The 58,775-nt window shown below is 46.5% G+C and overlaps 1 protein-coding gene across 2 annotated transcripts; it reads left to right on the top strand.

Moving 5' to 3' along the window:
- The first annotated feature begins 31,872 nt into the window (after positions 1-31,872).
- On the top strand, positions 31,873-47,106 carry Stc2 (stanniocalcin 2). 2 transcript variants are annotated; one of them, XR_003845146.1, is made up of 5 exons: positions 31,873-32,334; positions 34,193-34,335; positions 36,680-36,891; positions 41,513-42,039; positions 47,000-47,106. XR_003845146.1 is itself a non-coding variant. In XM_021213654.2 (4 exons), exons 1-4 carry the CDS (start codon positions 32,184-32,186, stop codon positions 41,895-41,897), a joined length of 891 nt encoding a protein of 296 aa, XP_021069313.1. In that variant the 5' UTR covers positions 31,873-32,183; the 3' UTR covers positions 41,898-42,606. The 2 variants fall into 2 exon arrangements, 1 of the variants encoding a protein (XP_021069313.1); XM_021213654.2 differs by lacking the exon at positions 47,000-47,106 and having other exon boundaries at positions 41,513-42,606.
- The last annotated feature ends 11,669 nt before the right edge of the window (positions 47,107-58,775 follow it).

The following is a 58,775-nucleotide window of genomic DNA, read 5'->3' as shown; positions in this document are numbered from 1 at the left end:
AGAGAGAGAGAGAGAGAGAGAGAGAGAGAGAGAGAGAGAGAGAGAGAGAGAGAGAGGACTACATCCTGTATATCCTGAAGACTCAGTACCAGCTTGATGCCAATGAGAAGTGGTAAAATCTTTAAGACATGGGGCTTAGTGGAAGGTCCTTAGGTCATTGAGCAAGTGAAGGTGGTCACTAGTCCCTTCATCTTTTCTTTTTTGTTCCTTGGCCATAAAGTGAACATCTTTACTCTACCACACACTTCAGCCATGATATACTATCTCACCACAGACCCCAAAAGAATAAACCAACTGACCAGGAAATGGTATCTCAAAACAATAAGACAAAATAACCTTTTTTTTTTTCTTTGCAAGTTGATCATATCCAGCATTTTGCTATAGTGGTGGAAAACTGACTAACATATCTGCCATTATAACTCAAAAGGAATCATAAACACCACTTCAATAAATGAGTGTGGGCAGGTTTTAATAAAACTACATGAAATAGAAGGCTGGCAAGATTTTACCCAAGGGCTTTGTTTGTGAATCTTTAGCCTCGTCAAATGGTAGACAGATAAACCAAGTTTGTATACTGACTGCAGTGTGCTCTGACTCACGGTCTGAGTGTGATAAGCTTGTTCAATTGGCCCCAGTATTCATTGTTCCCTATTATCTTATGCCATGCCACCTTTCATTCTTACTGTGATGATTCCAGGATAACAGCAAAGGCTGAATTGTCCTGAATTCCTTGAAGCATTTGCTTGCTTCTTTATGGCAGCTCTGTGATGGTTTGAGCATAGATTTCATTAACAAATACAACACAATGAAACTGCCTTGATGTAGGCCCTGGTCTACTTTGAGACTACAGACATACACTCATTCATCAGCTAAATGTAACGTCATTCTTAGAGCACTCATTCCCTGACACACAGGTCCAAGGAGCCCTGTGCAACTCCTTTCTCAGGAGTGATCTGCAGTGGTCCTCACTGACTAACTATGCGGTAACCTGACCCCCGCATTCTGCTGATGAGCCACACTCCTGTGGTCTATGAGCTCAGTGGAATCCCTCAATAGAATCATACCCTGTTATTGAGCCCTGAACCATATATTATCATGACTACTAAGCCAATTCAAATGGCCCATCCCCTCTGCCTTAACATCAGGCAAAGCCTTGAGCAATCACCCTTCTTTTCAAAGAATGTTTTTTTTCTCTGGCTTTGAACTCACTGAACCCCAGCCTGGGCCTCCTGCACTATACCTCCATGGCCCTGGTGAGGCAGCTGGTCAGCATCTGGGGCTGTTTCTATATGGACCTGTTGTATGGCACTTCTCTTATGGTAACATGATCAATCATTTAGTCACCTCAGATAGAGAACCAACAACAAACTAAAGCACAGATATCATGAAAGTCTAATTTGTGGACCAGTGAGTTTTATTGGGGATAGCTATAGGAACAGAGATGACTCAAAGACAGCTGCATCACTAAAAGCATGCCCTAGCATGGGTGACAGGCTTACAAAAACTGGGACCCTGCAGCCCCTCATGGCATAACTCAAAGGCCACTAAAAAGGATGAAGAGTATCTTTTCCAGGCTGCTTAGTTGGTTTAAGGCTCTTCCAGGCATCTAGCATGATCAGAAAGTATCTGTCAGAAGTCCTTACTAATTATGTAAGTTTGGGAAGCAGAGGAGATTAGTGAATCTGCTTAGTTTCAGGGACTTCCTAAAGCTATTGTCTTATTTGCTTCCTGAATTTAAAGAGCCTCCCTTCAGGATGCAATGTTTTGCTTCACTTCAGAACATCCTGAATTTTAGTGAATTTCCCTCCAAGATGAAGGAAACTGTTTCCAAGAGGAAACTGTTTACACCATTACACCATAGGACATATGATCATGAATGGCTCCCTTTCTATAAATAAAGATCAATAAAGAAAATTAAAAGGGTCAGCTCAAGATCAGAGGGACAGAAACCGTTTCAAAGGTTTTTGAGTGATGTCTATCTCTTGAGAAGCTCCACAAACCTTCCATGTAAGGCTCCCCAGAACGATGCTTTCTGGGCTCTAAGGGAGGAGACACACTGCTCATCAAATCCTTGATCCATATCTGCTCATACAACCAGTAATGGAAAGGGTGGCTCCTAACTGTCAAAGAGGCTGGGATAAGCATTGGTAGGTGGTAAGCAGAATAAAGGGAAAGAACTGGATGCTGTTTGTTTCAGCGCACTGTGACTGCTCTAACAAAGTGACCTGCACTGGTAATCAGCATTGCTTCAAACAACAGAGATGTGTTATTCTCACATTCTGAAGGGCAGAAGTCCTAAACCAAGGTGTCAGCAGGCCCACCTCCCTCCAAAGGCGAAAGGTAAAAAATCTCCTCTTCCTGCTTCCAATATCTCCAAGCATTCCTTGGCTTGTGACTACATGCTCCAATCTCTGCTTCTGTCTGTGTGTGACCTTTTCACCTTCCCTGCATGTTGTTTTTCTCTGATAATGACTAGTGTCACTACCCTTAGAAATCCAGATAATGCAGAGCTAGTTCATCTTAAGATCCTTGACATATTCTATGAATTAGATGAAGTCCAGCCTTTCTACCATCATAGTACAGTAGCCCATTTTACACAGGGGTTGGCTCTATGTGGTGAAAGTTAAGCTGCATTTTAAAGGCTGAGGAGACACATGTCACACAGAGGAGGAGAGAACCGGGGTTAGGGAGAAAGAGGAGACAGAGCATTGCTGACCATGGACACAGTCTGTGCACCGTCTGAGCTGAGTTAATAGCTTGGCACAAATGGAGAAAAGCCAGGACAGTCAAGCAGAATGAGTGAAGGAGACTGAGATGTGTTGGAGGATTACACAGCTACTGCTTTTACAGACTTCAGCAGCCACAGGAAGGAGCTGAAATCTTATCTCAAGTGCAAGGATAAAAGTAGCTAGATGGAGCCTGGTGAGTACACACCTATAATTTCAGGGCTCCAGAGACTGAGGCTGTAGAATCATGAGTTCAAGTTCAGTCTGGACTACATAGGAAGACCCTGCCACAAAAAGAAGAAAATACTCTAATTAAAATTATAGTTCATCTTGAAGATTTGTCCGAAGACACAGCAAGCCTCATTGTAAATTGTAAATTGCTGTGACCTTAGCCATAGAAAACGCATGCATGGATTTTTATTATTTATATAAACTTGATAAAAATACATGAAACACAAATATAAGCCAGAGCACTAGTAATCCAATATCTATTTGTATTATGGGTTGAATTACAGTCCCCTCAAAAGTTCATATGTTTATGTCCTAACTCCAGCACTTTTATTTTGGAGATTTGGTTGTTGCAGATGTCATTATTTAGGTTAACATGAGGTCATTTCAGAGCTAAGTTCCTAATCCAATCTGTGTGTGGAAAGAAATGTGGAATTAAGCATGTGTTAGCTTTCAACCACCGAGACAGAAAGCATGTGATAATCAACTTATAAAGGAGAAATGTCTAACAATTTCAGTCCATGACTGACTTAGTTCTGTTGCTTAGGTCCTGTGGCCAAACAGCAAGTCACTGAAGGAATTCTCAGGGAAGGAAGTCTGTTCAGCTCAACAGAGTAGAAGATACTAAGGTTCCATAGACCCCTGCAAAGGCATGCATCCAGTGACCACTATCTTTCCTCTAGGTCCAACCCATTAAACCTTCTATTACCTCTTAACAGTGTCAAGCGAGAGACCAAACACCTGATTCGAGAGGGCATTCCAAATCTAAACCACAGCATCCTTTTCCAGTGAGGATGCCACCCAGGCAGGAAGACAATCCATCCACAGGAACAATAGATCATTCCCTTCCTCACCTTCTCCTCCACCCACAGGTCCTTCCCCCTGCAGCATCTCCTCATGTGCAGCCTTGGCTAACTCCCCAGCAAAAGTCTCCTCAATTCCTAGAGTAGGGTTCTCCAATCTTTATGCCCATAGCTGCTTCTCAGATCTGTTCTGGGTTTCTCCTCAGTGGTTTTTTTGCCCTCAAAACACTCTGCACCATCTTCTTCCCAGTGATGACAACATCTGCAGACAAACCAAAGGACCACACTCGGCCCCTCTGAAGAGACATACAGACAAGCCTGGGAGCCTGAGGACAGAACCTGTACCTCTCTTAGAGCCTCCCTTTGACTCATATCTATCAGGAGGTGGGGAGAGAGACAGAAATACAAACCCAATCTTATATCTTACTTCTTTTCACACAGAGAGTTTTACTGTTTTAGTTATAAGCCTTAGAAGGTAGAAATACATCTTGTCCATTTTTTTTTTTTTTTGCATCTTCTAAGGCAACAACAGCTCTCAACCTGTCGGTCGTGACCCCTTTGGCAAACCTCTATCTCCAAAATTATTTACATTATGATTCAAAACAGTAGCAGAATAACACTTATGAAGTAGCACAAAATAATTTTATGCCTGAGGGTTACCACACCATGAAGCACTGTATGAAAGGGTCTCGGCATTAGGAAGGTTGAGAGGGAAGCACTGCTCTAAGGTAAGGTAGGGACCACTTTGCACACTGACAGGTGCTGACAGCTGAAGCCTTCCCAGCCTCTGGGCCCTTATCTTCCTGCACCTGCCATCTTCCTGCATCATTTACAGAGTTGCTAAGCTGAAAATGGTCTTCATTAAGCTTTGGTGGGCTGGGGATGTATCTCAGTAGTTGAGTGCTCACCTAGCATCTGTAAGACCCTCTGTTCAATCCTAAGTACTAAAAGAAAAAAAAAGTCAAAAGCAAAACTTTGCTAACATCTGTCATGAGTGGTTGGTGACATTTTCCCATCTACTCTTCAGTCCTAAAAATAGACTCCCTCCTTTGAATGTGGAATTGGAAGCCTAAGGCAGCTGGGCACACAGGTGAAGGATGGTGTGGGAGGGGCCAGAGGGGCTGGAAAGGCAGGAAGCAGCTGCCTTACCAGTGATCTCACACCACACTGTGACTGGCACAGGCAACAAAATCCCCTCTACCATTCGTCAATTAGACTCGATGCTAAAATTAATGAGGAATGCACATGGGGTCTCCAGGTGAGACTCGAAAAGGCCGAGAGGGCAGCAGCTCTTCAGGAAAAGTAACTGTGGCTGGTTCAACCCACACTAGAAGGTCTAACCTCTACTACAAGCACCTAGCCAAGCCCTAGCACTCTGTGAAGATGAGTAGTTGGATGGATGGATGCATGAATAGTCAGACAACTATAATCTCTATTCTCTTCCTGAGTTCTAGTCTTCAGAGAATTGGCAAAGACCATATAGTCATATCTGCTGCCTTACACCAATCCTCAACTTTCTATGCTAAGAATGAAGATAAATGATTTTTTTTTTCTTTTTAGAATCCCAGAGTCCCCCCTAGAGGCTCAGGAGCAGTCAAGAGCACACTACCACAGCCTTTAAAGCACAGTCCTCAACCCGTGTCACATATCAGATAACCTGCATGTTGGATATTTACATTATGATCCATAACAGTAGCAAAATTAGAGTTATGAAGAAACAACACGAGGAACCGTATTAAAGGGTCACAGCATTAGGAAAGTTGAGAACCACTGCTCTAGAGACTCTCATTGGTAAACTACCTGTAAGCTTTCTATGGCCTCTTTAGTTTGTTCCCACTTAATGTTTTGTAAGCATTTTTGAGCACCTACTGTGTGCAAGATGCCACTGTGCACAGTTTAAGCTGACATCACCCCTAAACAAATTCTAATAGGCTCTGTGGCCCCTGCACATTTCTGGTTGCCATTTTATATAATTTAAATTGTACAAAGGTTACTATTCCCACTGTACTGTGAATATTAATTTTCATTATTACTTAATTTAATAAGTAGTATGTTATATTTATATATTTCATTCTTTAATATAATATTATTATATCAGATAAAACTCACCTTGCCTCTCTTGATTTCTCAACTATAATTTAATAACATGGCAATTTCTTATCCACCATCCTCTTTCTTTTTAAGAAACACATGAACAAACTTCATGAGTCAGAGAAATTGACATTTTTACTTTTTCCTTACTAAAACCAAATTTATTCATTCTAACATAAGTTCATGTTAGGAAACTTCTTATAATCATAATTCTTTATATGATTTTTATAATCACAATTCTTTATACGATCCTTAAGATTTGTTTTTCTCATTTTAAATTATGTGTACATGGGGTGGGAGGCTTGTGTACATGAACGAAGGTGACCACAAAATGGTGTCCAATCTTCTGGAGCTGGACCTGTGGGTGGGCATGACACCTGGCCAGGTGCTGAGACCCAAACTATCCTCTGCTACAGCCGAGCATGTTCTCAACAATTGGGCTGCATCTCTAGCCTGATACACCATTCTTAGCATCACGATGCTTTGTAAGAAAAACCTACATAAAGCTTAAGGTTCTAATTTGCTCTTTGTTTCCTGTACCACTGGGTTCTGAGAATTGAAGTAATTCCCCAGAATCAAGACAGGATCACAACTATTATCTGTTTGCATTTTATCAGGGTAACACATGCACACCACAAACCTCAGACAATTATGTTTAAGAGAAGGGCTTGGTAGGAAACCTTGGCTAGCTTCAAATTTGTGATCTTCCTGCCTCAGCCTTCCATGTGATGGGATTACAGGCTTGTACCACAATGCCTGACTCAATAAATTTACTGAGAATACACATATTAGTTGGGACAAGAACATACTAGGAGGTTTCAAGGAAACTGGGATTTTGAATGCCACTGTTGGGCGGTTCAGAGAAGGACAGCTGGGACTTCTTTTGTTGAGCGAGAAACATCTGGAAAGAATGTCAGGAGAAAGAAAGGCAGCCTCAAGAGAAGGTACCTCCCAGGCAGACAGACATGTGTTAGCAAAGACATAAGAACAAAGCTGGGGTGCAGCTCAGCAGCAGATGCTTGCCTGACAAACATTAGGCTCGGTTCTTTACCCACAGACACCCTGGAAAGCTCTCCCCTAGGTTTAGGAGAATCATGAGCCATGTGTGATCTTTGTGAGAATAAGACACAATTTCAGTCTCACTATCTGGGTAGGGAGCTGGGCTATCAGCACGTAGCTGAGGTTCAGAACAGTGAAAGTCCTGCAGAATTATCCCGTTCCCTGATACGCCTTCATGTTTCATCTTTGACTCCTGTGGACCAGTGCCCTCGGGTGTGGGTGGAGCTTAAGGCTGCAAAGCAGCACTTTCAAACAGGGAGGACCCTAAGTCACCCCATGGGCCAGAGAGCATCCACAAGGTCTTAAAAGTAGAAGAGGAAAAAGTAGAAGAGGAAAAGTGCCCCCCTCCAAAAGCATCTTCAGAGACCACCAAACGGCTTCAGCCTCCAGCACATTGACTTTCGCCCAGGCTAACTCATGCCAGGCCTCTAACCTGCGCGGCTATGAGGTGTTTACAGCTGTTCTAAAACATCATCCTCTCCACCACAGAAGTAGACAAGATTCAGACTCCAGAAAGCAAGCCCTGGGCAGGAGCCCAGGCCACTCAGCCTTCTGCCCACTTGCGCTGGGAAACTGAAGATGACTGATCCAGTCATGGCCAAGGGGACCCCAGATGCACCCACTGTGACCTAGACATGCTGCCAGCCTGAGACCGTAGGCACTGTCCCCCCACCTACCTTGCTGGCTTTGGGACCCCAGCAGGTCTGAATCAGGCAGAGGCCTTAAACTATCAAATTCCACAACAACAAGATTTACCATCATGGTCCATCACCACCCAAACGTGGTTGTGTTTTTGTTGGTGGTGATGTTTGATTTGGGGGGAAGGCAAAGTCTTACTATGTAGCCTAGGCTAACCTTGTACTTCTGGCAATCATATTGCCTCAGCCTGTCAAGTGCTGGGGCTACAGGCTTGCACCACCCTATTCCCATCTTGCAGCAAAGGAAACTGAGGCTCTGAGAGGCGAAATACATTGTAACTGGCAGTGGCTGCTCTATTTGCTGTCCTGGGAACTTTTGAAAATTGTAGATTTCTAACATCCAGTCATTTGCGGCCATACAGCTGGAACAGGAGGACATTATGCTAAGGGAAGAAAGTCAGGCCCAGAAAGGCTGATACCGCATGATCTCACTCATGTGTGGAAGCTAAGACAAAGCTGATGTCATAAGAGAAGAATAGAATTGTGGTTAGCATAGCCTGGGAAGGGTGTGGAATGAGGGGTGGAGAGGGTAGTTACGGCGTACAGGGTGTAGGCAGAGAGAAAAGGCTCCTACTGTCAGGTCTTATAGTGGACTAACCAGACTCGTCAACAACCAAGTGAATCTTTCAAAAATAGCTACTAGATAGATTGCCAGTAACCTCAACACTTTTGTGTTGATATGGTAACTGTTTAAGGTGCTGGATATGCCAGCTGCTGTGGTCTGAGGGCCAGTGGACATTGTAAATATATAACACGCTGTGCCCATGCATACGTACAGTTAAATGATTTTTCAAAACTTTAAAAGCAGAGGCTAGGGATATAGCGAGGTACCAGAATGTCTGACCAGTATGGTTCAGACCTGCTCTGTAAGTAGAAAGCAGAAAAGTAAAAATCTAGATTCCTGATGTTCACAGCAAAACCCCTAAACCAAATCTCCAGGTAGCTGAGCTGGAGAGAGGGCTCAGTGGTTAAGAGCACTGGCAGCTCTTGCAGAGGACATAGTTCAATTCCCAGCACCCACATGGAGGCTCTAAACCATCTGTAACTCCAGTGTCAGGGAATCTAGCACCCTCTTTGACCTCCACAGGCACCAAGCATATACATGGTGCACAGATAGACATGCAGTCAAAATATCAATACACATTTCTTTTTTTAAATATCTGGGTATCAAATGCCAGTGTCTGTTGCTCCACTGAGCTCCTGAGAGAACTCTCTGAGATGACAAGGGACACTTCACTGAGCTGCAGGCAAAGCTTCAAGTCTCCACAGCCCTGTCACACAGGTGACTGCCCCACTGTTCACTAGTAGAGCAAAGTTCTGCTGCCAATTAAAGCCTGGGTTAGAGAAATTGGCTCCTCCGTGGCTGTAAATCTGGGTGTGCATTGGGATCTCTCCAGGGAGCTTTTAAAACTGAAAAGCCTTTCTGTCTGAAGCCATTGAAGGCAGCTATCCTGATGCCCTATCTGGGGACATGCTGAGGCACCAGTGACATTGGACAATCTCCGCATCCCCCATCCCAAGGTTACTCCAGCAGTGTCATACTTCATACAGACAGTTCTACTTATCTTGAACATGCATATCAATTTAATCCATGTAAACATTACAAGAGAGAGGCAACATTCCAGTCTCCCATTTTGTAATTAAGGAAACTGAATGAAGGAGAAAGAACAAGTCACTTAGCCATCCTCACTGTCTTTGTTTGGCAATGTGACAGAAGAGTGCTTGAGATTCACTGGGTAATTTATGAGGAAAATGCACTCCCTGTGCTCCTGGAGGCTACAAAGTACAGTATATTCAGAGTGTGAGCATGGGGCAAACGTTTGTGCTACCTTCTGGCATAGCGAGACAGAGGATGCGTGTTTCCTCATTTTCTCATAAAACCACTAATGCCATCATGGGGTGACACCCTATGACTTCATCTAACTTAATTCCCTCCCCACAGGCCCTAGCTTAGGTAGCACTTGTGAGTGGAATGGTTAGGTTATGGGTGCAGCCTATGTGGAATAGGTGTCTTGTGATCTTTGAATGCACATGGGACCTCTCTCTCTCTCTCTGTGTCTCTCTCTTCAAACCAGTCGATAAAATAAAACTTCTCCCTAGAAACAAACAAAAGTTCTCTGTAAGTTGACAGGTGTTTTGTTGCAGGAAGAGAGTGCAAACACAGAAAGACATACTCAGAACCTGACAGCAACCAAGTTTCAAGCGTGAGCAGAGACCTCAGCTCAGCTAGCTTGGCTCTGGTGTCTGTATGTTCAGCCCCTGCCTGCCTCCCTGTAGAGGCTCTGCGTCCTCACTCCAGGGCCAAGGCCTTCAGGGCTTCATATTCTTCAGGGCACACACACACACACACACACACACACACACCACGAATCATTTTTAAATGTCCTGGATAAATGGGCATTGGGAACTGAGTGAGGCTGGGGGACCGTACACAAAAAGGATGTATAGGGCAGTACTCATTCTATGCTAACATATGAATGGACTCATCCCTAATACTGGAAATAAACACATTCAAGTCTGCCCAGGTAGCTTTCCTCCTCCCAAGCATCCTCAGTGCATGACATGATGTTTGATGTAAGCACAGGAAATAAGGGGAATTTTTAAAAGACACTAGCCTATAAGAAATTAAGATGACCGCTGTTCCAACCAAAGGTATTACTGTGTCTAAGCTTTGTTCTCGGAGGTTGCGAAGGAACTGTGTGCTGTCAGTTCAGAATACTCCCAATTCCAGCTTTCAGGGTAGAAGGAAGCATGGTTTCCAGGCAGACTAAGAGGCTGCAGCTGGAGGAGCGCTCCATGGGCAATGCTGGTGATGCTGCCTCCTTCTGCCCCTGCACACACAGGGAAGATTTGTTCCTGGGCTCCTGGTAGCCAATAGTCTTCAGAGAATGATGGAGGCCAGAAGGAAATTAACAGTCACCAGGATTTGCAGGATAAAAGGTCCCAAGTCCAGATCCATGGCTATTTAATTCTCACAGCATGTCAAAGAGACAGTGCTCCACCATCCACCTTAAATAGGCCTTAAAGAGTTAGGTGACTCAGGGTCAGAGAGATAGATGGCCCCAAAGTTATAAGCACTGGCTACGGGACCCACGTTCAATTTCCAAGCCCCACATGACTTCTTAAAACCATCTGTAACTTTCTTCTGACTTCCCTGGGCACCAGGCATTCTCATATCATGAGTACATACATGAAGGCAAACACCCCCCAAAAAATAATCGAGAGAGAGAGAGAGAGAGAGAGAGAGAGAGAGAGAGAGAGAGGACTTGCTGCAGATCTCACTGCTTGTCTGAGTTGGCCTATGAAACTAGACAGCTCGTCTCCAACGGCTTCAAGAACTAATGGTCCGAAGAGAGCCATTCAAGAGCTTCAGGCCTGTGGTGGAATAAGAGGAAAAGCAGTTTTCCTAGTCAAAGCCAAAGGAAGACACTAGGCTTCTCTTCTCAAAGCCAAAGCCAAGCAGAGCTGGAGGGGATGGGGAGGTGAAAGGTCTGGAGTGATGTAGCAGCAGAAGAGGGGAGCTAGGATGAGTCACCGTCTCTCTAACTGGGATGCTACTATGTGAGTTTGTGCATGATTGCGAGAACCTGTGAGTGTATTCACATGTGTATGTGTGTGTGTATTCTAGGGCAGGAGTGAGCATGGGTGCTCGAGCATGGTATATAGCCCCACCCTTAAGAAACCTGACCTTCCCAACCGTCCCCAAACACTCTTGTATTTTCCCATTGGCAACACAACTATGTTGCCAACAGAATTCCTCATAGGAAATAAACAGCCTCCAGGGAACAAATGTCCCCTCCTCTGTCTCCCTGTGCACCCACAGGGCCCCACAGACAGAAGGTCTCAGTACAATTTGTTGACCAACTGACAGCAAGCTGGGCTGTGGCTCCTGTGATCGCCCAGAGGCGCAGTTAGTGGCCACTCTCTGCCAGGCAGACAACTCGCCTTTCACACATTCCTTCCTTAGAGACTTAAAAAGGAGGAGAGAGCTTGTTTATCCCCACTCTGTGCAAAATGCTCAGGTTGTGAGGCCAGGAGCAAAGGACACACCAAAAGACACCACAGCTCCATTTCTCCTCTTACCAATTTATCCCACATGCATGCCCCTTCCTTCATATGACTGATATAGGGCCAGGATACACTTGCCTAGAATGTGTGAAGCCATGGATTCTATACCCAACACAACTAAAGAAAGGGTGGCTGACATGATCCCATGTATTTATGAAGTACCATGTGATCTTTTGATTCCTGTAAAGTGTGACATAGAGTCGGTGTCATTGCCATATGTCTTCTCAAAAACACTGTGTCTTTGTGTTGGAAAGATTCAAGATCTTTTCTTCAAGCCCTGCTTAAGTATGCACTGAGTTATTGTTAACTCTAACCCCCCCCCCCTTCCATGCTGGGTTGCCTCTCTCAGTCTTCCTTCCTCTCTGCCCTTTCCAGCCTCTACAAACTACCCCTGACTTCTGAGATTAACCTTTTGGCTTCTACTTATGAGCAGGACGATGTCTTCACTCCCATGTTCACAATAACTGTTTAAAGGAGCCAAGACGTGTATCTGTTAACACATGGATGGATAAAGAAGACAGAGATGTTGGAATTTTTCTCAGCCATAAAAAGTAATTGAATCTCTCTGACATTTCTGGCAATACAGATGAGCCTGGAGGACGCTATGTTGAATGAAATCAGCCAGGCACATAGGACAACCCTCACATTCTTGAGCTGGCCTTTCGCTGCTATGATGATGCCAAAGCTGCTCTGTTAGAGGTTTATTAGGAACCAAAGTGCCCGGAAGTGAACGTCATCAAAACTCCTTAACAAGCAGGGGTCATCCTTGTCCAACCCTACTAACCTCAGAGACATTGAGGTTAAAACAACTAACACTAAAAACACTAAAAACAAACAAACAAACAAACAAACAAAACAAAGCCTCAGTCCCCTAAACAACTGGAGCAGGGGCTGTCCCTGAGCTTCTGCCTGCCTGCCTGCCTGCCTGTGGGTCTCGCACAGCCATGTCTGACCTCAGTGAGAGAGGATGTGCCTAGTTCCACGGCAATTTGATGTGCAGGGAGTGATGGGGTGATGAGGATGGAGGGGTTGGCACCCAGAGGGGACTTTCCCTTCTAAGGGGAATTGGGGTAAGGATTTGCATGAGGAGGGACTGGGGGGAGAGGAAGGCTGACATGGGTTATAAAGTGAATAAATAAATTTAATCATAATAATTTTAAAATTCAGGGCAACAGTCATGTGCTTCCTAGGGCAGCTCTAGGAGGCACTGCCTCTGTGAGAGCTCAGTCACCCTAAGTAAGTCTAAAGGACATAAAGCCATCTCTCCACAGGGAGTGGGACTGCATAGGCTGCCGCACCTCCTTCCAGGGAGACCCTTGTCATGTTCTGAAAGCAGGAAGCCCCAGGGTCATTTCTAAGGCAATTAAAAGAAACAGCAGGTCATAGAGCTGTTTGTATTGTCTGTAAAGAATTCCCTACCATACCTGAGGTATACCAGGAATGGCCAGGGCTGATTACTAAAGCCAAGAAGAGGCTGTCACACTCAAATGTCACTGAGGACTGATGCCATTTCTTCACAGACACATCACTGGTGTCTTGCTCTGGATCAGGCACTAGGCTGCACATTTTCTAGAGGCAAACATTGTTGAGAACAGCTGCATCAGTAATACTGCTGCCTCTGACCACCTCCCACAAGGCTTCTGAAGATAGCCCCATCATCAGCCCCCTAGACCTTACAAGCCACCTTGCAGACATCCAAGTGTGCCCTCCTTTTCATTTCAGAGGTGAGGAACAGAGTCCCAGAGGAACCAGGTTCACTACAAACCAGAGACAGAGGAAGAATTAGACCTCAGGCCTCTCATAAGCAGCCCCCTCCATGGGTGATGCCATCTCTCACACAGGGACCACCCTAAGCAAGTGTTTGGAACAGAAAACATTTTCCAGAGCCTGGTGCTCCTTGAACTGTATACAGTAAAAGCATCCATCTAAGTTGCCTGGCATAGCAGGTTGGAGTGGCCAATCTTCTCTCCAGTAAGCATGAGTGCCTGACCCCCCCTTTAGCCAAGCACATCAGTAGCCCCAAGCACTTCCTGAAGTCTAGGTGCCAAATAAAGAAAAATTGGAAAGCCAGGAGTACTGAGTTAGTGAGGCCAAGCTTTGGCCTGGAGGGGTCCTGTGTGGGATGGGGCTATGCCACTCATCAGAGTTGGCAGAATATGTTCACATTCAGACTGAGCTCTCTCTCTCATACAGATGGAGGTGATGATGTGAACTGACTGCCATCAAACCGCATACCTTGAATGAAGGTGATGAAAGTGGTGAATTTTGTGTCAAATAAATAAATAAATAAAGCCTTTCTTCACCATTTAACACTCTCATTTGCCAAAGGATGAAGGGCATAAATAGGAAGCATAGGGTTCCAAACCCCAAGGAGAACCAGGAAGGATGACATTTACAGCGCTAAGTGCTTGTGGTACATAGTAAGTAGGCCCCATTATAACAGCCATTTTACAGAGAGCTGAGCACAGCCAGCTTGTGCAGAGTCAGGCACTGCAGCAGCCAGGCTGACTTGGGTGACTTGATGCGCACAACAGTGAGCTTCAATGTCTAGTTAGATGCTGAACATCTAAACACAGCAGAAGAGATTCTCTGCTGACCAGCTCACCCCACTGTTGGATCATCTCTTTTTGCAGAGGGAGAAATCCAGACAGCTGACTGGATTCTTCTACTACTTGCATCCAGATGTTTGATATCATGTAAACAAGATAATGTGCCCGTGAGTAGGAGCCACTTGGGAATTAAAACTCTGTCACAGTAGACACGCTGTCTCAGGCCCCGGTTGTTGTTTCTTGAATTATGTCCTGCCCAGAGCTGCTTGCTTAACTTACCAGACAACTTGAGTTTCCAGGGCTTATCAGCCTTGGTTGTTGCTCAGCTGTGTGCACTGGAGTGACAGTCAAGTGTCCTCAAAGCTCCTGCTGTCTATCTAGTGTCAGCTCAGACCCCATGGATATTTTTTTTATCACAAATAACAAAAACCACGCATATTTTAACTTCAACTCTAGGATTAAAGTAAATACATAATTTTGGCAAATTACTTGGAATTATGGGCTAGCAGCATCTGGTTCGGATATTCTCAAGTAAGTCATTGGCACAGTCACGGCCGCATTTTTAATTTTAACCAAAATGTTCTCAGAAACATGTGTTTTCCGTCCTGTTTGCATGTAATCGGTTGGAGACGGGGGTCAGAGTTTAAACTGGGGGTTCAGCGGTCAGCTATGGTACCTTGGTAGTGCCTGCTGTCTACAGGAGCTGTGTCTTCCCACAGCCCGCCGTCGTGGCTTTAACCCTATGTGAGAGGCTAACAGGTATCGGGTACTAGTCTACGGGCTTTGTTTCTGAATGCCAGAATGCCATTCTTGCCAACAGGAGCCCTTCCTTCTGCTCCAAACCCCTCCATCACTCTTCTGTAGACCTAGCACGCTTCCTTACCAGGTCCCCTCCTGAATCCACATCAAGGGTACCCAATTGCTTTTACAAATACTTGTTTTAAAAATATCAGTGGCTTCCTTCCTGCTACTCTGAATTGTGACTGGTTACGTGGGATTTTAGACTCACGGATCTTTCAGACAACTCGTATTTTATCTACAAAATGTGCTTTCTTTCTTTTTTGGTAGACCCTACGTATGACCACTCATTGAGAACATGTTGTCAATTATTTGAACTTTCCATTAAAAAAAAAAGTGAGAAAATGAAAGGAATGTTCATGCCATTTCGATGACCTTTGCAGAGCCATCCTTACGCCCATTAGTCCCACCTTGTATCCATTAATTGCCAGCCGGATGGAAGGGTGTCGTTCCATCGATGAAAGGAGAAAGCATGAAAACTGTCAATTCTAGAACATCCAGCAGAGGTTAGGTGCCCAGACTTTAGAAGAAAATTCCAGTAAGGCCTGGGCTTTCCTTACAAATGAGAAGTTTTCCAGCCCAAGGCAGAGACTTCGGAAGTGAATTTTCACTGTGGTCAACGGACTGCATTGAGACTTAGGGAGTTGGCTGCCTCTGCACTGCACTGTCTACTGAGTGGCATGGATTTTTATGGGCCTGCCCACTTGGTTTTCCACTTGAAATAATTGGACACACCCATGGGCTGGCTCTCAGGAAGCAAGTCCCAGAGCAATGACAGGCAAACAGAGCAAGACAAATTCTCAGCAAGGCAAGAGTCTGGCAGCTGCCCATCAGATAGGCCTCAGGAAGCCCAGGAGCATTTGTCTGACTTGGTCCGTTCCTGCAGATGTATCAAAATGCCCTAGACTAAGTAGCTGGTGGATAAAGAACAGAAATATTTTTTTTTTAGTTGGAAAATCCAAATTCAAGATTATCATCAGATATAGGACCTATGTGTCACCAAGGTGAGAGGCAAATAGAAGAGCCACTGTTCTATGACAGAAGGGACAAAAAAGCTATAACCTCTTTCCCTTAGTGTATTTGTTTATTACATTTATTTATTTATGTGTTCATGTGTGACTAGCACCTGAGGAGTATGTTTAATTTTCCAGAGAACACAGAAGAGAGAGACAGAGACAGAGACAGAGACAGAGACAGAGACAGAGAGAGTCTTATAAGAAATTGGTTCAAACACTTGTGAGGCTCTTGTGCCAATACTCTGTAGGTCAGGCCAACAGCTGGGTCTTCTAGTAAAGATCAATACTGCCATCTTGAAACAGCATTTCTCCTCCCCCCTCCCCCAGAGACCTCAGCTTTGCACCTAAGGCCTGCAGTTGGCCCAGTGGGGCCTCCCCCATCACTGAGAGTCACAGTCTTTGCTGAAAGTCAGTTGGTCACAGATGTTACCCAGAGCTGTAAAATACCTTCACAGCAACATCTGGTTTCTTGTGTATGACAAAGAGCTGAGCAAACAACCTGCCTACTTGATGCATAAACCTGACTGACATGGGAAGTAAGTGTTCAACAGGGACACGGGCTGTCCAGGAGAAGCATAAGTCATGGGAGTGAGTGTTGAAGATGAAGTAGAAACATAAGCGCCATACAGAGGAAGCGCTGTGTGAAAGCAAGCTTGGAGGAGCAGGCTCACAGGAGGACTCGGGGCTTCCTCCCAAGGGTTTGTGGCCTGGTTGCCTCTGTGATGTTGTTAATCATTTCCCATCAGATAGGCAGTACCACAGTCCTCTACTCAGGATGGCTTGGAAGGAACAGCCAACCCGTGGGAGGAAGCAGCTGCAGGAACTAAGGGAAGGACCAGAGCCCTGAGGGCAGGGAATGGAGAGGAGAGGGACACAGCTGGGGAGGGGCTGAGCCAGCTCTGTGCAGAAACAACATCACAAGCAGAAGGAAGAGCCAGCCGGAGAGCACAACAGAGAGACTGCTAAAACCACCGAAACCCACAGAAGCTCAGGACAAACTCGGAACAAGGTAGATAACTTGGTAAAGCCACTGAGGCCGACTGACACTTTCCATAGAGACCGAAAGACCAAGACCAAGAAGTAACCACAGGGCTGGGAATGACCCCGGAGACAAAAAGGAACCACCCCTGGAGACTGTTCCCGGGTTTAAGAGAACCTCAGAGGATAGTCAGGGACTTTGGGAGACGAAGCCAAGAGGAGGGCCAGAGGCAGAGGAGGTATGCAGGGATGAGGGGTGGACCTGAAGCCGATGTATGTGGAAGTCTGGAACACCCAGCAAAATGGGGATCACACATGAGTGTGAGTAAAACCTGCAGAGTTACTACTGGAAAAGAAGACAGAAGGGGTTAGGAGGAGTATAGGAACAGGACCGTGGAGTGGGAGGGTAGCCGGCAGGACTGTGTCACTTTTGGGGGCCGGCTTTGGGGTATCCATCCAAGGCAATAAAGTTATCATGCAAATGGTTAGTTAGCTCACTCCCATTCCTGGCACCACACTGTTGACAGAAGAATCCACTGACCATGGATGAACCATTAAAGAAAATGGAGCACCGTTACACAGAAAACAGAGTTCATCCATAAATGGATGGACCCATCTCTGTAGACAACACGGATGGAAGGCACAGAGGGACGAGTGCCAAGCTCTCACTTATACTCGCTCTGCGTCCTACCTCAAGTACAACTCACTGCAGAGACTCGACCCTGGTCAGGACAACTTCTTTGTGGACAAGACCAGAGGTGCAGAAGACAAGGTTACAACTTGAGGGGGCAACAGGATGAGCTACCAGAAGCCCCCAAACCACCTGGTTTACAGATGAGAGAGGATGCTCCAGCAGGTTCAACGCAGTTTGCTGGATGGTACCTGAGACATGGGGTCTGATGTACCACCCTCGTGAGGAAAGGCAATTAATGTACTCCTCAAGAGCCCTGGCTAGTTCTCATGCAGGAAAGGGCGTGGGGGATGCTGTAAAATGTTTCTGGTCCTACCATGTGACAGAGCTCTCCTTCCTCTCTCTCCTCTCTCTCCTCTTTCTACTTTTTCTTCCTTTCTTCTCCCTCCCTCTTGCCCCTCCACACCTCTTTCCCCTCTATAATACCATCCTCCTCGTTGTAATGTGGTCAGGCTAGCCCTTACCAGAGCCAAGCAGATGTCAGCATCATGTTCCTGAGTCTCCAGAACTACTTTGAGCCAAATAAACATTTTTCTTTATAAAACACCCTCCATTCAGTATTTTATTACAGTAAGTAAAGGAAAGCAGTCCTTCACAGCAAGGGCACTGCTTGCTATAAAATGCTCAGCACCTTGCTATACCAGACAGGGAGATTAAGGGTTTATTGATGATACATTGTGTCACTTGTTTTCTCTCTTTAAAATATGATACTCTTAATTCTTGGAGAATTTCATACAATGTGTTTTGATCCTATTGACATCCCACTCCCCCCTCTAACTCTTCTCAGACCCCCCCCTACTCCCCAAATCTACCCACCCAATTTTGTGACTTTTAAAATAATCCACAGACACCAATCTGTGCAGCCCATATATTCATGGGTATCAGGCTCTAGAATGTGGTCAACATACCAGAGGCCACATCCTTAAAGCAAACTGACTCTCCTCCCAGAAACCACTGATGGGTGGAGCCTCAAAAGCCCCTCCTGCCTCCATGCTACAATGTTGGCTAAGTTGATCTCACACAGGCAGCCATAGCAGCTTCACTGTCCTGTCCAGAAGCCACTGTTTTGTCCTGGTCCTCCTGACCTCTGGCTTTTATGGTCTTCACCCCCTCTTTAAGATGGTCCCTGAACCTTGGTGTACGAGGATCATGTATACACCCCATTTGTGAATGGACACCCCAGTAACACCTAGTCTCTGCACTTTGAGCAGCTGTGGGCTTTGGTACCACCCACTGGACAAAGAACTTTCTCTGATGAGGTCTGAGAGCTGAGCTAATCTGTGGGTACTGAGATCCAAATGTAAAGGCCAGTTTGACATTCTGTCCATTTGGCAAAATTTTAGTAATAGATTCACTGTTGGGGCTTGTGAACTTCCCAAGCTAGGGTTCTTGGCCATATTTACACTGTCTATGGAATGGGCCTTAAATCCAATCAGAATGTAGGTGGTTGCCTCCATAGTATTTGTGCTAGTATTGAACCATGGGCACAGATCTTGCCACATTAAATCAATTATTTACTGTAATTCACAGGATTTGACACTGGATAAGTGGCACATACACACACCCAGCAGCCTACATGGCTCCCTTCCCCACACAAGGGTGCAGAAGAAGCCCTGGGTGAGTCCTGAATAAATGTGTATTTAGACTAGGTGTGTCAAGGACTCCAAGTCCAATTGACCTATAGGATGATTTGGCAAAGTTGTTACTGATGTGGCCCAGGTGTCAGAGAATGGCAATGCTTTCTCCAGGAGTCCAAGTGTGAGTGTTTGTGGCCATATGCAGAGACTAGCAATTCCAGCTGTCTCCTCCAGGATGCCCACAGCCTGAGACTGCTCACCCACAGACACCTCCTCTGGAGACTACACAACCCTCTCCCTGTGCTGGACCTAATAAACACGCTGAGGTTCCAGGTTGTAGCAGTGGCCTTAGCAGAACCCTAGCTGATCTTCATTGTATGTGTGTCTGTGCATCTGTCCCCTCTTTATGGTTTTGCCACCCATAGTTAGGGATTCGAGGTCCAAGCAGCACAGAGCTTGGCAAATGGCACCCAAACAGGAGAAGCAGCCAGACGGGGCAGCATCTTGGTTAGTACAACTTGATTTTTCAGTGTCCTATGCCCAAAGTGTGTAGGGTCTTCAGCAATAGGGTCTTACCATTAAGCTTGGATAGACAACCAAGAGCACTGGCAACAACCAGCATTGTCTGGTGAGTGTGGGGCTGTGTTCTAGGACACCTCTGACCAACAGTAGACAGGAGGGATCCCACACCTGGCACTGGGATTTTTATTGGGTAACCTATGGCCTCCAGAAAGAGCATTAGTCCCTGTGTAGGGGAACATTACTTAAACCCTTTAAATGTACATGTGCATATAAAGATTTTATATTGTGTGCATACATATATGTATATAAAACACATACATATGCATATGTGGTTTTAACAAACACCCTTAGCTTTCAGTTATTCCTCCCTTGTCCTCTCTTCTGTCCTATGCTACCACCTCCACCCCATAAACCTCTCCCCTTATTCCTCCTTCCCCCCTCACACCACCGGGGAACATTGAAGGGGAGGAGAAAGAAAGCCTACTTGATCTCTTAGCTTTCTCAGATCCAAACTGATAATTAAGCTAAATCCAAAGAGTTGAGAGAGGGAGGGAGAAAGGTAAAGAAGCTGTGGTCTGGGTGAGAATGGCCCCAGTAGGCTCATTTGTTTGAATACTTCAACCCCAGTTGGTGAAAATATTTGGGAAGAATTGAGAGGCATGGTTTTATTGGAGGACCTGTGTCACTGGGGGGAGGGGAAGGGGGAGGTTTCACAGGACTCCCGCCATTCCCATGTTGTCTCTGCCTCCTTGCAGAACCACATATGAGCTCTCAGTTGTCCCTGCCACGCCTTTACTCCACCACCATGGGCTCTGAACCTCTGAAATTCTCAGGACAATTAAACATTACCTTTTCTAAGTTTCTTTGGTCATGGTGTCTGGTCCCAGCAACAGAGAAATAACTAAGACAGGGATTTTTACACTTAATACTCATGCACCCTTGTGCTTTGCTTTCTAACCCTAAAAATCACTCATCACAGGTTAGAGTCATCCACAGCCACCTCTGTGGCCTGTGCATGGACAGAGAACATTCAGGATTCAGGAAGGCCATGGGACTCACTGTGACGGGCTTGCTCCCCTCAGTGTCTTAAGGCTGCTTCCACAACTTGCCCCTTACCCCATGCATGCCTCTTAACTGCCCCTAGTCCTCAGGCCCGACCCCTTCCAAGCCCTTGTGTCTACCTTCCCTTTGCAGACAGGATGAGCTTGTGGAAAGGTCTTGGAGGAGGGACCAGGGACACACGTAGGGCTCAAGGACCAATCCCTAGACTCTCTTCCACCCTCTGGTCAGTCCCCTCCACTCTCCCCTCCCTACAGCCCCAGATGAGCTGCAGTGAGGAAAGTTGCCCAAGACTCAGCAGTGTGTCAGAGATGGCTGTCCTCCTAAACACATCCTCACGGGGTAGGAATCCAGTACCCTGAGTGTGGGATCCATTTTCTTGGAGCCCCAAGGATGATTCAGGGAGCAATGACACATGCTTTCTATTTAAGAGTTCAGGGTTTAATTTCACGATCACCTTCTATTTATGGAAAGAGATGCTAGATTCCATGTGCGGTCACAGTATAAGGTTTCCTGCTACAATATACTTTCTAAGTGAAAAACTGGAGCCAATTTAAGGGAAAGTAAGAAGTAGCTGACGAGAGTGAGCGTGCTCCGAATACAAAGGTGGTAATGTGCGAGTAAAGGCTGGCCATTTTGTAAGCCCAACTCTGTCACCTGTTCACCGAGACCAGATTAAACTCATAAACCTATTAGACTCAATAGATGCCTATTAGCTGAGAGCCTGCTGAGCCCGGGACTGTCAAAGTCACACAAAAGGGATCCTAGGAGTCTCTCACTCTCAGGAAGACCACCAGAGATGGAGCCAAGGATGTGTCTGAGCAAAGCTGTGGGACAGAGGGTATGGGTGTGCCTTGGATGGACAGGAAGCACCCTGAAGCAGGCCTTGGGGTCTGACCTGTTTCCTGGCATCCAGGGAAGGGTCTTCAGATTCTGGGGACCTTTTTATGGCAGAAAAAGCCATCAGGCAACAGAACATCTACAGGTGTGGGAGCCTTGTGAGGGACAGATTCGTAAGCCATGTTCTGCATACCAGCATATGGAAGCACACAGCTGGGGCCAGGAATCAACAAAGTCCTTGCTGATTGGCCCACACCAGCCAGGGATCACTCTCTAGGCAGCTCCATCCTCCCTGCCTTCAGGTACCCACTGCGCTCCTCGCCCTTTCTCCATTGGAAGAGGCTGCCTTCTCTGTAGAGGTTGACCAGCAATCCCAGCCCTGGGGACCCTGGGTATAAACAGAGCCCAGCACACAGTACTGCCTCCTTTTGCTCCAGAACTTGAGAGTGAATACCACAGAACCTTTGGGTGCCCTGTGCACTATAACATTTGTCTTAGGGAAGTGATGTCCCCACACAGCCCTGCCCTTGGCCAGATCTAAGTTATCAGAGCCTCCCTATGAAGGAGGAACTGTCAAGAACTTGAGTTAAATCTGTGAGTCCAGTTCAGTAGGAGCTTGTCTCCATATGGTGGAGGGTACCATCTGCATATGGTGGAGGGATTCATCTCCATACAGAGGAGGGTTTGTCTCCATACAGTGAAGGGGCTCATCAACCACAAACAGAGGAGAGGTTCCTTTGCAGGAGGCAATCCCCTGCCGTTGTAGTTTTCTCTCACTGCCGCAGAACACCTGACTAAACAATGCTAATGAAGGAAAGGCTTCCTTGTACCTGTGGCTTCAGAAACTTTAGTTGATAGGGTGGGGAAAGTGTCACAGTGAGACCAGAAGAGACACAGGTGTAGCCATCAGGGGTGCTGCTTCTGTGCAACTGGCTGCTTTGAGCCATCAGGGCTTCTGCAGAAATGACTTGGGTCCAAGGAGGCTTACTCTTGAATGCCCTACCTAGGCCTAGACCTCAGTCACTTGATTACTGTAGGAGACCAGCCACCCACCATCTGATTCCTTCACTGTGGCTGCCAGTAGCCAGCACAACACCTGCATCAAAGGAGCCCATCAGATATTTGCTGGGTTGGTAGTGATGTAGCTAGAGGACCAACCCCATGAGTGTAGTTAAGCAGCCAAGAGGATGGGAAAGGGACACCTTTCCCAGTCAGGAAGTCACTACCCTAGGAAACATGAGACAAGGATGAGCCTGGCAAGAGACTCCCGGGCTGCTAAAGACAATCACACTGGAAAATATACATGGGCAGATTTTGCGCACCACCCTTATGGAAACGTTATTCAAGAACATTATGAGCACACAAAAATAAATCTTTAAAATTATCATTTGGACAACATGGACGCACAACTGAAGGATTTCTCCTTCTACCACAGCAGTCCACAGAGGTATTTTAAAGAAATGGATATGGGCAAGCTCACAGCCCATAGGGACCTGCAGATGTGAACACACACAGTCACTGTGGTTCATATCAGCTCCTGACCCAGGGAAACCCACCCAACCTCCCCACATAGATAGAACTGTCAGACCCATTGTGCGGAAAGGCAGCAACCCGTTGACTCTGCTCCCTGCTTCTGAGAGTGTGACACAGTACTCAGGGCAGCTTAGTTGCCCAGCAAAGAATGGGCACACCCACCGCTCCTGCTCTGATCAAGGAGGAAACTATGGTAATTCATGGACTGCTGCTTCAAACGTGAAGGAAGATATTCTCACACATTGCAGAACTCCCCAACATCCCCACAGAGTGCTGTGCCTAGGTCGAACAGGCTAAAGTCTAGAGAGGCGAAGTAACCTGGTCACTGTTACCCGGAAGACAGTGTCAGACTAAGCCTGTTGTGTTTACACAGAATGGTAGGGAAAAGAGAAAGGACAGCCAGAGAGGGTGGGGACTGTAGAAGTTGTGTCTCCATTCTTCCTCCCAGCCCCCGGCTCCCAGGAATAAGACTCAGACTCCAAATAAATTTACAATACCTTGGCCATATAGCTAGGCTCTTCTCTGACTAGGTCTAACTTAAAATATCCCATTTATTTTAATCTACACTCTGCCACATGAGTGGTTCCCTGTGCTCAGGTGCTATGTGTCTGTCTCCTCAGATCTCCTGCCTGGCTCTATCCCAGAATTATTTCTCCACCCTGGATGTCTAATTCTGGCCTAAGTCATAGGCCATAGGCTTCTTAATTGATGGGTGATGCACCCATACAATACACAAGATAGTCTCTCTACAAAGAGCAACCAAAATGTAGGCACTATTAGGAGGTGTGGCCTTGTTGGAATGGGTGTGGCCCTGTTGGAATGGGTGTGGCCTTTTTGGAGGAAGTGTGTCACTATGCAGGCAGGCTTTGAGGTCTCCCAATGCTCAACTCTGCCCAGTGTAGAAGAGGCCCCCTCCTGGCTGCCTGTGAAGAATGGTCTGATTCTGCTGCCTGCAGATCAAGATGCAGAACTCTGCTCCTCCACCACCGCGACTGCCTGCATGATGCTGTGCTTTTTGCCCTTTCTCTTTTCTTCTCATTTTTGGGTGTGGCCCACTGAGTTTAACTAGTAACCTCATTATCTGAGCTTGGGTAGGGGGCTGTCTACTAGCACAAGGGCAACTTATCAGAAAAAGGGGTCTTGTTGAGAAGAAGGGATACATCAAGAGAGGGGATGAGAAAAAGGAACAGGGGTGGGGCACGAAGGGTGGAAATGAATTAAATTAATTTTATCAATGTATGAAACTGTCAAACAATGAAGAAGTGTAACATAAGGAAGGAAAGACTCCCACTTGGGCTGCCTTCCACGTTTTTGAAATAATAACCTTTCAACTTCATTACAATCTACTCAAAATCAGACCAACTAGAGAACTTTCTACCCACCCCCCGCCTATTTCTTTAGCAACTGGGTTTTCTTTCCATTCATGCACAGCTTCGTGATGTCCTATGCATAAATGACAGTTGTATGTCCAGAAAGGGACATACAACTAGTTATACTGCATCAGCTATGTGCACTCTCTGTGTTGTCTGCAGGTCTATGAAAGAGGCCCAAGCAGCATGGCTCATGACATATGCCCATTCATAACAGATGTGTGGTTGTGCCCACAGATGAATACAGAGCTGGCATGAATTCTTGCTTTTTCAAACACTTTCCCAACCACCCAGCTCCCCAACCTCTCTGGTCTCTTGTTCCTGTGGAGCCCATCATCTAGATTTTTCTCTCTCTTTTTAGATTCTAATTGTCTCTCAACCCTCTTTCATGATTCACTCCCTGCTTTTTATGAAAACTAGGACTTTTCACCTTTGACACTTCTTAGGAGTCCTTCCACCATCTGCTTGGTTCCTCTCTATCAAAATTCCCACCATATGCTTTATAAATATGACTGTTCCCATGCTAAACTATAAGGGCAAACACCGTGTCCCTGTCCTGTGCAGAAAACACCACCAGATTGAGTACAGAGATATGTATGAGTTTGTGGATGAATTAATAAATGCCAGAGCAGGTAAGGTTCTAAGATCTGTAAAATGAAGATTTTGAGTGCTTAAAATTACTTGCAAAAATTCTCTACAGACTGGCTCAACAGTACAGCCCCTGTGCTTAGCATTAGCACACATAAAGCTTTGGGTTCTGTCCCAGCTCCACCAAAAAAAAATTTTTTTTTAATTCTCTAAACTCCTTTAAGATAAAGCTCCTGTGTCACATGGGTTTGCTCCTGTATTACATGGGTTTGCTCCTGTGCCGTCTGTTCCCACTAGAGTCTGAATAAAACTGGTAAAGGGCTGTGAGAGTTATCTCCCTCGCAGCCTCCTGCTCTGACAGCCAGCAGACTGATGAATCTGAGACAGCTGGAAATGGAGAGCATCAGGGGTGAGTGTAGGTCAGGAATGAGTGACGAAGGTGGTCACTGACACAGGGACTCCAACATGCACAGAGTATTCATTTTGGGGTTAGTATTTTACATGCAAGAACTGATTGATCTCATCCTGTACGCTGCTGCCAGAAGAGTCCTGTTTGTTTGTGTGTGTGTTTGTTTCTAACCTGTGAAGGTAAAACTTTATTGTAAAACTTAATAATTTAAGTGTGGAAAATTTCCCCAGCATAGTTTCCTCGTTTTGAGAATATATAAGCCTAACATGAGCACTGTTGTATGACTGCATCTAATTGCTTGGCAGGGCATCAAGTGTGAGCCTGGGGAAGACTCATCTCCGCTGTCTCAGGTCTCAGATGGTGAGTGCTAGCTCATCATTCTTCGGATTCTTACACAAAATCCATGCTTCCCAAGGCCTTCAACAGTCTGTAGCTTTGATCTGGAGAGACTGATTGTACCCTCTGCTCCATTTCAGTGAAGTATGGTTCACAGTAAACACCCATGAGGGTGCTCATCAGGACACACTCCTCTGTCTCCGTAGTAGCTGTTCCTTTGCAATTACCTTAGACTGGACTCCCTCCATTTTCAATTTTAAACTGTGTCAAGTAGATTTTGGTAAGTAAACATCACAGAAGATGTAAAGAACACCGGCCTCCATTCTGTTAGGAAGATGGGACATTCTAAGTTGGTGCTGCAAAATATTTTATGATAAAATTGTTCCTGTTAAATGGCTAACTGGATGAAAATATGGTGCTTGCTCCTTGTCTCTGCCTCCTCACAGAACTGTAAGGTGGAGAGTGTCATCTAGTTGGCATCCAGCTGGGTAGCCTGGGACTTGCTCACATGGCTCTTGGTGCCATCCTTATTTCCAGGGTGCAGTACTGCCATTTTTACATTGATCTCATTTGCCTAACAATTGTGCATCTCCCACTGTCAGTCTTCCTCTAGACCATTTTGTACATAGGATTAGAAATTCTACATACATGGAAAACAAAAGAAGTAAGTATGCCCCATAAACACTACCATTTACTCAGAAATTAAATAAATAAATGCATGTCCAGGAAAAAAAAAAAAAAGCAATGGCCATTAGCTGAAGACTGCAAAGATGGTGTCATCTGTCTGTCATACCTTCCTGAAAACAGAGGGGGCGCTCTGCATGACTCACCAACAGTTTCTTTCTTTCTGCATCATCCCTCCGTGGCATCCCACTTCAGAGATTGTTACCATAATTGACAGTAATTGTTGAATAATGATTAATAATCCCTAGTATGATAAAATGTAAAAGATATATAAATTAAACCAAGACTCTATGATTTATGCATAGCCCCATAGACTTGCCAAATGTCCTACCAAATAATTTTAAGATAGACTTTCACTCTGTCCTTTCTTCTAATGTTGTCTTCAGAAGACTTCTAAAAATTGACAAGTCATGAAGTAGCACTCTTTGTGAATAGAATTGCAGAGAGAGAGAGAGAGAGAGAGAGAGAGAGAGAGAGAGAGAGAGAGAGAGAGAGGAGATGGAGAGAGGAGGGAGAGGAGAGAGAGAGAGAGAGAGAGAGAGAGAGAGAGAGAGAGAGAGAGAGAGAGAGAGAGAGAGAGAGAGAGAGAGAGAGAAGGAGGAGGTGGAGGAGGAGGAAGAGGAGGAAGAAGAAGAGGAGGAGGAGAAGGAGGAGAAACATCTCAAAGGCTCCTGAGGGCATAATGAGGGTTAAATCCCATTAACCAATTTCATCATTTACCAAAGACTTGCAAAGTCAGGCTCATTTGGAAAACAAGCCCCACAAAAAACCTTTTCCTTCATCCATCAGAAATCCACCATTTCTCAGCTCAAGTTTCAAAACCAGCAAGAAGGAACACCACCTCCTCCCAGCACAAGTGTCCCTCTGGCCTCAGCTGTAAAGCCAGGCAGCCCCTTGCTTGGGATGTTTTGTTTGTTTGTTTGTTTGTTTTTGTATTTTTTTTGTTTTCCCCTAAAGTTTGTTTCAGCACACGAGAAGAAAGAAAAAGCTCCATCCCAAGGAAAATGGTGATGATTTCTGGGTCCTGTTGGGGCTTTGTGATGAAACCCTAACACAGCTCAGTCCACAGCAGACACTTGATGGTCACTGTCTTCTCATGCTATCCCGGGAAATAAGTCTGCTGTGGGGGCTACAGTGTCCTTACAGTGACTTTGCATGTTTCCTCTATGTCATTTGTGTCTCTGGCCAATCCAGAGATGGCTTGACTACTAATCGTACTAATTGATGAGACAGAGGAAATGCCCAGCTCACAAGCAATTTGTTCCAGCATTCTGCAAGCTAGTTAGGGAGCTCAGAATGTATTCTCCTCATAGTATTGTTCAGGCTAGCCAAGAAGCCTTGGGCTCAAGCCATCCCCCTGTCTCTGACACCAAGTAGCTGAGAATAAAGACATGCAGCACTGTGCCCAACCTGAAAAAAAAAATTATAAGTGGTTGGTTTCCAGGCCAGACCCAGAAGCCTTCTTCAATTGGATGTTGGAGAGCTGAGGTTTGAGAGGGAAAAAGAACAGAAAACATTTTGGAGATTTACTAATAAGCAAAACCAAATGGGAAAGACTTCGTCACCTTTAAGGGGGAGGATCAGGACTTTTTAGGGGACACTTCTGCTTATGAGAATTTGGGGAGCCTGATGTATCAGTTTGACACTTTTTCCAGTTTTACCTCTAACCCCCACCACCTTTTGTCTTGTTTTCCTTCTTACAAGTATGAAAAAGCAGAGTGCACAGAAGGCGGTGGAGGGCAGAGAAAAGATGGAAAATAGAAATGTTTGTGAGAGATGTCCTTTCTCATGGGCATGAAGTTAAATCATAGCCCTGTGATAACTGGCTGAACCAAGGTGAGCTGGTGTGAAGAAACTGAGCAGACCTTAGGGACGTCTAGTTGAGGTTACAGGACCTAGAAGTGAGTCCACTACTCCGTCAGACAGTACCCTTTCTGGCCATAAGGTGGTGCCATAAGCTCAGACAGTCTGCCCCCATAGGCTGGGACATTCAGTGGGCGGAGCTCCCCAGTGTAAGCCATGTTCCCCTCACAGGCTCTGGAGCCTTTTAGAAGCCTTGACTAGAAACATGTGTCAACTTATAATCTCTGCCTCAGCAAGCTAGAATGAGCCTGTCTGCTAGACCCCCACCTACTCACATCCGAGCAAGGATACCTTCTGTCCTTCTAGATACTTTAACCTACAAAGTTCAACCTATTCCTTTCCACTAGATTCATCTTGTTCCAAAATGTACCCACCCACCCCCAGCTTTCTCTAAGTACTAAAGAGAACCCAATCAGAGAGCATCTTTTGTCACATTTCTAGATACCTATCAAGATGATAGGTCTTCCACAGTGGGTGCAGATTTGGCAGCATGGCCCAGTCTTACCACGTCTCCCTCTTTAGCACCAAACTAGACAGTCTCCTTCTCAACACAAAGCTCACAGTGTCCCTCCCCTTTTCTTGTGTTTCGTCTCCATGGAAACATCCTTCCCCTTGCATCCACTTGGCAATACTCTCCTCTAGCTTTCAACCCAAGCACTTTACTCTTGGACTTGAGTGAGGGCAACTGGTAAAGAGAAAGCAGGGGTCCTGCCCTGCAAGTCTGGCTGTCACAGACAAACCAGACCTGTCTCAGCAGTTATATGTCTCAAATTGAAATGGGCCTCTCCACAGGCACTGGAACCCCAAGGGCAGCACTGGCTGGCCAGTTCTTGCTCCTCCAAGTCTTAGGGTGTATGTTGGCATTAGAGAGATACCAACTTTTCAACCTTGCAATGTGTTTGGTGCCTGTGCTTAAGTGCTAGCTTTGTAAGAGTTCCAGCCCATTCCATTCAACTGCCAAATCCAGCCCGAGGGAGATAAAGGAGTCTGCAGAGAAGAGGGAGATTACAACAAAGACACCAGGGTGAGTCATGCCCCACCACTTTTGCTCTGGGCCTTTGTCCTAGAGGATTACTCAGGAAACCTCCCAGTCTGTCTGCAGCCCTGGTGAAATGGACTGGGAGAGCATCTTTGTCTGCATGCTTTGGCATTGGCCAGAGATGAAACTTCAAGAAGGGATACCATGTGTGCTTATACCAGGCATCTAGCTACTATGTGTTCTTTCCAAAGCAGCAGTAGGTTCAGAGGGGAACCATGAAATTCCTTTGAAATTTGAAGTTAAAGCCTCAAGATGATTTTTTTTTTCCAAACCATGCAGATCCTCTGAGGGCAGGTGCAGGGACTCTCTCCAATGGAACAAAGCGGGTGGTTTCCCTCTGCTGCCTGAACCTCCAGATTCTGTTTCTTTGATACCAATTTTGTTCCATGAAAGAGGTTACAAGAGAGGTCTACCGAGCTCTAAAGTTAAGGCTGAGGGCCACTTGACTCTCCCAGAAAATTGTGGGCCTTAAAGGGTGGGGGCAGACCAAAATGCTGTTTGTTTGTGTGTTTTGTTTTGTTTTGAAGGATGTAAAGGAGGGTCCTCACTTCCTAAACTAAGGGAGCTTAATTGACTATTCAAGCAAGCAAGGATGGTCCATCATTCTACCCAATATCCACCACCTTCCTCAAAAGATAAATGAGGAAGTCACTGCTACTATGGTTAGGAATGGCCAGTTTCTTCCTACCATAGAAGACTAAGAGATTCAAAGTGACCATTTCCAGGGGCCGAGAACTACATGGTACTATGGTACAAGAAGTCATGCCAATAGGAAAGACCGTTCCCAGGGCTGCTTCAACCTTTCAGAAGCAGCAGTCACCCTGACCCCCAGCTTCTCATTTCCCTTGCTGGAGGGCAGCTGGCACCCAGGGAAGCTGAGCAGCTACGGAAAAACAACCTGCGCGCCCATTTCTATACCCCTCCCGCAGGCATGTCACACGTAGGCGCAGAAGAGGCTGAGAGCGCACCTCGCTTCGGAGGTCCAGGGTTGCAGTCGCCGCGGGCGGTGGGTGATGAAACCTCCCAGGTGTATTACTGCAGAATGCGCGGGCGAGCGGGAAGTTGGACAAGGACGGGGTTTGAGAGTTGGCATCCAGGCTCACCTGTTCTCCAAGACTAGGGTGGAGACTGCAGGGGAAGGGGAAGGAGTGCCAATACCGGATGAGGGCCAGGTGGCGCTAGGTGGCAGCGCTCGCCTCTCCACCCTCCCCCAATCAAGCTGACCCCCCGAATTAATTACTCCTTGGGGTTTATGAGGCCAAGAGCAGCAGTTCCTGTCCCGGGCCCAGCGCGAGGGAGACGTGAGCGTGCACACGTACACACACAGCAGGGAGGAAAGACGCTCCAGGCAGTGCCCAACTTTCTCCCGCTTCCTCCAGCAGCGGAGATTGCAGCTGAAGGCTATCTGATTCCCAGGATACTTAAGGAGGGGGCTCCAAGAAGAGGAGAAAAGATAGAAGGTCCCAAGATTTGGGGGGTGGGGTGCTTTAATTTTACATCAGAGGACCGCAGAGTAAAACAAACAAACAAACAAACAAAACCCGTAACTGGGCCAAGTGGCATTTGGAGAAAATTGAAGACTGTGTTTGGAGACGCCTAAAGTTGCCTGTCCAGCTCTGCCCTCTTGGGCTCGCTATGCTCTGTGGCCGCCTGACCCAAGGCTGCCTGGGCCTCCAAGCCAGGAAATGATGCAAGTCTGGATTGTCACCTGGATCCCAGAAGCCCAGACAGGAATTCCTCTGGACTGGAGGAGGAGCGAGACGAGACGCCCCAGGTGTTATTGGACCCATCAAATCCAGGGAGAAAGTGGTAGTCAATCAGGCCAGCAGCTTCTGCGCCTGTCCTCAAGCGCCTTTAAAAAAACAAAAAACAAACCCAAAAAAACAAAACAAGCGTCAGGACGCTTAGGAATTCCCACCAGTGTTCAATTTGCTCACACCATCTCTGTGTCCAGGTATCTGTCTCAATCTGTTCAGGTCTCATGGCTGAGAATGTGACTGTGTTCCAGAGGAAACTTTCCTAGCCGGATATGAACCCTGGGGACTCTGTCCTTGTGAAGACCCACTTCTCCTGCCCCCCCCCCCCTTTTAAGTTTTTAGTTGCAAGTAGAGTTGGCATCTGCTTTACCCTCAGTCCGTTCGGCCATTGCCCCGGAGCACACGCGCACGCGTCTCGGGCTGCACACACACACACACACACACACACACACACACACGCGCGCGCGCGCACACACCACGCAAACGTGTGGCCGCCGCCAGGTCTGCAACTTTGTGGGGAGATCGCGGAGGCGCTCCGCTTCCTCGCAGGCCCCGCCTCCCGCTGTGTTGTCAAACGGGCCGGGGTCTCCGATTGGTCCAACCTCCGGGACAACACCTGCTCGACTCCTTCATTCAAGTGACACCAGAGCTTCAAGGGATATTTGAGGCACCATTCCTGCTATCTCTGGGCACTCGCGGCGCGGCTAACGGCCTGGTCACATGCTCTCCAGAAAGCTACGGGAGGGCGCTGGGTAACCTCTATCCGAGCCGCGGCGAGGAGGAGGGAAGGGGCCAGCGAGGAGGAAGAGTGGGAGGAGGGGGAAGCGGCGGAGGAGGAAGAGGAGGAGGAGGGGCGCACAAAGAATCCAGGTCTCCAGGCGGGAGGTTGATACTCAGAACCATGTGTGCGGAGCGGCTGGGCCAGTTTGTGACCCTGGCTTTGGTGTTTGCCACCTTGGACCCGGCTCAGGGGACGGACTCCACGAACCCTCCGGAAGGTCCTCAAGACAGGAGCTCGCAGCAGAAAGGCCGTCTGTCCCTGCAGAACACAGGTAAACGCTTGCGCCCTGCAGCCCAGAGCTGCCGGGGGAGAACCGGGTGCATGCTCGCGGCGCGCCGGGTGCCTTTAGCCCCAAGCCGGCGACCCAAGCTCACCCCGGGCGCCACAAACTCTCAGTGGCTCGGGACGTGCAGAGGGAAGAGCGAGGCGAAGCGAGGTCTGGCCCAGGCTGCGAGAGCCCGGAATCGGCACGTGCTAGCAGGGTGATGAAATGGCTGAGGCAGGACTTGTTGCTAGCCTTCTCCGGGGCTGAGGGGAACCAAGGCTGTGCCTGACGCTGCAGCCAGCTCCAGACAGAGTCCCGGGCCCGGAGCAGGGCGCAATTCGTCACGCCTGGCTCGTGCGAGGTACCAAGAGACCCCGGAGCTGGGCTCGCCCTGCACCCAGAACTTCGTTTCCAAGCCGGCCAGCCTGGCATGTACTGTCTCCCTTTCCTCCAAAGATGCCGGACATCCCAGAACTTTGCTTGCCAGTTAGATGGCATGGGCAACTTTTCCTTTGGGGGAGGGGGTTCGCAAAGCGTACCTCTGCTGCTGCAGCCATGCTCCTAGCCAAGTCAGCAAGGAAAGAACTGTTGACACCATCCGAATCTTACGTGGCCCTGCTCTCCAGCAAGCTGCAGCGCAAAAGCCTGACGTGTGGAATACCGGGCTGGCCTTCTTCCCAGCTCCCGGGAGAGAAAGAAACGTGTCTGCCGCTCAACTCCTTACTCACGCCCCCACCCCCGCAATTCCTCGGGGGGCCGTGTGAAAGCGGCGGCCGTGGCGTGCGTGCGCTCCTTGCCTGAGCCGGAATGCACAAGTGCCGGTCAGGGTTCTCCAAGTGAGTGATCGCTGCCCAGCCCGCGACCACGCGTGGAGTCAGTTCAGCCTCTCGCCCCGGCTTGCCTAGGCACACAATCGAGGGTCCTTCGTCCGCCCTGCCCCCTCTCGGGTTTAGGCATCCCTTCACAAGCACACGCCCCTCGTTCTCTTGCTAGATTTCATCTCATACAGATTTTTCTACTCGAGCCCCGCCCTTCTTCCAGAATACACTTTACTCATGTAATTTTGCGGTTGGTTTAAATCGTAGAACTGAGCGAGCCGAGCGAGGAGTGAGACTGCTCTACCGCAGCCTGACAGCTCCCTGTCTGTCCTTTCAGCCTGACGAATTAGGACATCTTGGAAGAGGGAGCAGGCTCGTTGCCTCTGGGATTCGAGGGGATTAAGTGATATTTCACACTGGATCCCTAATTAAAAGGAACCTCCAAAGCGAACGGTGGCGGTGGCAGGTGGAAAGGCCAACCCCCACCTGCCTCCTCCGTTCTGAGGCTGGAGCCAGCTGCAGCTTCCGTGGCCTGGCATTTTTAATGCGGGTGGTTTGGAGGCACGGCTTTAATAGGAATCTTGTTTTGATTTTTAGGTGTTGAATCATAAAGCTGAATTGAAGTTGCTTGGACGCTTTCGTCTGGGGTCAGGAAGGAAATGGCCAGATCTTTAACGGCAGTGGCTTCTGCAGCCTCAAGTAGATAACGACATTTAATTCATGAAATGTGGTCATTTTCAAATCTTATTTTCCCTGTGGGTTTCAAAAGCTGAAGTGCTTTGGGCTCTTGAACAGTAGTCCCACAAGTGGAAATGATAGAAGGAAGAAAAGAAAACGCTCAGACTAAATTCTGACTGTGATATTTGTTTATTTTGGCTAATTTTACAAATACACATACTTTCCATATGTATTAGTAAATAATGACATTTTCTTTCCACTTCTTAGATTCTGAAATTGGCACGACTTTTCTCTCTCTCTTTTTTTTCCTCTAGCCCTTATTAACACCTAGCATGGCAGAAAACTTTGTATATAATTTTTCATTTTAGCGGAGATCCAGCACTGTTTGGTCAACGCCGGGGACGTGGGCTGTGGTGTGTTTGAGTGTTTCGAGAACAACTCTTGTGAAATCCAGGGCTTACATGGGATTTGCATGACGTTTCTGCACAACGCTGGAAAATTCGATGCCCAGGTAAAAAGAACATAGAGCATGAAAAATATTCTGGGTTGGTGTAGCATGGTTGAAATATTGGCTGGATAGACTTGTGAGCAGATTTACTGGATTTAAGTTGTTTGAGGGAGTCTGGTGTTTGCAGGTATGCAGCTGGGCGCCAGTATTTCCACGTTCCCCCATTGCTCTGCTCTCCGGCATGCCATTAAGCCACATCCTTTTCTGCATTCTCATGCTATAACCACACAGGCAGAGCAGACTGGACACCACAGTCATAGCCAGTGATAAAAGTCTGGAAAACTAGAACCCAGTCCCCAAAACCCATCACATTAGGGAGAAAGAGCTGAAATGGTAGAGATCCTAGGTATAGGTAGCAAAGGTTCTTCTGATATATGTGTATGTATATACACACACACACACACACACACACACACACACACATACACATACATATATACTCACACACACATACATACACATATACACACATACATATACACACATACATAAACACACATACACATACATATACACATACACCACACATACACATACATACACACACACACCACACACATACATACACACACATATACATACATACACATACCACACACATATACACATACATACACACACCACACACACACACACACAGACACACACANACACACACACACACACACACACACACACACACACACACACACACACACAGAGGCAGGAAGACTAGACAATTCACAGTCTCCAAAGAGAAGGGAGCAGAGTCTCCTCTTCCAATCTGAAAAGTCAAAACCCTGAGTGAACCTCCCTTGCCTTATAGTCATAGCTGAATCCACCTCAGATATCCCAAGGTAGAGCTGAGTTGCTACCCAGGGCAGAAAACCAATAAGCAAGCTGATGGTTCTGTCACAGAAGGCCCAAATGTGTGTTTAGATGGCATGTGACATTAGGATCGTCTTCACTTTGTGTCCTGGCTCTCAGCCCTGTTGAAACACTCTGTTTTATCTCATACACTTCCTCTCTTATTTCACTGGAGCATGATGACTAAGTTCGGAAGAGGTCATCAGTTGAGGTGTGATTTTATAAAAGTCACCAGTCACCATCCGCAGACAAGCAAGGTCTGTCCACCAGAAAGAGATGTGACAGCCCCTGCCGCCTAAACTGTGGAGGATGTTAGGTAGCAGAAGGGGAAACAGAAACCAGGAGGAAAGGGAGAGAACTTTGAAGTCCTCCAGACTCCTTAAAAAGGTTCCCCCCACAACCCCCGTCAGAACTGACTGGAGCTAGGACAGACACCATAGGAAATCCCAAAGAGAGGATTGCTTGTCACAGCCCTCATAGAGGTCATCGCTGCTTGTGTTCTCAAGCAACCCTTCCAAATCAGTTCTCAGCACACAGCTACTTAAGAAAGAGCCAAGCCCTGCTCTCCATTCCATGTGGCTCCAGCCAAAGAAGCAGGGCCACGGGAAGGGCTTGTGTGCCACATGGATTTCCACTGTCTGTAGTCATATCTAAAGAGAAAACCAAAATAAATATGCTGGTTGGCTTCCGACTTCCAACCTAACCTGGCTTGCTTTCTCAACTTAGTGATTTCCAGATCTGCTTCTAAAGAAACAAACAAGCAAAACCAAAAACCAGGGGTTGCCTCTTCAGATGGCCCATTACCATAGTAACTGAAGGGAGATTCATGGCTAGTCACCCAACAATGTCTCTAGGCCAGGTTGTTAGGAGTGGAGGCAGGAGCTTACCCCCTTTCTGGCCTTGGCTCAGTCTGCTGGGGTTGCCAGGAAAGCAAACTGTGGGTCACATGTGTGCCTGGCTGGGAGGATGGTTCCTCTCCCATTCACTCGCTGCCACACTACATCCCAACATTTGAAAAGCAAAGGATGTTTCTCCTGGAAGCACGAGAGGAACAGATAAGACACTGAGACCTAGAATGGAAATGCAAGGCTCCAAGATCATGGACTCCATGGATGGAGAGCAAAAGAGAAGTGTGCTCTCGCTAATACTAGCCAAGGAGTTATGGTCCAATCCCCTGGGGTTCCAGAGAATTTGCTACCAGGCAGCCTCCACCCAGCTGCCTGGAGGAAGCCCACATTTCAGGAAACTAGAAGAGTAACTGAGGTGGAGAGACAGAGATCTGCTAGTGTACCAACCTCACATCCACTCTAGCCTGTTGCAGGGGGGTTGGGGAGGTGTCATGTCACGCTTGGATGTAGCTCCCATATAGCCTCTCACCTGGAAGTACATCCAGGAACCTTGGGACTCTGAGATCAAAGACTCCTGTGCAAGCCTGAGACTGGCAAGTGTCATCCTGACGAGATCTCCTTTGGCCCCTCCCTTCTGTGTCCTCCGTCTCCAGGGCAAGTCATTCATCAAGGATGCCCTGAGGTGCAAGGCCCATGCCCTGCGGCATAAATTTGGCTGCATCAGCAGGAAGTGTCCAGCAATTAGGGAAATGGTTTTCCAGTTGCAGAGGGAATGCTATCTCAAGCATGACCTGTGCTCTGCAGCTCAGGAGAACGTCGGCGTGATTGTGGAGATGATTCATTTCAAGGATCTCCTGCTGCATGAGTGAGTAGCATCCATCCCCAGGAGAATGGGAGGAAGGGCTGCCTGGCACGAGTGGGGTTCTGAGGGCTGGAAGTATGTTCAAGGATGCTATTTCTGGAGGTGAACTACCATCTGTGGGATGCCCCAGAAAGCTAGAAAGCCCCCAGAAGATCATCAGATTTGAAATTCCCACAAACAGAAGCATGATTATTTTCACTAAGCACAAAATAAGCCAGAAGAACTTTCCACTCTGCTCCTAGCCAAGTCCCAACTGGCTGCTGTGTGGTCCGAGTAGCTCATGGGTGTCAGTACAGACAGCTGGTACCTGGTTTTGGTTGCTAGATGCAATGTCAAGAATGTTACCCAGCCCTCACAACAACTCTTTATATCCCCAATTCACAGATGAGAAAACTGAGCCTGCTGAGGTGAATGACACACAGGGAAAAGCAAAGCTAGGGTCTTCTCTTCCTCTGAAGAAAGCACAAAACAAACATCAGAAACATGCATGCTAAATTGGATTTTTAAAGTCATAATTCAGTGATAAAGCCAAAAACTCTCATTCTTTGAAACTTTCCCCAGCTGTAGGATCCTGGATTTTGCAGAGCATTAGAACAGACTATGCCATTGTTTCTAACATGAAATCTGGCCCATAGGACCCAGATCAAAAGGGAAGCCACCATTGAACAGACCAGTGACAGTCACTGTCCCCTCTGTAGCAATGCCTGTCTTTCCAAGGTCAAATCACAACTTTAGGGTCAACCTCCCAGTTATGTCACCAACATATTCCCTGCCTTCACCACACTAATGCCTAGATTCTATCAGAAGCCCTCTCCTATCTCTGCCCACTTTGTATGGTCTTTGGTAGCTTGCAACACCTTGCTTGGTACAGTATTGAATTATTCATGGTGAAATTCTGCAAAATGCTCTTTTCAAAAGAAAAATATCTTGCATGGTTTTGGAACCCTATTTAACACTTTACAACATATTTTTATTTTCCCGAATATTTACAAAGCAATGGTAGCAGCGGCAATGGTAATTGTCTTGGATTTTTCTTTGGTGTGCCAGGACCTTGGCTATGGGATATCCATGGATTACCACGTTTGTCTTTCCAAACTAACTACAAGATTGAAAGTAGCATCTCCATTCCACAGAGAAGGCTAGTGAAGCTAAGAGCTTGTTTCTTACTCCTGAGATTTGATTCCTATCTTGCAGCCTGGGGAATGGAAATGCAGTCTTCTCTGGCTATGCACTGGGGATGGACGGTTCAAGAACCTCCCTGACATCAACATCCATGGATGAGAAAGCCTTAGCTAAATCAATGACGTATTTGCATATGATTTAGCATCCTCCCATCTACTCTGGATGAGTGATAATATCTAAAGACAACAAAATTGCTGTAAGATATTAGTCTATAGTGCTTGGGAAATAGTGTCAAGAAAAAAAAATCTGTGGTTGGCTAGTTGAATCCACAAGCACTGTATGACTGTATGACTGAAACTGCATCTGAGGAGTAAGTCGGGATGCCTTCTGCCCCGCTCCTCCCTAGCCTATTCTTGCTAGACCTGATAAGGCTTCTTGGGTCTTCATATGTGACCAGAGCTTCTTTCTTTTCACTCCATCATTGTCACCAGAGGGTTAGGGTCTTTTACTTCAAGGTGCTCTTGAAAGAAGTTCATGTTTACAGCCAAGGAACCTCTGAAGGCTCTGTGACTTATTTATGATGGCTTCTTGGCGTTGTGAGTGGGAGGTTGGGCACCTAGTAAACATCTCTGGTAGAGTCCTGGAGTGTGTGAAATGTTGATACCCTCTTAAAAAAGAAGTCTTTGGAATAACTCAGAATTTTCAGGTTTGGGGAACATTCACCCCACCCTAGAATTTAGAAAGGGTTGAAGCACTGTGTTCTAGTGTCTCTTCCAGGGAAGCATGGACTCCAGACTCTTTTTTTTAAAGGGTTCCACACGCCATTTAGAATAAGCAATGGCAGCCAACTCTGGCCTGCTCTGGAGATGCAGGTGGCCCACACCTGAGGAGAGGCATGTGTGTCTTAAGAACACTGCCAGGAGGCCACGTTCAGGCCCTCCTTCTCCTGCTAAACCAGTCCTTCTGGGCAGTGGATCGGGCCAAACTCCAGCTATATTCCCTTGAAACCCTCCATTCCCTGTTTCAATGCAGCCCTGCAGTGCCTCAACTTCAAGCTGAATTGCCTAAACTTTCCCAAATTTTCAATCAGCTTAACTGGCTAAAGGGCCCTTTGAGCCCTAAAATACCAAGAAAGTCATCTCTGAGTGTGTGGCAAGAGTCATGAACACTAGAATGTGAGCCAACTTTGCTTTTTCATGCTAAAGAGGAGGAAGTCAGTTGCTACAGAATCCAAACCATTCCATCCTCTCCTGGGCTCATACCGGGAGCAGGGACAGCAACAATGGCCAGTCTGCTGCAAGCTGCCCCTGTCTGTTTGCCAATCTACCCCACTTTTTCCTTACTGTCTGCCTCCTCCTAGCTGTGACCATCTCCCTTGGCCTCTGCACACCCTGTCACCAGAGTTTGGAGCTTCAGGCGCATCCCCCTCCTATAGCCTTGTTGACACTCAGTTGAGTGCTGGATTTTGTGATCAGACAGGCTCAGCCTGCAGCATGAGAAGGCACCTTGCCAACCCAAAGCACGGTTTAGATTAACTTACTTGGCCACACACGCTCTCCCCACAGGGCTCAGCTTCCTCCCTGAAAGAGATGACAGAGCAAGCCCAAGAGAGGAGGGACTAGTCAGTCCTGCCTTGGAGGCCCGTGTCTGCCTTGAAGGTTCAGGGTCCAATGGTAGATACACGTGATGGGAAAGGCACCAGAGACAACTGTATTCCCAGAAGAGTTTCATTTAAGAAGCTTAAAGGGGAAAATCAGTTCAGATTCTGATAGAGTCAGCAAGTGACCGAACATCTTCTTCCATTTTGTAGACAGACTCAGTAGACTTGAGCTTCATAAAATAAGTGTTTGCTTCCAAAAGGTGGAAGGATATGAGCAACCTCAGCATCTCTTTCTGGGTACCTTCCTCCTCAAAGTGCTCAACAAGACAGTGTGAAACTATCCTTACCACTGGCAGAGGCCTGCTAGAGAGAGCCTCAGGACCTAGCCAGGGCATGAACTGAAGCCTAAGGAGTAATGTAGTCTTCAAAACAACCAGCTCCAGAATGTTCCTTTGGGCTGCTCCCAGGCCAGAAAGTATGCCCAAGTGTTCCCTGAGGGAACTTTCCTTTCGCATTCTTTCTGGTTCTTACATCCTTGAAGTAAGGATAAGTCACTCCATTCCTATTTGAGGAGTAACTAGCAAAAATGGCAGTGACTATAAGCACACATCTTATAACAGACACTGCTTTTTCTGCAGAGCAACAGTTGCCAACTTGCAGGGGAAGTTTAAACACACCCTAGGGTAGCCATCCAAGAGTCAGGTCAAGTCTCAGGGAGGAAAGAACCCTTGCTCCTTATAAATGGCTGCACATCCCTTGGTGACTTCCATATGGGAGGAGGGGGAGGGGGCGTTTAGTTGTATGTCACAGGCAGATATGTCCAGAACTTATACTGGGTAGAGACTGCTTAATTCTAGTTAGCCACACAGAGTCACACAAAGCATCCCACATTCTTTCTGGAATCCAAAGAGGCTAGTGAGAATTAAGAAAACCTCAGTGGATAGGCCCTAAGAACTCGCTGATGGAGACATACTCTACCAAAAAAGCCTATAAATATAAAGAGTGCGCACACTCCCTCTGCCCTCTTCGACCTATTTGGCTAAAGAACAACTCAGGCTGTCTGTCGCTGGCATCAGTGTAGGTGGAGAGCACATCTCTGAGCCCGCCACGAACCTTGTTTGCCTCACAGAGAGCTGTTTTCCTTCTGGACACAGGCACCCTGACAGCCAGCCCACACACCAATGAAAGGGGAGTCCTGACTGACTGAGGGCTATGGACAGCATGTCAACTCCCTGCTACCTGCAAAGGGAGATGACACCACAGGGACCTGTCCTCCACAGCACATCTCAGCCCTTTGCAGACTCCCCTAGACAGGCATACCCAGCAGCTTTCCAGAAAGCACTCCATTTGTAAGCATAAGCCCGGCGCACACAGACAGGGAAAGTGGCGTTGGGAGACAACAACACCTATGAAGTGCAAGGTACCTCTGGGGTCTCCTGAAGGCTGCTCAAGAGCTCCTTAGTCCAACACTTCCTGGAGTTTTACTGAACACACACACACACACACACACACACACACACACACACACACATGAATTTAATATTGAAGGACCTCTACCACTTACTAAAACTCACCAGTTTCTGCAGTCTGGATGTGCCCAAGGCATGGTCTCTGTTCACACAGCTCATCTGCCTGGAATTCCTACCTTAAATTAATGTGCTAGCCCTTGGCTTTCCTCCTGTGTATCCACACACTGTCAGTGGCCCTTTTTCCTAGGGCTCTATACCCATCTCAGGAGGAAGAACCTGCCTTACTACACTCAGTTGCTTGCTATGGAACCCAGTCCACAAAGATGGCCCAAGTCAAACACTGTCTTTCTCTGTCTTGACCTAGTCCCAACTCCCCAGGGCTCCTTTAGGACATACTCCACTTTTAACTTTCTGCTTTGGCTCTCATCTCTAGGCCCTATGTGGACCTTGTGAACCTGCTGCTGACCTGCGGGGAAGATGTGAAGGAAGCAGTCACCCGCAGCGTCCAGGCTCAGTGTGAACAGAGCTGGGGAGGCCTCTGCTCCATCCTGAGTTTCTGCACCTCCAGTATACAGAGACCTCCCACGGCAGCCCCAGAGCATCAGCCCCTGGCAGACAGGGCTCAACAATCCAGGCCTCACCACCGGGACACAGACCACCACCTAACAGTACACAGAGGTGCCAAGGGTGAGCGAGGGAGCAAAAGCCACCTGAATGCCCATGCTCGAGGCAGAACGGGTGGCCAGAGTGCTCAGGGACCCTCTGGAAGCAGTGAGTGGGAAGATGAACAGTCTGAGTATTCCGACATCCGGAGGTGAAATGAAAACCCGGCCACGAAAGCTTACTTCCAGGCTGTCCATTTTCTTATCTATGGACATTCCAAAACATTTACATTAAAGAGGGGCGATGTCACACGCTGGATGTGTGCAAATTGTGGACTTCGTGAAGGTGTGTGAACAGGTGAGATGAAGATTCCCGGGCAGCAAGGTCGCGAGTGCCTGGTGGGTTGGCACCTGTGTAAGCTTATTGGCGGGAGTGTTGTCTTGAATCGGCCGTGTAACTGTCTCTTCCATCTATGGAGCTAGTTGGTGGCTTAAGTATGGTCTGTTGCGGGGAGGTCAGCTGGGGAGGGAAGGGGCCACAGGTGGGTGGTAGACCCTCCCCCACAGTTCCCAGTGTTGTCTGCACAGAGCAGGGGCTGGGTTCTGGGGTAGGGCTGAGTGGAGGTACAGCTGACAGGGCAGAGAGAGCAGAGAGGAGGAAGGGCTTAGCTCCACTCAGTCCCAAACCAGAAGTTTAGTGTCATGCATGGGATCTAGTGTTTCAGAGCTGCTGGAGGGGACATGGATGGTACATTTTCTGTGTGTCGTTTCTGAGCCATTGTTCTGTCTGGGGGACACTGAAGGAGTGGCCCTGTTTGTTTATTTTTGACCACTGTTTCAAATCTCCATTTTCCTTTTTTTTTTTTTTTTTAAATCAACTGACATCTATGTGTCTGTCATCTAAATAAATGGCTTTCAAACCAAACAACTGGGTCACAAAAACCAGCTTAGAGAAGGAAGAAAACCAACCCCAGCCCATCTCTGAAGGGTAGTTTTTTGTGAGTTGTTTTTTTTTTTTTTTTAACAGCTCAAGCACCAGCACTTCCTACGTGGGCATCATCTCTTCCCCACCCCTAAGCACTGCCCACGTGGTGTCTCTTCCCCATCTCTGCCCCCAACAGCAGCCCTGGAACAGCGGCACTGCCCACGTGGTGTCTCTTCCCCATCTCTGCCCCCAAAAGCCGGATACCTAGAGGGAGACGCACAGTCAGGGAGTCCTTTCCACACACAGCCTTTCCGTAGAGGTTTGCTATCTCAGCTTGACCCCAGTCAAGGTCCATGAGCCTGTACATTGGATCGGTACGGCCAAATCGGAATTCAACTTTGTGGCCTCTGCATTCCACAAAGAGGGAGAAGAGAGGAAGGGTTAGGGACGGCTAAGGAAACCGTTGCCTGTGGGGAATGTCACTCTCAGCATATTGGGATGAGTAGCTTATGGCCAAAGTGGAAATTTAGCAACAAGGAGAGAGGTGTGGATGGACAAAGGAAAAGTCAAAGGGGAAAGAAGGGACTTCACAGGTTCAACATCCAGATCTCCTTCCTCTTTGGCTGACACAGTCTTTTGGCAGCCAGTGTTAGAGAAGTGGAGGGTATCCTGGGCCAGGTCTCCAGAGCAAGGCTCAGCCAACTTTTTCTACGAAGGGCCAAATAGTAACTAGGGAGTTTCCATTCGGCAAGCTGCATGGTTTTTGCTGCCGATAGCCAGATCTGCCATCACAGCACAAAAGCACCCTCTGCCGCACAGGCTTGGCTCTGTTCCACTAAGGTTCTCCTCAGCAGGCCCCCAGCTGGACATGTCTCAGACCATAGGTAGCATGCTCCCTGTTCTATGGAGCAGGGTGAAAAGCATGCATTCTAACCTACCCAACTACCCTTCTCCCTGGCAGGCCCCTGAGGCCACAGAAGGCCATGTTTCTCAGCACTTCCTCCAAACTCAGCTGGTGTCTCTGTGTGAAGGATCTCAATCTCTCATAGGCTATGCTCTGGGAAGGGGAGGGCTGGTGACACACTAGGAAACCCCCCAAAAGGTATGAGACTGCAGAGAAGAGAGAGTGCGCATTTAATCAGTTCTGCCGGGAAGGAAGCCCAGCATGCCAGGCTTTGCCACGGGAAGTGATTGCAGATCATAGCACTCTTGTGCTGTGTGCCTGCGTGGCACCTTGACTCTTCCTGCTTACATCGCTCACAGACACTCTCCATCCTTTCTGGCTCAGCAGCTCACTTGTCCCAGAGTCTGAACTGGGTTTTTCAGTGTCTTGTGCTCACCTACTGAAGTTCTATTTGTTGTTCCTACTGTAAATATTCATCATTCCTATTTATTATCTCACTGTTCCCCCCCACACACACACACACAAAGGCATAAAATCACTTCCTCTGTTCATTTGAACCCACTGACTGATCTCTGTTGTGTATTTCCCACACCTCTGTCATCCCCTAACCCCATCCTCATGCAAAAAGTAAAAACATATCTTTTCATCGTTCCTTGTGTGATTAGAAATGTGGAATATATTTAGCTCTCGGGCCCCTTTGCTCAAAACTGTCCTAAGTCTTGTGTGCCTGATGGAGTCGTTTGCACAGTTTAAAACATAAAGCCAGGCAACTGTTGAAAACAGATCGTCCTCGGGCCTCAGCTTCATACGCATTCACTCAGGAGCCTTCCCATGAAGAAGGATGCGGGTCTCTCTCCAAATAAAGATGCAGTGTTTATTTTGAGTTTTGAATATTGATGAGATGATCTGAACACACCTCTCTTTTGTATCAATAAATAGTCCTGTTATTGTAACGTGAGAGGGCCAAAGACAGTAAAAACCCTTGACGGCCCAAAGCCGGATTAATAGGGGACGGCAGGCCAGCAGGTCTCACACACATGTGCACAAGCCGATCTCCAAACTGGTCTGTGGCATCTCTGAAACAACATGGAGACAATGTTGCTGGCACCCACTTCCTAAGGAACCTGTGGGCTGCTCAGTCAGTGTCTGCTTCTGTTACTCAGGCCACAGGGCCCAGGCACTGTCACATGGCGTAGTTCTAGTTCAAGCATTAATAAAGGTTTTAAGTAAATGACCTGCTCCTGAGCAGTGTTCTTCCTGAACAGCTTTGATGTAAGGTGTAAAGGGTGGTAACTGGAGGGTTGTTGACAATGCTCATTCATCATGCCTGTGGTAGGGAAGCCAGGTCAAGAGCCCCACCCACCTCTCAGCACTTCCTCATCCCAGGAACTGTGGCCAAGGCCTCATTGAAACCACCAAGAGCAACAGGAATTCTCTGCACTCCTCAGCCCAGCCAGCTCTCAAAGCTCACTTTTGTCACCTTCCTTCAGCTTGGGACTACAGCCCCTGCCATCATGGCTTAGGACCACTGCAAAGCAAAGCTTGAGCTGCTCTTCACTCTAGCTTGTGTGACCACACTGTGTGCCAGGCGTCCTGGTGGACACCAAGCCAGCATTATCCCACACCCAGCCCCTCCTGATTTCTATTCCTGTTTGACAGTCAGAGATGCCCAGGTGGCCTGGCAAATTGTCTCAGCAAGTGAAAAGGTTCTTGCTGTCGAACTTGATGACCTTCCTCGTGGAAGGAGAAAACTCCCGAAAGCTGTCCTCTGGCCTCCACATGTACACTGGGACTTGGGGTAGGGAGGGTTTCCATGGATGCATACAAACCTGTATATATAAATGAATGAATGAGTGAATGAATAAATAAGCTTCCTATTTTGCACAAGGCCTGGGGAAAGAATAAATCTACTCTTGTATTTATAATACCTGGCCTTGGAGGAATTCTGCTGTGGAGCAGGAAAGAAAATGGATGCTCTCACCTTTGCTCCTGCAGAGAGTGAAGGGTTGGATGGTATAGTCAGACATGAGGGAGATGGTGCAGCCCCTTCACTTGTGTAGATGACTTTATAAGTGTTCTCCCCCTCAGTCTGTTGAGGAAGCACCTGGGGAGCAGCTGGCTGGTATGAACACAATATGAGAATTTCCTTCATCAAACTCTCCCCCAAGGCCAGCCCTATCTGAGGGTCCAGACTTCCCTTTCCCACCCAACACGGCCATTCTCAGCATAACAGGGCCAGTCACATGCTCCTGTTTCTGCTGGTACTTAGCAGATATCATTTCCAAATCCCAATTTACAGGTAAAGAAACTGATGCACAAACTTATGCCTAGTCTCAGTGACAAGGCTGCCCAGCTCCTGAGGTGGCATGCCGCTGCCCTGTGTCTCCATCTGATGCCTCTCCTCCTGGTATGAGTACATGAGTGTGATGCACACACATGAACTCAGACAGGCATCTGCCTCCCCAAACTCTCATGGCTGGATTATTAAGCTTGGGGAGAAAGAAAGCAGAGAGGCTTTAGATATGCTGGGTCTAAACAAAGTTTCCCAAGGGATATGGAGACATACCCCAAAATCTGGAGAGAGAAATCTGAATTTGTGCTGAAGTCAACAACAACAACAACAACAGAAAGAAACAAAAGAAAAGAAAAAGAAAAGAAAAGAAGAGAAAAGAAAAGAAAAGAAAAGAAAAGAAAAGAAAAGAAAAGAAAAGAAAAGAAAAGAAGGGGCTTGTATCCTCCTGGTGAGGAGCAGTTAAGCCTTGGCCAGAGAAAAGCTTTTATGTGAATGACCTTTTTGTGAGCGAAGAAGAGAAGGAAGTAGCTCTGGACTGGAGTCCCATGTTGCTGCTTGCATAAGCAGTTTGGTTTTATCACTCCTCAAAAAGAAGAAGGGGGGAAAAAAACTTCCCAAAGAGAAAAAAAGTCACAGAGCCAACCTGAATCCATGCCTGAAATGGGTGCCAACACCATGTACTCTGTCACTTGACAGGACCCAGAATCCATGGCTCCTTTGGTTCTACACATAGCCACCACTGAACATCAGATGTGCCCAAGTAAGCAACAACTTGGGGAAACAAGAAAAGTTCCCCCAAGAAACTCTCAGGGGATGGCAGCTTCTCAACGGGTGCTAAGTGGAGTCATCAGTAGATCCTGTTTCCTGATACACAGGGTCCAGCAATTGTCATGATTCTAAAATTAAGTGGGAGGGAAGGGCATGCAAAAGGAACAGCTATGCTAATGGTCACTGGGACCACTTACTTGCCTCCTGATTAGCATAGTCGGCAGGGAGCGCTGAGGGTGCAGAGGGTTTTGTGCAGATAGAAGGAGCCATCTCTAGAATTCTTCCTCTCACCTTAGCAGTAGACACCAGACAGCTGGTCTGACTAGCTTATGCTGTGGGTCAGAGACTTGGAAGGAGCTCACCTGGGTGACTAGACTTTTCCTCTGGCATTTCCTGGGTAATAAGTGACTTCTCTCCTGAGGTTGCAGAATCCTGTACAAGATGGCGCCTCCATGCTCCCATCCCATCCCTTCCATGGCACCTCATCCTCCAAGGCCTCTTAGAATGTGGCTGCCTCTGGGTAATTTTCATCTTCCACAGTAACTGGCTACTTCTAAAACAGGTTAGTGGATAATATAATATTTTCTTCCAATCCAGACTGTGGTTTGAGTTCATCCTTGGTACTATAATAAGTAACCACAGGACCTAAATGAAATATACTTAAGGCAGAATCGATTTCACTTCACTTTGGGTTTTGGGTTTGGAGGTTTGTTGTTGTTGCTGTTGTTGTTGTTGTTGCTGGGTTTTTTTTGCAGTTACCTCTATAAGCAAATGAATATTAATAGCTTCTTCTAGAACTACCAAAGTTTCCCATCAAAAAAGTTTCAGCTCCTAACACAATGCTATGGTGCTTTGTGGTGGTCTGACTTTGCCAGGTTAGAATTTCTCAAATGTGATAGAAGGGATGGAGACACGGTCCAGTGGGGAAAGGCACCCAATGCCAAACCTGATGACCCGAGTTCAATCCCTGGGGCCCACATGGTGGGGGGAGAGAACTAACTCTTGTAAGTTGTCCTCTGACTGCCACAGATATTCATACATGCATACTCATGCACAATAGATAAACATGTAGCTAATTAAATACATTAAGTTACTAGGAAACTTAATTTTAGAGTCAGGAGACATGGGACAAGAGGACCAGTCCAACCCCCTACTCACCCTGTACCTGCTAAGTGTCTGAGCAAACAGAAAAATAAAATCTTGGACAAATGAGGGCGGACTACGAAGCTGGCCCTGGCTAATGAGCTGAAGCGTCTGCTCTGTCTGTTTCCTCAACTGCTCCCATCTGCCTGCTTCCCTCACAAGGCAACATGACTCTGAATGACCACAGCTCTCTGAAAAGTCACAGTCCCCAGGAAATGCTCTGAACATAGTAGAATTCCACAGAGAGAGCAGCCTTATCTCTCCAGCCTTATTTCTTCCAAGGTGGTCACCTTGGAAGGCCGAGGCCTAAAGCTCAGAGCACCTGTCAGATGAGCTGGCCCTACTTTCTGTGCTGTCCTAATGTCTACTTTCTGTCCTACTGTCCATTCTCAAAAGTCGATGACAAAGTCTTTGAGGGACAGAAGGAAGGGGCGGTGTGCACAGTGGGAAGTCACTGAAAGTGGACGTGGAGTTGAGGACTTAAAAGTGAGAGCCCTAATCTGGTCCCAGGCCCACACTAAGGCAAGAAGCAGGTCCAGAGTAGCTACTCCATGCTGGGCATTCATAGGCCACTGAGGAGATTTTTGGCAGCTCAGTAGGGGAGTGTGAGCCCTTACTAGGAGTGAAGCCTTTCTGCCAGGCCCTCCCTGAAAACCTCAAGGCAGGGTCCAGCCCACAGAGCTGAGACATTAGGGTTAGAGGAGAGAAATTAGGGTTAGAACCCACGTTGCTCTGGGGGCAAGGTTCCTAAGAGTTTGACATTTGAAAAAGATCTGGCCTGGAGGAGCCAAGGATTTGGGGCAGGGCTCCTTCCGGCTCTTGGAAGTGTCAAGAGGAGAAAGAAAGTTACTCAGCTATAATGGAGAGACATGTAATTTTTAAAAACAAACTCTTGAAGGCACAGTGGTATAACCCAGGATGTGGTCAAAACACTTCCTCAGAGAAATCGGGTGAATTTCCAAAAAGCCCAAGAACCTGCTTAGATTTCTAAACCAAGAACAACACCGGAAATCAAGATGTCTTCTTGGGCTGGGCAGGTTCCCAGCCCCCGGAAGCCTCCTCAGCCCTGCTCTGCCTCCAGTGTCTGATGCTCACCTCAGGTGGAGAATTGCTGAGTGTCCCCAGGCCATAGGCCACACTGCCCAGTGTGAAAATTGTCGAGTCCCCAGCAACTGCTACTAGAATCAGAAAGTGACCTATAATCTCCCCACAGGACAAGGCAAGTATTAGACCGATTGAGCTGGGAAGAAAGGGACAGATCTGTCCCTAAGGAGCAAGGTCAGGTGACCTTGACTAGCAAAGAAGAAGAGTTAGTCTGTGCTAGAGTCACATTAGACCCCTGCCTCCACCAGAGTGGAGCCCCATGATAACTCAGGGAATGGGGCAGCCATTAAACCCCAGCCCTCTCTCCCAAAGGGTGGGGCAAAGGTTCCTACTGTGTCCCCTAAAGGCTGACAGAAAACAGGAATGTACAGGAAATGCTTGGCCCCAGAGTCAGAGTCACCCAAGTGCCAAAAGAAGGATGCCGTTTTGATGACCAGATCTCTCTTTTGTTTAATTGGGTTTTTTTAAAAAAAATAATTGCAAAGTAGAGGTAACCCTGTAGCATTGTCATACATTTGACTCCTTCATAGTTATCAGGACCCGGCAGGAGCTTTGCCTTGGTGGTGGCAGCTATGAATAAGGAATGGGACTGGCCACCCTTGGGCCCCTTCCTGCTAGTCTTGAATGTCCTAAGCTCTTTTATCAACTACTGTTTTTCACACAGACATCCTTAGGGAGAGGCAGGACTGACTACTCCTAGGCCAGAGGCCTTCAAAGCTGTAAGGCTAGAGCCCCCCCCCCCCAGTGTAATACTCATTACTGTTCTCATTCCTGCAGCAAAAGACAAGGAAATCAACTGAAGGAAGGAAGGAAGGAAGGAAGGAAGGAAGGAAGGAAGGAAGGAAGGAAGGAAGGATTAGTTTGGGTTCACACTGAGGGGTTATTGGTCTATCATGATGGAGCATCGGGGCCACAAGAGCATGGGATGCTTCCTCTCATTGCCTCCATAGACATGAAGCAAAGACTGGGAGGAACAATGGTCAGTGCTCTCTCTCCTTTACACTCTTCATTCTGTCCAGGACCGCAGCCAAAGGAAAGTATAGGGTGAGTCTTCCCTCTTGGGTTAAACCACTAGAAATGACTTTGTAGGTATACTGGGAAGTGTGTCTCTGCCTCCTAGGCGATTCCAGTCAAGCAGAATTGAAGATTAAGGAAAAGGAGAATGGACATGTATGGGATTTCTTGGGGGAAGGCTGGGAAGGGTCTCCTGGAGAACAGATGTACATGAGCAGAGCCTCAAGCATAGGGTCCCCTGACACTTGCAAAGAGAAAGTGAGGAGGAGTGGGGCCACTCAGGACCACAGCACAGTTCTCAAGTCCCAGCCATGAGGATGGGAAGCTCTGGAGCAGGGGCTGCCCACCAGAGGGACCCACAAGTCCACTTGACAACCTCTGCCTGCTTGATCCTGTCTAAGAGTAGTCCTGGAGGAGCATGGTGCAGCTTAAGCACTAGTCTCCATTGTTAAAATGAGATGACTGTGTATTTGCGAATAGATGTTCAGTTAGCTCAAGTTAAGAAGGCTGGCAGCACAGACCTGACTCCACCACCTCATAGTAGGTAGCATCCCTTGGTAACACATGGCAGGGGAAGGATCACAGGGTAAGACAGATGCTAAAGGATGGAACAATAGGAGCCTCATACTCAGTCCCCATCCTTAAAGGTGCCACTACATGTTAATATTGCCACTCCGTGGACCAAACTTCCTGACTCTTTAGGGGAAAGCCACACATAAGACATAAGATCCAAGGGGCTGGAGAGATGGCTCAGCCATTAAGAGCACTAACTGCTCTACCAGAAGTTCTGAGTTGAATTCCCAGCAACCACGTGATGGCTCACAACCATCTGTAATGGGATCCAATGCCCTCTTCTGGTGTGTCTGAAGACAGCTACAGTGTACTCATATAAGTAAAATAAACATATGAATAAAATTTTCTTTAAAATAAAAAGACATAATATACCCTAAAGATGAGGCAGCTGGGGACTTGTCAGCTATCTTCCTTTCCCAGTGTGAGCATCTGAACCCAGTGCACCCATAGCTACCTAGTAGCCAACACTTGCATAATAAAAATATTTCCACAGAGCCCTGCACTTAGCCTTACCTGATTTTTTTTTTCATTTAATTTTTGAGACAATGTTTCTCTATACATTCTAGTATCTTAGTTTCCATCCTATTTTTGTGAAGAGGCACCATGACCAAGGCAACATGTAAAAGGAAACATTAAATTGAGGCCTTGCTTAAGGTTCAGAGAGTTAGTCCATGGTCTTCATGGCAAGGAATATGGTAGTAGGCATGAAACTTTAATTTTTTTAAACCTTATTTTTAATGATGGTTCTTAAACGATTTAATTTCCCTTGCAGCCCACCACCTACCAGAGGTAGTGTAAAAGAAAGGATATGGGGGGAAGTGGACTTGTTTACAAAGGTCCTTTGGAACAACTCTCATCTGTATTGTCTGGAAATCAGCAGTTCAGTTCACAGGTTAGCAGACAGCAGCAGCTCAGTTCACTTGCAAACACTTTATAGATATACCAACAGTTTAGTTTGGTAGAGTCAGGTTAGCAACAACAGTGACATGATCTAGCAGAGACAGCCGGGCCTCAGCCACAGCACGTACATCTGATCAGCTTGAGTTAAAGAAAGCATCAAGAAACTGCAGTATACCACCAAAAGCCTTTTGCTGTGGAGTCCCGGCAAATGGAGCTCCCCTATGTATATAAAGTGGACCAATATATATGTATCCCTAACAAAGAATCCTTTCACATGCTTACTTTAGCAGAAGATCCTCACTCCTCTGTCTGCTTTAATGAAATGTTTTTTTTTTGTTTTTTTGTTTTTTTTTTGTGAGTCTACCTTAACCTTTTACACCTGTGTTCACTTTAACAAAACGTTCTTTTATGTGTTTGCCTCAGCAAAAACAAAACCCAAAAACCACATCTAACCAACATACCTCCCCCAACAAGGCCATACCTTCTAATCCTTCACAAAGAGTTCCACTAACTGGGAACCAAACATTCAAATATATGAGCCTATGGGGACCTTTCTCCTTCAAACCACTGCTTCCGAGATTGCAATGCTACACTGCCATACTGGATTGCATTTAGTTCTTGTAACAAGTTCTACTCATGTGCTGCTCTTAACAAGAGCCCTCTTTTCAGGGCTGGTGTGAGAAGTAAATTAAAAGAGTAAATGTATAGTAATTTGCTAACCATGAGGCTTGTAGAGGTTGTAAAGGCAGCTCACAGCGAAACTGTGCCAAAAGTCATGCTTTGCTTGACTAGTGCCGCCGCTGCTGCTGTTGCTGGTGGTAGTGGTGGTGGTGGTGGTAGTGGGGGTGTTTTTGTTGTTGTTGTTTGGAGTCTTTTGTGGGTGGGGATAGTTTATTTTAAGACAAGATCTCACTCTGTAACCTTCACTGGCCTGGAACACTATGTCGTCCAGGCTAGCCTCAAATTTGTGGCAATCTTTCTGCCTCACCTTCTCAAGGGCTAGGATTACAAGCACAAGGTACCATCCCCAGTTTACAAGCTGACTTTTTTTTTTAGTACCACATTGATTGTTGATGTGTACAAGTCTTTAAAATCTGGATTTCCTACTTCAAAAATAAAAACACCCATCCCACCTTCTAGCTCACCCCAGCCCCCTGTAATCTCTGTTGTCACATGCTGCATGTCCCACCAATCTAGCCTCTGTGGGTCTCCTATCTACAACAATGGTCATGCCCAAGTCATTCACGACAATCCCATCTTTTCATTGATATAATGGAATCTTTTAGAAAACATAATGAAGTCTCCCAGTGATTCAGCTAGGAGGAATGAAAGTGAGAAGTCTCATTAGAAGCTCGTAGATACAGAGCAAGAGAGATGGTCAGAGGGTAAGACACTTGCAGGCAAGTATGAGGACTGGCAGCCATGTAAATTCTGGGAAGGTGTGGCCCACCTGTGATCATAGTCCTCAGGAAGTGGAGACAGGAGAGTCCCTGAGCAAACTGGCTAGTTGGGCTAGGTCTGGTTTAAATGAGAGAGTTTGATTCAATATGTACAATGGAGAACAGTTGGAAAAAGATACTCACCATGAACCACAGGTCTCCATGCAAGTACACACACACACACAAACACACACACACACACACACACACACACACACACACTGGAACACACACCACACACATAGCAAAAAAGAAAAAGAAAAGAATCTGACAGTCAACTCATGGATAGGAAAGGTATCAAGTGTGGTCCACTGTTTTAGAAGCTTCTAGGGCTTTGCTGAGAACTTCATGGCAATGGTGGATGTGATATGGTGGGTGGCATGTGACCAACAAGCAAAACGTGAAATGATCAGAGTACACAATCCCCTTCCAGCATATTGCTTCAGTGACCTTTTCCCATCATTTTTACCATCTCCCAGTGCTGCCACCCTAGAGACCAAACATGGCCTCTTGGCATGCAGAAGGTGGTAGGGACAGACTACCAGGTTGGAAGAAATTTATCTAGGAAATTGCACTAAACAGGAGCATAGGCCTGGAGGAAGCCCAGGCCAGGCTATGGAAAATCCCCACCCTTGGGAAATTCTGAAACTCCTGAGTGAAACCTGATTATTTCCAACAGGTAAAGAACATCACATAGGTGGGACAGGTGCCAGTTTAGCATCCAATTTTCAATAGAAACTTTAGAAGCCAGAGGACAAACTTCTGTTTTAGTTAGGGGTTTACTGCTGTGAACAGACACCATGATCAAGGCAACTCTTATAGGGACAACATTTAATTGGGGTTGGCTTACAGGTTTAGAGGTTCAGTCCATTATCATCAAGGTGAGAAGAATGGCAACATCCAGGCAGACATGGTGCTGGAGGAGGTAAGAGTTCTACATCTTCATCTGAAGGCTGCTAGAAGAAGACTGGCTTCCAGGCAACTAGGACGAGGGTCTTAAAGTCCATACCCACAGTGACACACTTCCTCTAACAAGGCCACACCTCTTAAGTGTCACTCCCTGGGCCAAGCATATTCGAACCACCATACTTTCCCACATCATAAGTGAAAGGCAATTTAAATTCAGTCTGATCCCCCTTCCTTGTCCTCTGCCCCCCCCCCCAATCAGGTAGGAGTCATCAAGGTGCTTCTCAACCATGCATATTCTCACAGATGCTTCACTGGACACTCCTAGGATCAGGTTCCATCAGAGTGAGGAGTAAACCAAAGAGAAGGCTATCAGTGGATCCTGGAAAGAGAACAGTAGCCAGGACAGAAAGAGAAGATCCAGGCAGCCCTTTCCAGCACCAGAGACAGGGGACATGGCAGGCGACAGTTGTAGTTCTGCCATGGAGTTTCTCCATGCAGTTAGGATCAAAGTAGTTCTAGAAAGCTAAAGATGGGACTAGAAAGATGGATCAGTGTTTAAAAAGCTCTTGCTATTCTTGTACAGGATGACAGTTCCATTCCTAGTACTCAACAGTGGCTCATAGCTATCTAGAACTCCAGTCCTAGGGAATCTTCTGGCCTTCTGTGGGCACTACACACACATGATGCACATGTATTCATATGTATATGCATACATACATATATGTAAACATACATATAAAATAAAAAATAATAATTTAAAAGGATTTGTTTTAAAGAGAAAATGTAAGGAAAATTTAAAAATAAGCAAAAGACTTGAACAGACATTTCACAAAAGATGGCCAATGACCAATGAGTATATAACAAGACTGAAAACCCATAGTCACCAGGGAAAGGCAAACAGAGGCCACAGTTTACAGGAGGACACAGAGAGCCAAGAATGACAATCCTGAATGCCTACAACCCTGTGATTCCTAGAAGTCTACGCTGTGGCAACACCTAGGTACAGCTGCACTGAAAAATTCCAGACTATTCCCTACACAATTAAACATACCCATTCTGTGGTCCTCCAACCCCACTCCCCAGGCTCCTCTCGGAGTAATATGCATGCACAAGAATGCTGACAGTGTTCATAAAGGCAGTAGCTTTAGGAAAACCAGAACCAGCTGAAATACCTATGATAGGGAATGGAGACGCTGGTTGTAGTATGCCTGCCCAAGGAGTACTACTCATCAGTGAAAAGGAACAACCAATAGACACAGGAACAGGTAGCTCAGAGTCTCATGAGTAAGAGAGGCCAGGAGGAAGGAATGCAAGGTTAAGGTTAGGGTTAGGGTTAGGGTTAGGGTTAGGGTTAGGGTTAGGGTTAGGGTTAGGGTTAGGGTTAGGGTTAGGGTTAGGGTTACCTAGAAGATCAGTGTTTTAACAATGGTGTTACACAAAAGAGAGTTAATCCAGAATGCCTGAGTGTTCTACTCTGTGCTATTAACAAAAAGTGTACTTTTCATGTTCATGTGTATTTTAATATTGAACAGAATAGATTGCATTATAACGGTGTTTCTATGAATAAAACCAGAGTGTTTTGCACAAATGATGTGATTTTCTAAATGCCATAAGAATGATGTTATTCAAATGTTATTTAATTTTGTTTGCTACATGGTATGTCATCACTTTCATGCATTTTGACATGCACATTTTACTTAAAACTTTACCATGCGTTATAATGGAAGAAAAATGTTTTAACATAGATGCTACACAAAAGACAGTTTATTGTGAATGCTAGAATGTTCCTCTGTGTGCTAGTAACAAAAAGATTGTTTCTTTTAGTGTTCATGTGTATTCTTTTATTGAAAATTTTAGACTACTTTATAAGTGTTTTTTAAGAAGAAAACAAGAATGTTCCGCTCAATAGTTGTGATGTTCTAAATGTCTAAATGTGATAAGAAAGATCTTATTCAAATGTTATTTCCTTTAGTTGGTTACATTGTATGTTATTTATTTTTATGTGCTATGGGTTAGAGTTTAGGGTTAGCAGTTAGGGTTAAGGTTAGGGTTGGGGTTATGGTTAATGGGTTAGGGTTGGGCTTAGAGGGTTAGTATTAGAGGGTTATGGTTATGGGTAGGTGTTAGTGTTTAGGGGATTACGGTTAGGGTTAGGGTTTGGGGGTTAGGGGTTAGGGTTTGGCGGTCAGGGTTAGGGGGTTAGGTTTAGAGGTTTAGGGCTAGGGTTAGGTGTTATGGGTTAGGGTTTAGGGTTAGGATTAGGGTTAGGGTTAGGTGTTATGGGTTAGGGTTTAGGGGGGTAGGGTTAGGGTTTGGGGGTTATGGTTAGGTTAGGTTTAAGAGTTAGGGGGTTTGGTTTAGGTTTGGTTTGGTTAGGATGGTTTAGAGGGTTAGGGTTAGGTGTTAGGTTAGGGTTAGTGGTTAGGGTTTAGCGTTATTGTTTAGGGCTTGGTAAGTGCTGGGGTTAGGGTTAGTGGTTAATGGTTAGGGTTAGGGTTAGGGTTAGGGGTTAAGGTTAGGGTTAGGAATTAGTTTTAGTGTTATTGTTACAAGGTTAGTGTTAGGGTTAGGGTTACAGTTTGTGTTAGTGGGTTTTGGTTAAAGGGTTAGGGCTAGAGGGTGAGGGTTAGGGGTTCTGGTTTAGTGTTAGGTTAGGGTTAGTGTTAGGGGTTAGCGGTTAGAGTTAGCACTTAGGGTTATGGTTATGGGTTAGGTTTAGGATAAGGTTTAGGGTTAGGGTTTCAGAGTTAGTGTTTCAGGGATCGAGTTAAGATTAAGTTAGGGTTAAGGTTGGGGGTTAGTTTTAAGGGGTTATGTATAAGGTTAGGTAGTGTGTTAGGGTTCAGGTGTTAGGGTTCTGGTGTTAGGGTTAGGGGTTAGGGTTTAGTGTTAGGTTAGTATTAGGTGTTACGCAGTTAGGGTTATGGGTTAGGGTTAGGATTAAGTTAGGGTTAGGGTTTCAGTGCTATTGCTTCAAGAATAGGGATGAGGTTAGGATAGGGTTAGTGTTTGGGGTTAGTTTTAGTGGGTTATGTATAAGGTTAGGGTGTTAGGGTTAGGGTTAGAGTTAGGGCTAGGGAGTTAGAGTTAGAGGGGTTAGGGTGAGGGTATGGGTGAATGTGATGTTGAGGGTTCCGGGTTAGTGTTCAGGGCTAGTGTTCCATTTCAGGTTTAAGGTTAATGGATAGTGTGTTATGGTTGTTAGGGTTAAGGTTAGGGTTAGGGTTAGGTTTAGGGTTAGGGTTAGGGGCTAGTTAGTGTTTAATGTTAAGTTTATGGCATTAGGGTTTTGGGTTAGGATTAGAGGGTTAGGGTTAGGGCTAGGTGTTAGTGGTGAGAGTTTATGGATTAGGGTTAGGTGTAAGGAGATAGGAGTTAGGGTATAGTTGTTAAGGTTAGGGTTTGTGTTAGGGTTCTTAGGGTTAGGTTTAGAGTGTTTAGGTTTAGGGTGATGGTGAGGGTGAATGTGAAGGTAAAGGTTCAGGGTTAAGGTTCAAGATTAGGGTTCGGTTTCAGGGTTAAGGTTAAGGGTTAGGGTTAGGGTTTGGGTTAGGTTTAGGGGTAGTGGTTAGGGGTTACAGTCAGTGTTAGAATTAGGGTTTAGATTTAGCGTTATGGTAAGGGTTAGGGAGTTTAGGGTTAGGGTTTTATGGTTCAGGGTTCAGGGTTGGGTTCTGGTTTGGGTTCAGTTTCATTGGTTCTGGGGTTAGTGGGTTATGGTTGGGGGTTAGGTTTAGGGTTTAGGGTTAGGGTTAGAGTGTTATGGCTAAGGGGTTAGGGAGTTAGGGTTTGAGTTAGTGTTTGGGGGTTACTGTTATAGGGTTAGAGTTTTAGGGTTAGAAGTTTAGGGGGTTAGGATTAGGGTTGGGGGTTATGGTTAGAGTGTTAGCAATAGGGTTAGGTTAGTGTTAGGTAGGTGAGGTTAGTGTTAGTGTAGGTTTAGGGTTAGCGGTTAGGCATAGGGTTTGTGTGTTAGGGTAGGATTTAGGGGCGTTAGTGTTAGGTGTTATGGGTTAGGGCTAGGGGCTTAGGGGCTTAGGGTTAGGGTTAGGGTTAGAGGGTTAGAGTTAGGGGTTTTGTGTTATAATAGGGTCATGGGTTAGGATTTAGGGATAGCAGTTATGGTTATGGTTAGGGTTGGGGTTAGGGTTAATGGGTTAGGCTTAGGCTTAGAGGGTTGGGTTAGAGGGTTATGGTTATGGTTAGGGGTTAGGATTAGGTGTTAGAGTTTAGGGGTTAGGGTTAGGTGTAGGGTTTGGAGATTAGGGTTAAGGGTTAGGGGGGTTAGGATTAGGTTTAGGGGGCTAGGGTTAGGGTTAGGTTTTATGGGTTAAGGTTTAGGGGTTAGGATTAGGGTTTGGGGGTTAAGTACAGAGTGTTTGTGTTAGGGTTTAGGGATTAGGTTAGGGATAGTGGTTAGGGTTTAAGGTTAGCGGTTAGGGTTATGGTTATAGTTATGGTTTGGGTTTTAATGGTTAGGGTTAGGAGTAAAGGTTAGGGTTAGGGTTAGTGTAAGGGTTAGGGTTAGGGGATTTGGGTTACGGTTTGGGTTAGTGGGTTCGGGTTCAGGTTAGAGGATTAGGGTTAGAGGGTTAGGATCAGGGTTAGGGTTTAGTGTTAAGTTAGAGTTAGTGATAGGGTTAAGGGTCAGGTTGAGGTCAGGCATGGTGATTTCCCCAAAGATGCTTTTATTGTTGAGAATAGTTTTTGCTATCCTAGGTGTTTTGTTATTCCAGATGAATTTGCAAATCGCCCTTTCTAACTGTGAAGAATTGAATTGGANTTTTGATGGGGATTGTGTTGAATCTGTAGATTGCATTTGGCAAGATAACAATTTTTACTATATTAATCCTGCCAATCCATGAGCATGGAAGATCTTTCTATTTTCTGAGATTTTCGATTTCTTTCTTCAGAGACTTGAATTTCTTGTCATACAGATCTTTCACTTGCTTAGTTAGAGTCACACCAAGGTATTTTATATTATTTGTGACTATCGTGAAGGGTGTTGTTTCCCTAATTTCTTTCCCAGCCTGTTTATCCTTTGTGTAGAGATTGGCAACTTTGAGTTAATTTTTTATCCAGCTACTTCACTGAAGTTGTTTAACAGGTTTAGGAGTTCTCT

This window comes from Mus pahari, chromosome 14 (genome assembly GCF_900095145.1).
Source record: "Mus pahari chromosome 14, PAHARI_EIJ_v1.1, whole genome shotgun sequence".
In the NCBI taxonomy this organism is placed as follows: Eukaryota; Metazoa; Chordata; class Mammalia; order Rodentia; family Muridae; genus Mus; species Mus pahari.
The sequence above is the reverse complement of the archived record's forward strand: the minus strand, read 5'-3'. Positions and strand labels throughout refer to the sequence as shown.

Bases quoted from the DNA above. Each gene is read 5' to 3' on its own strand.
- Stc2 (XM_021213654.2), top strand. From the start codon at position 32,184: ATGTGTGCGGAGCGGCTGGGCCAGTTTGTGACCCTGGCTTTGGTGTTT. The intron at 34,336-36,679 runs GTAAAAAGAACA...CTCCGTCTCCAG, and splicing joins CTGGAAAATTCGATGCCCAG to GGCAAGTCATTCATCAAGGA. The intron at 36,892-41,512 runs GTGAGTAGCATC...TCTCATCTCTAG, and splicing joins AAGGATCTCCTGCTGCATGA to GCCCTATGTGGACCTTGTGA.